At 44.8% G+C, this 60948-nt stretch overlaps 1 protein-coding gene across 2 annotated transcripts; it reads right to left on the bottom strand.

The window, feature by feature from the left end:
• Nucleotides 1-255: 255 nt before the first annotated feature.
• On the bottom strand, nt 256-44473 carry LIN28A (lin-28 RNA binding posttranscriptional regulator A). 2 transcript variants are annotated; one of them, XM_077337726.1, is made up of 4 exons: nt 44395-44473; nt 42651-42841; nt 7794-7978; nt 256-4995 (listed from the first exon to the last, which is right to left on the bottom strand). In XM_077337726.1, the coding sequence occupies exons 1-4, from the start codon at nt 44456-44458 to the stop codon at nt 4782-4784; spliced, it is 654 nt and encodes a 217-aa protein (XP_077193841.1). In that variant the 5' UTR covers nt 44459-44473; the 3' UTR covers nt 256-4781. The 2 variants fall into 2 exon arrangements, with proteins under 2 accessions (XP_077193841.1, XP_077193842.1); XM_077337727.1 differs by lacking the exon at nt 44395-44473 and adding an exon at nt 43837-44069.
• Between the last annotated feature and the right edge of the window lie 16475 nt (nt 44474-60948).

The following is a 60948-nucleotide window of genomic DNA, read 5'->3' as shown; positions in this document are numbered from 1 at the left end:
ATTCTCTTCTCCCATGGCAGACCAAAATGCCACCAAAAAATCTGCTCCCAGAGGGACAGGACTCCAGGTATAGTTTTTGGAAGACCAGAGGTCTTCCATGGAAAGGAGAAAGCCACAGATATCACTGCTTCTTCCTTGCACCCATGGAAACGCTAGGCAGGACTCAAGCCTAGAGCCCAGCCCTCTATCCGGTGGCCTCATATGCAGTCTTAGCCTCAAGAACACTTTGAGAAAGGAAGGAGAAGTACTAGGAAGTCATTATTCATAATCTTTATTAAGTTCCATCATTTTCCATAATGGGTACAAGAATGAAAATCAGGAGTGGGGGGAGAGAGAGAAACATGCAGTGATTTGGGTCTCACCACACAACATAAATCAGCAGGAAAGCTGCTTGTAGGGACAAAAGTCCAGCAGCTCAGACAAGACCCCTTTTACCCCCCCCCCATACACACAGGGCACCATACAGGCACCCTATTATTTAGCCCGCCCACCCGCTTAATCACAACAACAACAAAAATCAAGAGTTTGACACAAATCAAGCTTTGGTTGCTAGCAGTAAACATGGAGTTACATTCGTTTTGTCTCCTAATACACAATCACACGGCCACTCGAGAAGTCCTTGGCCCCCCTCCCCCCAATACATTCAGTGCTTCCTAGTAGTCCACAGTGACCCTGAGTGCAAGCAGGCTGCTAACCTGCCTGCGATTCACACTGTTTACCCATAATGCATAGTGTCCATAGCTGGCTAAACACTGCCTGTTCCAAGCAGCGATTTATTTGCAAGTGGGCAGGAATTCTAGGCACTGGTAACAATCCCTGGAATTACTGACCTGACGTGTCCCGAGCTTAGAGAGGCTGTAAGCAATCCACCCTCTCCCCTGTTGCAAGAAAGCTAGGGAAAACAACCCTCCTGCACCCAATGTTGACTTGCCAAGCTAGTGCTGTTGTTTCAGAGGCCCCAACAATCCCCTTGGTCCTAGGAAGAGATGAGAATGGGGGGGCTTCTGAGAACATCACTAGTTTTCACATGGCAAAGCTGCAGAGAGGTGAGGGATGGAGGCCACCAGCGCCCCATGCCTATCACTAGCTTTGGCTCTTCTCCCCCCCCCCCTTACATTTTGTAAACAATCATCAACAGGAAACTGGAAAGAAAGCAGAAAGACTTAAGCTAGGATAGTTACACATACTACGCTCCTAAAAAAGGGACCAGGGTGTGTATGTGGGGAGGGTCTTTTAAAGAGATACAAAAATTAGATTCACACCCTAAGGAAAATCAACCTACTTACAATCAGTCCAGAAAAAGTTATGTGTATGGATGTATTCTATTGCATTTGGCCCCACTGACACAGAGGAGTTATCTTGAGGTAGATACACAAAGAATCCTACAGCACTTTCAAAACCAATGTTTTGTATATGACTTGTCACCTGACTTCATTCTCTCCTCCTTCAAGGCAGGAAACGGAGAGGGAGAAACAAAGTAAGGAGAATAAACAGGAATACCTCAAATTCGATTGCTTGGCTCTGTTACTACCAATACACTTAGATCCTGAGTCTGCAATCAAATGCATTCCTTCCTTAGTGACATGTTCACACTCAGCACAGCAAAGAGGAGCACATGGGACTCTGATATGAGCTACAAAATCTGTGTGACATTTTTCAAAAGGGAAAACAGTGCATATAGAAATGGAAATCACAAAATCCTCAAAGCGGCTTGACTTTTCGAGGGACATTTGGCCATATGGCAGCTGGGGCAGTTGGCTAGTGCATCAGAAATCAGAGATGCACTTGCCCCCCCCCCTTTCTTTTTTTTAAAGCTTCTTCTCAAGATCTTTTACTCAGGTTCGCATCAGTAGTTAGGACAATACTTGTTGCTCCAGATCGCTCTGACTCTACCCTAACCTCATTTCTTGCCTCAGGTTTGGGAAAGCCAGCTTGCCCTGTATCCTGTCCACTACTACCCCTTTTGGACAATGAGGCACCAGGAGCCAACCAGCCACTCACAGCAGGCATATATATATACACAATCCTCCTCAGAGGCGCAGTCACAGTGTTGTGTGAAGTGGACAACGGGTGTATTTACCATGTGCTTACAGCCTCAGCATGGGCCAACATGGCCTCTGAAAACTCCAAACCACTTTGCACACACCTAGATTGTACACACTTGGAACATATGCGCATTCCCCGTTGTTCACGCAACATGGTGACTGTGCAGATTGAAAGGACGCAGCCAATGGGTTACTGTAACATCTGAAAAGCCCTAACATGAATGATCATTTCCTACACTGAGCAAAGTGATCCCAAAACACTAGCTCTGCTGTTCCTTTGTGTTGGGGACTATCTACTGCTCCATATCCTAGAAATGCCTTTCATTGCCAGAGGCCTCCAATGGTTCCTTCTTGTGCGTGTGTTTTTCTCCAAGGAGCTGTTATATTGTTCCTTTCTCTTCTCTTGAGGCATTCTTAGCAAGGTTTCACTACAAGAAGGCAGTCCAGAAACCTGGGATTTCCCCATGATGTAGGCACAAAAGAATGGGAGACAGTAGGGTTGAGGAGAAAGGCAGTCCGAAACATTCTGGACACTGATGGTGGAAATCCAAAATGCACTCAAGCAAATATAGGACATCTACAGATTCCAGTGCAAACCACACTGAAAGCAAATAGTTGAAAAATACCCTAGCTGATGCCTTTAATGAGGCATGTGCCAGAGAGCTCCTCCAAAGTGGGCACCTAGCAACTTTCTCACTCAGCTCAGATCTGCTGCCCCACTTTGCCTGACAAGGATTGTCCTTGGTTAGATCCACTGGCAACTCTTCCAGGATTTCACAAGGCTGGAAGAACTGGATTATAGCATGGAAGCAGAGGAGATGAAAATGTGCCTAGGAGACAGCAAGAGAGATGTTGCAAGGCCTAAAAATGGATGGATGTTTAAGGAGGAGACACTGTCAAGGAACTAAATCTGGTGGAACATAAAAGTCCAGGCTTCAGGCCTTTTTGCTGCACATTTCCCTCTGCAAGCAGACTTAATTTTTATCCAGTGAATAGTCCAAGCACACAATCCAGCAGTGAGCAGTCCTGCACAAGCCCTTTTAAAATGGAGGGGGGTTTGAAATGACCATGCAGGCCAAAATTCCTACTGGACCCAGCCCTGCCTCAGTTCTTCCATCTCCACACAAACACAACAAGAGGGGGGATGATTCTGTTTAAAATACAGTGTCTAAAACATCAAGCAGATGTCAAGATGGAGCTACATTTAAAAAAAACACAGACTTCTTCTTTGTGCTGTACAACATAACAATGCCCCAAATTTAAAACTGCCTGACTTCACTTTGTCCAGCCCCAGAAGCTACTGAGGGTCTTCCATCCCTGAGATGTTTGAGAATACCTGAGAAAACATTGCAGTAATGTCCTTTTTTTTCTTCTTTTCTTCCTTTTTTTAACTCTTAAAAATTAAAATATACAAAAATACAAAACAGAATATTTATATTTTTTTAAAAAATCCAACAAACATGGACGATAAAGAAAAAAAACGAACCCACAGATATGTCGTTGGCGCACACCGCAGTGCAGGTTTTACATCACGTTGGCTTCAGAGCAGGTAGGGACGCCCTCCCGTGTCTCGCACGGCACGTCCAGCTGTCCACAGGAGCAAAATAAATTAGAGGCAGAGGCGGGGAAAGCAGGCAAGGGACGGGAGCAGCAGCTTTTACTTATTGGGCCAGGGTTCCGACACAACGCCCGGAAAGACTCAAAACCTCACAGCCCTTGTGCTTAAAATTGGTCTTGTGGGCTATGCAGACTGGAGAATCCTAGGAAACAAACAGCACCAAACAGAAGCTGAACTGGCCAGTTGGCATTTGGGTGCTTATTTTTAAATTATCACCATGGAGGGAATGGGAGACTCTCAAGACTATTACAGTCCAGGGACAAATTTTCAAAAACCTCAGACCTAACATGGGCAAGATAAAGCCCAGTTCAGTGACAAGAGGAAGAGGGTTCTCATGGCTGCTCTTGGATAGGTTTGGAAATACCTCTGTGGGATGCAATGTCCACCTGCCAAAGCAGCTATTTTCTCCAAGAGAGCAGTTTGTCACCTGGAGATCAAGTCTTATTCTGGGAGATCTCCAGACCCCACCTGGAGGCTGGCAACCCAACCTTTGGATGGGAAAGGAAGAGTCCCAATTTGGCTTGTGATCCCCAAAAGTGGGCATTTTTAAATAGGGTCCCAGTGGCTGGGTTCCCCAAACCCTTTAATTCCTCAAGGCCTGAATTTTCTTAAAGCCTTCCCATCTGTTTTGAGTGGCCCCTCCTGATGTAAAAGAGTGTTAATATTTCAAAAAATCGCTTCCCCCTGCCAGCCTCCCAAGCCAACTGTGGTTTGCTTATTTCCTTTTGAAAAGCAGCCCCGAAAGGCGGGATGTTCCAGATTTGTTCAGCTTTGGCTTTTGTTCTTGGAACAGTCTTTGGATTAGTCAAGAAAGCAAAGGGGCCTTCAAGGTGCCACCACCTCCCTCTTTCTTGGATCTGGATATTTTAGGTGGAGATTCACAGACCTCCTCTGAAGCAGGGAAAAGGCTGTGGAGCAACAGAACTATTTTGTGTGGACTTCCTGACCTTCCCCCCCCCCTGTGCCAAATTCTTAAGAGATTCAAAAGCTGCTGCCCCCTTGTCCGAGGCCTGCCCCCACAAAACCTGGAAACAGAAGCTGGTCACTGCTCCCCCTTCTTTGCTGACTTGATGCCCTGAAGCCCCAGTGATCCAGTAGCTTTGCCTGACTTCCCAGCATCATTCCCTGGTTTCGGGAAGAAGGGGTGAGCTGTGCAGATCTTCGTCCTCCCGGAAGTAGGAGGGCTTTCCCTGAGAACTGGGGGATTGCTGCATTTTGACAGGGCAGTTGGCCACCATGTGGGTGATGCTTTGGCAAAAGTGGCATTTCTTTGGCTGAGGTGGGAGCTTGCATTCTTTGGCATGATGATCCAGACCACCACAGTTGTAACATCTAGAAGGGAGACAACAAGAAGAGGAAGATGTTAAGACTGCAGGAATGCCAGCACCATCTCTTTTCTAAAACACAACAAACTAAATTGAAATTAAAGGTCTAAATAAAATGGCTACCAGATATCTGAAGGAAGGGCTGCTCCTGTATAGGTGAGACCTGAGGATCCCCTGGAGAAAACAGCTGCTCTGGAGGGTGGACTCCACAACATTATATTCTACTGAGGTCCCTCCCTGCCCTAAATCCCCCCACTCCCAGCTCCACCCTCAAAATCTCCAGGCATTTCCCAACCCAAAGGTAGCAACCCTACTCCTGTTTGAATTTTTAGGCAACAATTTTTTTCTGTTTGGAGGATTTACTGCTCAAGAGTTTTGAGGTGAAGCTGATGATTTACAGGCAGCGGGGCATTTTGGGTAGTGGCACCCTATATATAGAATTTCCTTCCACAATTGCTAGTTTAGGAAAGTCACTGAAAAGCAGCTGGTATAGCTCACTAAGAGCTCTCCCTGCCCTGACCAGCTAAACAGCTTGAGATTTGGCTACTTGAAGCACTACTTTCTCCAATACTTTCTCCAAATTGCTACATTTTGACAGGGGAGTTGGCAACTATATTAGTAATACTTTGGCAGAAATGGCAACTAGTCCTCATCTTTCAAATCAAGCGGACACAGAAGCTTCCCTGTGTTGGCACCTCAGTTGGTAAATATCCCCGCTGCCCTCACTGATTTGTTTGCATTGTATTGTATCTGAGGAAGTGTGTGTGCACACGAAAGCTCATGCCCTGAATAAAACTTTGTTGGTCTTAAAGGTGCAACTAGACTCTAAAGTTGATCTGTATGCACCTAGTTTTTAAAGTGTTATTGGCCTCAATTTTGGGATGATTCAGTGGTGTCCATAAATTGTTTTGGCTCGTTGTATTTAAATAAGTCTGAATGACAGCTGTCTTCTGTTGCTAAAGCAGCCTAAATGTATTCATTTCAACCTACTTTTGGCTTTAGGATTTTCCAGCACGATTTTCTGCTACCGGTTAACAATTCATTTTCATTTTCTTAATTTATTGCCTGATTGGGTTTATGTATATGCGCGCGCACACACCATACGCTACTTTGGATACTAGTTCTGGAGATTTTATTTTAAGACAGGTAAGTTTATTATTAAAGCAAACCTGGGAGCAACTTGTGCATGTGTGCATAAATGCAGTTTTCTCTCCAGTCTAGAAGTTTGTAAAAACCAACAAATGCTTTTATAGGAAGTGGAAAGCACATAGCTGCGCCACCAGAGGGCAACCATACTCTTCCACCATACCGTGAACTGTTTAAAACAGGAGAGATCCAGCTTGTTAAAGAAAGGCAAATGCTTAACTTGTTCACTCTCATGCACCAGGGCCCCTTCCCCCTTGAGGAAGGGTCACAGCCCAAGAGGTTTACCTGCATAAGTCCCAAGCTGAATTCTCCAACTTATGAAAGAAAATTATTTCGGATAGTAAATTTGGCCAATGGTCAGGGTAGCCAATGCTAGGCTAGGTTGGACCAGTGTTTGACTGTGTTGAAGGTATACATCTCTCCAATGCCCACGGCTGTTGGAAGTGTCTCTTCTGAGCAGCACAATCTAGCTGTACAAAGGGATTTTTTTCTGCAAGGGAAAACCAACCAGCCAGCCATGAGGCTCCACCCTGCGGACACATGGCTCACAGAATGGGGGTATTGGTCCATGCGATTCAGCCCCCGGGTGTTTGTGACCTCTGACCTTTTACTCTTGAGGTTTGGGCTCTTTTCCTGGAAATTTGCATCTGCTCCTTATTTTATAAAAGGGAGAGGGAAGCCTCTTATGCAAAGGAAGGGCCACTGACCGAGGGCCACCCAAAGGAGGGAACTGTGGCAAATCTTGCAGTATGGTAATTAACCTGAAGTAGAGTCAGTAATCTCTGGTCTAAAAGCCCAGGGATGCTCTTCCTGCCTAAGAGCCAGGGTTCCGTTGGTGCCTGCATGCAAATCCCATCAACCCAGCAAGAAATGGCGCATCCAGCACTACTTTCTGCATCTTCAGAATCTTCCTCCTTAGCCGGCAGTCTAGCGTGCAGTCGAAGGCAGTGCAATGTGGCCTACTGTGTCAGCATTCCACCATGTTTTTCTTCTGCACATACGAACCAGGCTTCAATCTCTTTCCTGAGAAAATAGGAGTCTTACCCACCATGGTCTGGTACAGTCATTCCCGATGTGGTGCTGGTGTTTCCTAGAACCTACTTGCTTCTCCTACTGAGCATCTCAAGAAGGGGGAGACCAAGGTTTGTACCTGCACAGAGCTTCAGAAGAACCGGGGTGCCCCACTTTGGGTGTTCAGGGAACACCTACTCAGAAACAGCTGTCTCCATCACAGGAGGATGCTAGGCTTGGAACTGGCTAAGCCAGGGACAGTCAAACTGCGGCCCTCCAGATGTCCATGGACTACAATTCCCATGAATTCTCGTGGGAATTGTAGTCCATGGACACCTGGAGGGCCGCAGTTTAACTACCCCTGGGCTAAGCTTTTGTGAGAGCTTTCAATATTTTCATTGGATTTTTGTCCCCATGGCAGCCATTTTGTGACAGATTTCTGCCACACCATAGAAGCCATTTTCTTGTGGCACCCGCTATCTGTTCCCAAAATCCCCAAAGTGTCCTTCAGGCTCAATGAGGCTGAGGGCTTCTGGCCTAAGGCCAACGCTTCTCCAGTGGAAAAACAGGGTGCTGTTGTCTCCTCTTCCTACTGACTGACATGCCTTTCTTGAACTCTGGATCCTGTGCCAGGCTCAAGCCTCTCACCTATCTCCTTTTGACCGGCGTTTCTGGAGGTTCTTGCCCTTTGGTCTTCTCTCACTGCCGATACAGAATACTCCCCCTGGGCCAGTCACTCGGATGGACTCCAAACCCTTGGAAGATTTCTTGAAGGTGAACTCAACGGCTTCTCCTTCCTTCAGGCTGCGGAAACCTTCCATGTGCAACTTGCTCTGGAGGCCAGAAAATAAGCGGGGAGGTTAACTGCAGCAGAAGTTATCAAGACCGGGGGGGAAGCAATGCCGTCTTACCCGGACAAAGAGGGCAGCTTCCAGTGGCTAGCCATGGGGCCACCAGAGAGGAAACAGAAACTAGCCAGACCCCACCTGCATCAGCCGTAATGATGGAAGTCCTTTTATTTGCTCTTAGAAGCTGGAAGACCCTCCGGACTGCAGAGTGGATACTGAAGCAATATCTGCTTGCCAGCATATTATTACTTCTGTGCATTTGTGGTGGTGGTGGGAAGATTTTGTTAGCTGCCTTGAAGGCAATATATAGCAAGGGTGGGGGACTCTTGGGAACATACCTAAGCTAACCACATACGATTTGGGCTGAGTCTGTGTTTCCCTGAGCGTGGTCAGAAGCATTAGTTTTTTGCTAATGCTCTGAAGGGCTTGCACTCTGTTACCTTGGGCAGTGATGGTGTTTATAGCCAGAGAAGGTGACAATCAATCCCAAAGTGCATCGAAGACAAATCACAAATAACATTAAAATAACCTGACCTAACAGTGCTTATCACGTTGACGCTTTCCCCAGTTCAGATACAACTTTAGCTTGTACTTTTCTGGCTGCCAAGGCAAAAGACAACACTCCAGGTGAAGGGAGTAAATCAGTTTCTCAGCCTCCAAGGGTTTAAGCCCTTCAAGAGCACTCCAAGGCTTGGCTCTGTATAAAGGGGGCAAGGAAGAGCATGATGAGACAGATCCTCCCCAAACTGGAGCTCTACAAATGCGAAACACTCTCTTTCTGGAAGCAGTGGACAGCAAGCTGAGCGACTGAATTGGTCCGGAATGGAATAGATGTACAAGCTAGTATGAAATTAAGAATAATGCTGGGCAGATAGGAGGCTCTGACATAGTCCCTTCCAAACCAGGGAGGGCTAATTGAGCTGGGGATTAACATCGAAAAACAGAGATGGAAGGGACCTCAAGGGTCATCTAGTTCAACCCCCAACGCAATGAAGGAAATGCACAACCACCTTCCCCCCCACACACACACATACTCCCACAGAGACCCCTGCTCCATGCCCAGAGGAAGGCAAAGTATCCTGGAGGGTCCCCAGCCAAATTGGCCTGGAGGGAAATTCTTGCCTGACCCCAAAGAGGCCATCAGCATTATCCTGCTCACTGTCTCTCATAATCAGCCTGAGTTCATGGAATCAGCATTGCTGTCCGATGGTCATCTAGCCTCTTCTTTAAAATCTACAAAGAAAGAGAACCCACCACCTCCTGAGGAAGCCTATTCCACTAAGGAACCACTCTGTCAGGAGGTTCTTCCTAATATTCGGCCAAAATTCTTTGGATTTAATTTCAACCCATTCGACCTTCTGGGGCAACAGAAAAAACTGCTCCATCCTCTGTGACAGCCCTTCAAATACTTGAAGATTACTATCATAACATCTCTCAGTCATCTCCTCTCCTGGCAAAACATACCCAGTTCCATCAACCTTTCTTCATAGGACTTGGTCTCCAGATCCCTCATCATCTTCACTGCCCTCTTTTGGATGTTACAGCTTGTCAACATCTTTATTAAATTATGGTGGCCAAAAATGAACACAGATTGATTGCCTGTATGTTACCCTGAGTGAGCCAGTCCAGTGGCTCCAGAACCAGTCCTGGCTGCTGTTTATTTCTGCTTTTGTGAGATAGTTGGGTCCCCATTGGGACCCTAATTATCTATATAAATACATACAGGGTTGGAAAGCAATTCAGGGTTTAAAAAAATGTTGACAGAAGACAGACTCATGCTTTCCCCTGGATTCTGCCATGGAAGAAGAAGAACTTGTTTTTTAAACCCCACTTTTCACTCCCCAAAGAATCCTGACGTGGCTTACAAACACCTTTCTCTTCCTCTCCCCACAACAGAAACCCTGTGTGGTAGGTGGGGCTGAGAGAGCTCTAAGAGAACTGCTCTGTGAAAACAGCTCTAAGAGAAGTGGATGCATGTAGAGGAGTGGGGAATCTACCCTTCACTAGATTAGAATTAGCCGCTCTTAACCACTCTACCACATTGAAGCATGACAGCCACCATTTTGAACTTTGGACAAGAATAAGATCTGGCACCTCAGTGGCATACCACACGTGCATAAGAACTGCCTGCAATAACCTCCATGAGTCTGAAACACATTATCTTTCACTGTCCACCGCAAGAAAGAACATTTTCAAAGCTTTCTCATGCCCTTGAGGTTTTGCATATGGGCTAGACAAGCTAAAGGTTATTTGGGGAAGCAGCCATAACATGGCTCTAGCTGGGAATTCAGATCTTTGAAGATTCCCCTTTCTTATAAAAAGGTTTCCTTGCAAGAAATGTCAAATAAATTTTGCTGCCTAATGACGAATATGTCCCAATTGTCTCCACTGCCCAGTCACAGGGTCACAATAAAATTCTGGAAAAACATGACATTAAAAAAAAATTAATGCATGCCTATGATAGATGTATAGATTCTATTCTTCCAGAGATTGCAAATACTGAACACACCATCCTGACAATAGAAAACATGTTTCTTGAAGCTTTATGGCTTTGGTTGTGAAGGACTGTTATTTAAGCACTGTTTAAATCCCCTGTGGCCCAACATGTTTTAGACTGACATTAAGGGGGAGTGAACATCTCACATAACATATACAGTGTTTACATGGAGACCACCCTGTCTCTTTTTGCTGGTGCAATTCCGAACAGCAGGAAAGAGAGCACTATTTCACTCCGCTACAAAATCCAAAGGGACCTTGCTAAGTCTGTAGAGGGAAGCCCTTCTCCAAGGAGTGTCTGTGGCAGGATCCTCTGGCCTGGTTTGTCTGCAAACATGAAGCTGCCTTTTATAGATTCCTCCCCCTGGTCCATCAAACCAAATACTCTTTTCCTTGACTGGCAGTGGTTCCAAAGGGTTGTTTTGGTTTTGGACTGAGGCATCTTGCTGCCCCCAAAGCCTTTTTTAGAGAATGTCAGGAACTGATTACTCAGCCTTCAGTGTGCAAATTATAAACTACATTCCCATCCTGAGTGCCAGCGTAGTTTAGTGGTTAAGAACGACCGCCTCTAATCTGTGTTTGACTCCACTCTACCTTCACATGCAGCCCACTGGGGGACCTTGGGGCAGTCACAGTTCTCTCAGAGCTCTCGCAGCCTCACCTACCTCGCAGGGCATCTTGTTATGGGGAAAGGAAGGAATTATGATTGTAAGCCGCTTTGAGGCTCCTCTGGGTAGTGAAAAGCAGGATACATTTCCCCCCCCTAACATGGAATTCCAAGAAACAATTCCCAGCAAGTCAAGCCCTGATGAAAACTATGGAAAGAACTCATGTGATATTCAACAGCATCTCCAATCCAATATTTTGTCTCCAAGTTAATTCACACACAAACAATGAGAGGTCAAATAATGGAAATTCTTGCCAGACCTACCCCACTCTGTTCTGCACATGCATGTGGCAGGGCAGGGGGAGCTGTCCCAGGAGGCTATTGAGCTGGAACACATTTGCAAATCTGACCGTTTCATCAGGCCTTAATCATGACAGCAGCTTATTCTCTAACCATTATAAACAGTAATTATGCATTGTCATGCAAATGTACCCCCAGCTAGAGATGTGGGGGAAGGGGGGAGATCCCCACTCAAATCTCCATCACAGGAATTGTTTTTAGTTTTTTTTAATGGGAAAAATTGCCAAATTTGGGAGAGCTCTGGAAAAAACTTTCAGTGAAATATTATTTTTATTTTTGAATGAAGTTTGGTAACCTAGTCTAGCAGTTCATAGCTCTCTCTTGCTTTAGCACTGGGTGTATTTTCTATTTCTGCTTGTAGAAAACTAAGACATTTCAAAATTTCCCCACTTTTCTAGGGGGAAAAATGCTTTCCTCATGTGTGTTCAAAATTTCCAGCTCCAACTAACAATGCTTGGGAATTCAGAGTGATTCACTTTTTGACTTCAGCTGACCGAAGGATAAATGATGTCTCCAAATACCGAATTCGTTCTTCTTTTTATATTCTCATCTTCCAAAACAGCGTATTGCCCAAATTTGGACCCTTATTAAATCACACACATCACATCCGATCCAAGTGATCCTCGTCCAAAACAGATTCTCATGTCAGAACAATTTGGTTTGTCTTTCAGGTATCACAAGATTCCGTGCTGCCAATAAGCTACTGACGGACACTCTTGCACAACTCAAGCAAGAGTCATTCAAGATTCCATTAGTGCATTTGCAGAACGCAAGCAGTAGCGCATACACATGCTTTAACTAATTAAAACTCCGCAGGCTTCATTGAGCATCCCCCATTGAACAACCGTATCTGTAACATCTGCAGAGTGCCCAGATCAGGTCTCTAAGGGCCATTCCCCAACACTTCCTCCAATCCATTTCTAAGCGATAAAAATAGATCAATGCATTTTTGCTGCTGTAGGGCATTCAGTCCATGAAAGTGACCTAGCCCCCCACCACCACTCTTTTGATTCTTTATTTTCTTTTCTTTCTTAGTTCCACAATAGTTTCACCTATGCTATTCACACACTGGTTTTGCAAAAACAGAATAATGTGCAGGCCAAAAACAACATTCAAATTTTATCTAAATTTTGTTATCTACACAGCTCAAAAATTAGGACCTAAATTAACATTTAAACCTCTCTCTCTGATCAGTGGAGCTCTGCTTTCAGAAAACCGTTTCCTTTCCATAGAACACAGCAGAAGCCTTCAGCTACTCTAGCAGCACACAACACAACTGTATTTGTTCAGGTCCATCTTCCATTTTGGAAAGAATTATACCTTACACATATAACCAAGATCCATGGACAGTAATTCCTTTCCCAGTCATTAGAAGGCAAAGCTCACTATTGCTTGTCGGATCGCAATGACAAGATGAGACTAGAAGCAGGCAACTTTGGTATGGCACCCGTGATATTCCATGTTTCATGTATTTATATTGCCAGTATTGCGCAGGAGTTCTGGACCAGGTTGTGACAAGTTTGAACATTCAATCATTTTCCCTCAGCCTAATTCTCTTTAAAGGGTTGTTGTTATGAGGATAGTGTGGAAGACAGGAGTGCAATATTGTACTCTTGAGTCCCCATCATGGAGAAAAGGGGTTTATAAATATCTTATAAACAAAATAAAACCTAGACTTTGGGAAAGCTCATCTGGAGATCTGAAGTAAGGTGCCATCACTCTGAGGATGCTGTTTCTCCTGTGATGGTCTGGCCTATGGAAGCCCTCAACAGATGCCTGAATATGCTGATGGGATGGATGAGGACCAATAAACTGAAGCTCAATCCAGATAAGACTGTGAGTACTGGTGGTCCATAACAAAGCTACTCATAGAGCGAGGAATATACCTACCCTGGATGAGCAGGTCCATAATTTAAGGATCCTGACCCATGTTTGGAGGCTCAGGTCTCTTTGGTCAGCTTCAGAAATTCCAAGTGGTTCAAAACATTGCTGAGGGCTGAATATAGGGATAATATTGCCCCTGTGCCGAAAAATCTGCACTGAAGTAGCACCCTTTCTGTTTCCAGGCATAATCTGAAGCTTGTGTGCTCGCCACTGAAGCTAGGGATGGGCATGAACCGTATTTTTGCAGGTTGTTTCAGTCTGCCGTCGAACCATGAACCAAGTCACAACCAATATGTACCAAGAAGTTGGTTCACAAACCAAACTGGTTCGTAGCCATTTGTGACCCCTGTTTTCTGCTCCCCATCACTTTTTGTGAGGAGCAAAAAGAAGGGGTTCTCCCTGCAAATAAACTGCAGGGAGCAGAATACATAGGTTAATGGCTATAAGCCATTTAAACTCATGATTTCTGCTCCCCACCAAAACCAGCAGGGAACAGAGAGGGGATGATTCAGGGCCATTTGAAACACTGCTTTCTGCTCTTCATGAACGGCCTTAAAATCCATGCCATTCCTGAGGGGTCCTTTGTCACCCCAGAGCAGCATTTCAGGGATCATTTTGAGACACAGAGGGAAGGTGTGCTCTTAAGGATGTCCTGTTCCACTGGTGGAGATCTCTTCCATCAGCAGAGACTAACTGCAGAAACCAAGCCAACTGATTAAGCTACCAATTCTTTAAAGCAAGGCTCCCCAGCCCTTATGAGGCAACTTTAAAGTTCTTAGGGAGGATGGTAGATACCAATACAAAATGGCTGTCAAAGCAGGGAGAGCAAAGCACAAAATGGCTGCCAGGGGGTGGAGACAAGCACATATACACGCAATAGTGGAAGGGAGATGGGAAAAATGGGGGGGGGGGGAGAAATAGGTGACCAACTGGGAGAAAGGGAGGGGGGTGAATCCTTTATGTGTATGAAGAAACACTGGTTCAGACCTCACAATGGCTCTAACTACTTTCCTGAAGCATCCAAGCAGTACTTTCAGGTCTCATGGCACCGATAGGCAGTTATTTGGAGAACCATATCTTCAAGCTTCCACCCAGTTTCCCATATGCAAGTATGTACTGGATTTGAAGGTACTGAATTAATTCTTTGAACGCCCTGAAGCTCATTCCTGATTATGACTCACAATGAAGGGTAGAAAACTTGCAAGAAGCTGTACCAAGTTCCTTATCTTGCTCATATCTCAATTCCATCTGTCAGAAATTATTTCAGTGCCATGCAAAAATTTCAGCTTGGTTCAGCTTCGCCATAAAATGCAACAAAAAGATTGTGCAAAGTACACAATAGAGATCCAGGGCGGTGTAGCAGTTAAGAGTGATGGACTAGTATCTGGAAGACCCAGGGTCAAATCCGACTTGTTTCATGGAATATTACTGGCTGACCTTGGGCCATTCATGCTCTACCAGCCTAACCTACTTCATGGGGTTGCGTAAAATGATAATATATAAATAAATAATTGCAGTGCTGATCTTAGAAATCTGAGGTATGATTTGTAGAGGTTTTACCTTGGCAAATGAAATATTAAGATATATGAAGCTACACTCCAGTTTCTGCTTAATGATCTTTCTGCAGAGACCACATTGTGTGTAGCTGAATTTTAATGGCTGTTTATCGAGCTAGAATTAAGATGTTTTAATCAGCTAATTTTACTGTATTTTAGTCTATAATATTAGCTTTTATTCTACTAAAATAGATATGTTATCATCATCACTACATTTAGCATTTGTATTAAATGCCAGCAAATGCTAACTCTTATAAGGTACCTTATCACAGCAATCAGTACAAAATAATCATATAAAATTGGGTTCATTTACTATCTTCACTTGAAACAGACCGAACACTGACACCCAGTGAATTTGCGACTGAAATTAGATTTAAATTGGGGCGGGGGGGGGGTGAGTCCCATTCAAAAATCCGACACCCAAGTACTACCCTAACGCTACAAAAACTGCAGTCAGCTCCTTTAGGAGCTAAAAATAACATTCTAATCAAATTATTGGCTTGAAGAGTGACAGAATGCTGTTAAAATGGAGCTTGTAGTCGTTCTTAATCTGGTTTGCAATTGCAGGAGGAATATATTTCTGTATCTTCTGTGTTAACAGCTTCCAAATGCTCCTCAAGCAGTCCCTCCTATCACTGCCTTTGCTCAGCCAGGCCATCTGCTGTACACAACAGTTCCTTAGAACAGAATCCTCTCTTTTTTATGAATGGAGCATGCCCACCATTCATGAGTTACTCAGTAACCTGAGTCATGTGACCACTCTTCCCTCTAATGCAACTGTGGGGAATGCCATTTTAAAAAACGGTGTGCCGTCTACACTTTCCTAGTACTGCAATTCTGTGTTAACCTCTTCCATGCCCTCTACCAGGACTGCCTCTGCCCAAAAAATGCTACTCGAGTAGGAAAGCAGATACCAACACTAGGTTTTTGCTTTTTTTCCAAATCAAAGTAAAATGGAAATTTACTGAACATCCCAGCCACAAATCTTGGCTAATAAAATTATGTCCAACCACAGAGAATGCAGCATATATTTTTGGAAAAAGATACATACTCCTGAATCCCAGTTCATTTGGGAATGTGACACTGGTACTTTGAGTCCATGCCAATAAAAAACATCCCCCCACATATACCCATAACAACTGGAATAAATTAACTGAGAATGTCAGCTTAACATTCAAATGAAAAAGAGCTTCCACATTCATGGATGCCATAATATATTGTCCCTAAATCAACCAGATTGATCAAACTCTTCAGATTATAACTGAGGCAGCAAATCTTTTTCTCAGATTGAATTCCTTAATTCAAGCACTGATAAAAACCATGTCAAGCCATCTTATCTTAGAAGATACATACAGAAGAAACCACTGAATCCATGGTGGTGGTGATCTTCCACTAAAACCAAACACATGGGTTTTAATGGTTTTTTAACAAGTGTTGTGTGCTCACTTGATTTAGCTACAATAGATAGTGTGGCTAGGTCTCCCCCCCTCACCGGCTACTGGTAGGGGATGAAGGGGTAGGGTTGGCTCATCCAGGTTTGGAAACTCCTGAAGATTTGGGGATGGAGCCTGGGAGGGCAGGAACTTCAGTGGTGTACAATGCCACAGAGACCACCCTCCAAAAGCATCCATTTTATCCAGGGGATCCCCCGGTACCACCTCGAGGTTAGCAACCCTAACATGGAATAACAGATACTACAAAGCAACCCTGGGAATTTGGATCATAGTTGTACCTTGACAGGTAACTTCAGCACAGCTGTCAGATGTGCACCACTGAGAACAGATGGGCCTACTGATCTGCAAAAACAAAAACCTCCTAAATAAACACAACTCCCTGCTGGTTTTCTTGGAAAACTAGGCATTTTTGTGAGTTCACATCAGCATTTCCAGAAGTGCTCATGTAACACTATTATGATACATATATGTTATTGTAGTTGTGAATTTCCTGCATTTTGTAGGGGGTTGGACCAGATGATCCTTCCAACTCTATGATTTGTAGCTCACTTTCTCATGGAGAATCAAGGTAGATAATCTTGATTTATACAGGTGGGTCACCAGGTTGGTCTGAAGCATCAAAACAAAGTTTGAGTCCATTGGCACTTTTAAGACCCATGAAGTTTAATTCTGGGTATAACCTTTTGTGTGCATGCACATGAAAGTTTATACGCCAAATTAAACTTGGTCTTAGAGATACCACTGAACTCAAAACTCTGAAACATTTATTTATGTTACATATAGTCTCTGCCTTCCTCACAGGGACTCAAAGCAGATTCCACATTCTGATTCAGTACAATCTGCAAAATGGGATGTTCATTCACTGAAGATTAGGATTGCAGAAGTCTAGCACCACCACAAAGAAGAGAGACATAGCAGAAGCATTCATAGGACACACTAAGTCAGGGGTAATCAAACTGCGGCTCTCCAGATGTCCATGGACTACAATTCCCATGAGCCCCTGTCAGTGAACGCTGGCAGGGGCTCATGGGAACTGTGGTCCATGGACATCTGGAGGGCTGCAGTTTGACTACCCCTGCACTAAGTGGTACAGAAATTACATAATATGATCCTTCTTATTATGATTTTATTGTGCTACTTCAGACCAACACAGCTACCCATTTGAATCTATATGAAGCAGTATAGATCACAATCTCAATCATTTCTCCCAAACAGATGTGTGAACCATTTTGTACAGTGCCACCCAAATGCCTAAACAGAGAAATCTTCTTGAATAATTCCCTTTTGCATAATTTTGGGAGGGCTAGGAGAGTAGGAACTTTCCTAGCCCCCTTAGAAAAGCCATTCTACAAGCCAGGAAAAGTATTTACACGTAGCATAGGTCTAATACAGTCAACAGAATGGGATAGCTGATGAAAGACTTACCCAAAGATCTCTCAGATGCCAGTATGGCATTCTAACCACGGTCTGCAAAACATGCCTGTCTGATGTCGATTCTTTTTAAACACACAAAGCAGACTGGCCCCGTCAATTTGATTATTTTCCTTTAAGATTACAGTATGTTTTAATATGTTTCCTATTCGTGCTCAAAAGCTTCTGTTCTGAGGTGACACAAAAATATTTCAAATAAATGTCACAACGGGATTGAGCTATGCTTCTCAGGAAAGACCTGCAACTTCAAGCACACTCATCCACATCTGGTTCATGTCCCAGGAAACACTACGAGAACATGTGAGAAACTGGCCAGTTCCAGATACACTGCGCAGACATGTGTCACATACACATACACGGTAAGCAAGCACTGGATTGATAGAAAAGCTGGCTTTCGAGCAAGTTCTCTGGTATTTCTGTTTTCTTATTAGGGACTCCCCAATAGGCTTACAGAGATACCTTGGTCTCCCCAAAACCACTGCCCTAGAAGTGCATGAGAACCAATGTGGTACAGTGGTTAGAGCATGAGACCCATAAAACCTTCCTCCATCCATCCATCCGAGTGCAAACCCTCAGTTTCACTGCAATCCTCAACAGAGTGACACATTTCCACATCCCCAAAGCTTGCACCAGTCAGCTTATCTCAGCATAACCACCCTTACAGGGGTGATACAAGAAGAAAATAATGGAACAGAGAAACTGCTATGCTACTCCTAGCTTCTTTGGAGAAAGGGATGGACTGCTAAAAATAAGGGGGTGGGGTCATTTGATAGACTGAGGCATACTTCAATGGTATAGTGGTACAGTTGTCAGCTCTGGGTTGGAAGTTAACTGGAGACTTTTGGGGGTGTTGCCAGGAGTAGTCAGGATTTGGGGTGCGGAGGGACCTCAGTGGAGGGACCTCAGTGCTCCTGAACCCCCCCTCCAAAGCAGACTTTTCCTCCAAGAAACTGACCTCTGTTGCTTGGAGGTAAGCTGTAAAATCAGGGGATCCCCTGGTGCCATCTGGGAATTGGCATCTCTAGAGTGCCAGATTAAGATCTGAGAGACCCAGCTTGAAACCCCCACTCTGCCACAGAAGCTCACTGGGTTACTGGCCAGTCGTGCTCTCCCAGCTCAACATTAACTCAATGGACTGTTGCAATAATAAAACGGAAGCATGGAGAATTATGCAAAGCACACCGAGTCCCCAGTGGGGAGAAAGGGGAGGTGGAAACAAAATAAATAGATGCTGAGATTTAACTTTAAGGTGGAGGACTTCAGCACATATCTGCCAGCAGGATTTCAAACGCTTCTAAAAAGGCATCCCCAGCAAATGCTGGAGATATTGCTAGGGACAGGTCCCCCAAAATAACCAGTACGCAGGCCGAAGGAGAAGGCATTGAGCGATTTATTTTTAAAGAGCTGTTTATTTTGAGGAGCCCTTAAGAGATCAACAAACCAAGATCAACCTCTGTGCCCCCCCCCCAGCAATCTTCTCTTCCCCAGGGGAACAGGAGGGAGAAAATTGCAGGGAAGGCTCTCCCTCCTGGCCCCCTCCCCCAGGCCCAGGGCCTTTTGAAGTGATCTGCAAAGAAGCTGGTGGTCTTCAGTGCATCCCAAGCCCTTCCCCCCCTCCTTCCCAAAACACACACATTGTTCGAATTCCTCTGTTATCAGATAGGTAATCAAACTGAAGCCCATTGAATCCCTCAAATAGCCCCCCTTGCATCTGAAAGGAAGAGGCCCAAAGCCCCATCTCCACACACACCACACACAAAGCAGGAACATTCCCAGGCCTTCTCCAAAAAAAAAAAAAACCCTCTTTCCCTCCTCCCTTCCCCCAAAATGGGGAGAAAAAAAAACAGAGAGATTTTGGATGCAAAGGGTAAGGGAAGATTCTGCTTTCAAACCACCAGGAGTAGGCACAGAGAACAAATAAATGTCCCTGCACAATGGGTGGACCAAGTACCAGGAGTTATAAGAGTTTTTGGAGAAGGGAATCTTGGAGGAAAAGCTACAGAAGGGAAATCCTGTTTCCACTGGTCAGGTTATATAGATGGTCCAGCTGGTTTCTGCCACTGTAGTAGAAGTAGTAACAAGTAGTAGCAATAGTATCGAAAAAGTATACAATAGAATGAAAAGTAGATTCTGGTGGGCAGCTGTGTTGGTCTGAAGTAGCAGAACAAAATTTGAGTCCAGGGGTGTCTTTAAAGCCCACAGTTTTATTCAAGGTGTGAGCTTTCATGTGCAGGCACACTTCCTCAGACATTAGTAAACTGTGACACAGTTTACTAATGTAACAAGATTAACTTTTGCTTATATATTCCTACTGTTATGATGGTCAGTTCTTAGTCTAACAAAGAGTGCTTGCACTTGAAAGCTCATGCCTTGAATAAATCTTTGTTGGTCTTAAAGGTGCTACTGGGCTCTGATTTTATTGTACTACTTCAGACCAACATGGCTACTCATTTGAATCTTTCCTCAGACAATGAGATATAAATCATCAGGGTACATCTATATAGAGAGAGTACATTAGCAGTAAATTAGTAAACAGCATCATGAAGATATCCAACAAATATGCAGCATAATGAAGATGTTTAGCACAATCAAACACATTGTTAGTAACCCAGTTGAGGCCGGGTTAGCAAGATCAATGCCCCCCACCCTAGGTCTGGCCATAATACCTAGTGCACCCTTGTTATCTGGCTGCAGGAGGCAGGAGAGATTTTGCCATCTTAGTAAATTTTGGATTTGTGCTGTTTTTATAAGTTTTTTTCTTACATTTAACCCATCTTGAATCCAAGGAGGAAGGTGGGCTAGAAATGTAATAAATAAATGAATAAAAGCATATAGCATTATTTTCTAAAAGGTACTTAAACACTGCTCCTCTCTACAAAGAAAGTGGGCTATAGCATCATTCGTCCCTTCTCCATTTCATTCTCACAACACCGTTCTGCGATTGTAGGTTATGTTGAGAGAGAGAATCACAGGCCACCAAGCAATTGCATTTACTTTCTATATGCCCCACTCTTCTCCCAAATGGGGCCCCAAACTATCTTATATCATTCTGCTCACCTTCATTTTATTTTCACAACAACCCTGCGTGGTAGATCAGGCTGAGACCGGGACTGCCCCAAGGCCCAGTTAGCTTCTATGGCAGATCCCCGTCCATCCCTCTAGTCAACAACAACAGTCCTCAAAATGTACACTGGAGAAAAAATAAATGCAGGCAACGGATTGAACTTAAACCTTGGTTATGATTGGAAAGGGAGATTAAAATTTAAAGGCATAAACCAAAGGCCTCCTTTAAAAAGGTGGATTTTGAGACAGGATTTCAAGGAAGAAAGAGGTAAATGCCTGCCAAGAAAACATCCAAGAAGGAAATTCCATGTGCAGCAGCCACCAAGGATGAATGGACAGTGCCCTCTAAAGAAGCAGTCGACCTTCAGTGGCCGAGGGTGACAGAGAGACTGGAGAATAATTAAATAGCACTCCAAGTCCAGTAAGGAGGGATGCGTGGCTTCGGGGTAGAGCATCAGCTTTGCATGCAGAGGATTCCAGGTTTCGTACCTGGCAACTCCTGCCGAAAGATAAAGGAGGAAGTGATGGGAAAGGCCTCTGCCTGAGACCTTGGAGAGCTGCTGCCAGTCTGAGAAGACAACACTGACACCAATAGACAAAGATCCGACCAAGTACACGAAGGCTTCATAGCAGGGGTGGCCAAACTGTGGCTCCATGCTGGCAGGGGTTCATGGCAATTGCACTCCATGGACATCAGGAGAGCCACAGTTTGGCCACTCCTGCTCTAGAACAGCACAGTTTACCTGGGGCAGGGAGTCCAGCTGTTCCATATAACCACAGGAAGATCAGGAACAGAAAACGGAAGGGAGAAATGAAGGCCCAGTGATCAGCATGGCTCTAACAGCGCAATCCTAAACGGAGCTGGAACGTTTTTCAGGACAGTGCTAATCTCAATCCAGCGCCACAATTTACGTTCTCAGGGGTATACGACAACAGGCTTTGAAAACACAGCAATGCTCTGTTTCTGTGAAACCCACTGCCTACTCTTTTGCTACCTGCAAAAGCCCCTTTTCCTAAACCACGTGTTTTTCAAGGCATTGAAATGAAGGGTTAGGCTGAGACAGCACAATTTACCTTTTGGAACAAAAAAAAAAAAAAACCAAGGGCATTGGAAGAGATGTATATTTAGCATAGATAGGGTGGGAACTGCCTGATCATTTTCAAATTATCTCCTCCAGAGTGCCAACTAGCTCAACGGGAGACTTCCTGATTTTTGAGCACACTTCCTTCCTGCTTGCCTCCAGAGCAGGAGTTGAACAGATGAATGAAAGCAGACAACAGCTAGCTAGATAGTTAGGTCTCTTTCTCTTTCTATACATAGTTGTTTCTCTTTATAAATACAACTATTATTATTTAAGCAATTTGGTCCTCTGCTCTCTGCATATTCAAACTCTGCCAACACTATGGTAGTGATGGAAAATGCCATAAAGTCACAGCCAACTTACAGCAACTCAATAGGGTTTCAAGACACACAGTAGTTTGCCATTGCCTGCCTCAAAAAAAGCTAGTTTGATCAAAAATATCTTGGATATTGGTCATATATGACAGTAATGGGTGTGGCTTGTGCCAATCATGGCCACACCAAAAAATCAGGTCACCCACAGATAAGGTACAGCTACGTATATCCTTCGGGGACTCCCCAGGTGTGCAGAAAGACAAGACTCTGTAAATTCACCCCAAGAAATGTGTGATGAGGTCTGACTCCGAGCATGCTTCAGGAACACTGGAATCCATTGGAGAAAAAGGGAGGAGGATATTAGCCTTCTCTACCCTGTGAGACCTCACAGAACCCTGGAGAGGGAGGATCATTTTCCTGCTGAGCTTCTTTTCCTCCTCAAACTCTAGCCATCCCAGGTGCATGTTTACTATCCCATATTTGCACCACCACCCCAGTGAAGATGCCAGGATGGTGTGGAATGCAGCAGCCAATCTGCATCAGAGGCAGAGTATATGAATCAAGCCAGCCTTTAAACTAGCGATCCCCAACCTGTGGGCCGCGGACCACATGTGGTCCTTCGACTAATTGGAGCTGGGCCCCGAAGGACGCCTTCTCCCCCCCCCCCGGCCCTTTACTTCATCCCCCCCAGCCCTTTACAACACACTTCATTGTTGTGGCGTGTCTGTATCTTATTTTGAAGGGATGTTTAAACATTACCATAGCGATCAGAGAGTGCTAGGGCAGTGGTTGAGAGAAGAGGAGTAAACTACCCCCCCCCACCGGGCTTCAGTAAAAGGCATTGAGTGGTCCCTGGTGAGTGGTCCCCGGCGTTGAGTGGTCCCTGGTGATAAAAAGGTTGGGGACCACTGCTTTAAACCACTCCCTCAGAATGGAGATCCAGAACTTGTGGGTCATGTGTGACAAGGAGCACGTGTCAATTTTAAAAACAAAATGTAGTCAACTAAAAGAACTCTGTTATGTTCATATCTGCCATAGAAATGAACTAGAGAGGGAGTCTAAATGAGAAACAAGAAGCGAATCATTCATTCAGTGTGGTGGAACCAGCACCATGTGGAAGTTAGTGCATTGGACTAGGAGATCTAAGTTCAAACCCCTACTCTGCCCAGGAAACTCAATGTGTAACCTTTGGTCTGGTAAACACTCAGCTTAATCTATTTTACAGAGGTGTTGTTGTGAGGATGAAAAATTATGGGGGAGAAACGTAAGCCACTTTGGGTCTCCCCATCAGGGATAAAATCAGGGTATAAGTATCAAAACAAACTCCACAAGAGAGAGAAATGCATTCCCGGACCCCATATGCACCCCTCCAAATGCCTGTAGGCAGAAGGAAATTTTTAAGGGCCAGTAACTTTCATAGATTGACTTGTAAGACTCAGAAAACAGTAACAGCCTGAGGAGCATAGGAAGTACTGCTGGTGTTGCAAAAGAGACAAAAATGTATAAAAAAGGAGTAACCCTATTTTGGAAGAGTGAGGTGGAAAAGTTTTATTACAAAGAGGAAGTGTGAACAGTGACTGAGTTAAGCTGCCACATGAAATGTGAGCTATCTTCTTAATTTGCATTAACAGTATTCCTCTTCAGCACAGCAATTCCAGGAAGGACAGGAATGCATGATTGGCAAGGAGAGCCAAACCTGACCACTATGTCCCTGGATTTTAAGTGCTTTTCCCCCTCTTTGCATCTCTCTTGATCTGTTTTATACTCAGGAATTTATTTCTACCTAATGCATTTATGAGCAGGAAGTCAGTATCTTTGTTTACTCTGGTCAGTGTGGAAGGGCACTCTGGCTCTGCAGACTTGACAGCATAGGAGAAAAACACCAGCCCTCCACAAAACCCACTGCCAATTCCAGAAATAGCTCATAATTCTGAATCCATCCGCCGCCCCCCCTGCTCCCCCAAGCAAAACATTATGATGCACATCCATCCAATGCTCCAGAAAACCAAGAGCTGGGACTGCTTTTGATCCAGGGCCACTTGTTTTCCACCAGTGTAAAATGAAGAATCAGACACAAGGGCAATACCATGAAAAATCTCAGCTTTAAATTCGTACAGATAAAACCCCCACATTTTGTAAGGATGAAAAATGCGGACTCAAGAGTACATTTGAAGAAGTGGGATTGCTGATGGCCAGAGGAAGGAGCTCTGAAATAATTATGCTTGATGTATGATGCATTTATTGATTATTCATTTCTATGCTTCACTCAAGAAACCATATTTAGTTTTTCTTGAAGCACAGTTTGTTATGAAGTCATATTTATTCCACTTCTCTGGGAGAAAACAGCTGCTTTTGAATGTGGTCATTATAGCACTAAACACCCACAAACCCACTTCTTTCCAAGCACCTGGAAACTACTAAGTTCCAGACAACAGAGATCAGTTCCCCAAGAAAAAAATGGCTGCTTTGGAGGGTGGATTCTATGAACATTGTACCCTGCTGAGGTCCCTCCCTTTCAAAAAACCCACCTTCCCCTGGTTCCACCCCAAAATCTCCAGATATTTCCCACTCCAAAGTTGGCAAACCTACTGGAAACCCATCACACCTTGGCAGGCTCTCTGCCCAAGTAACAACCAACTCTACCCATCTTTCAGTTTCTATTGTTTCTCTAGCTGAAATCGCAGAAGACAAAAATAGTTTTCCTTATTAGAATTTCACATGGTATTTGACTTTTTAGGTACAAAACTCCAAATGAGAGCAATTCTCCACAATTCAGTTAGAAGAGAATTCACAGAACAGAGGAAAACAGCATCACACACACAAACACTTTCACCCCCAGGGTTGTAGGCTGATCTCCTGCTATTAAAATTGAATTCCAGGCAACTGTTCACATGGAGAAAATGGCATTGCACCCTACTGAAGCCCCTCCCTTCCCCAAACCCTGCCCTTCTAAGACTCCACCCCAAAATCTCCAAGAATTTCCCAAATTCAGAATGGGCAACCCTATCAACCACAACTTTTCTCTTTGCTCACCTCTCCCCTTCCTCTTTTCTCACTCATCTGCATTTTTATCTTACTCCCAAAGCATCCCAGTATAACCCACTCCCAAAGCATCCCAGTATAATCCACAAAGTATCTCACCAGAAATTTCTCTTAACCATTCTGCAGAACAAAAATAATGTAAACAAAGGGACTGTGTACCAGTTTCTATTAAATGACAGTGACCCTGATATTATAAAGGTTGCCAAATTTTTAGAGGATGCTATCAGGGCTAATTCCAAATTGTTTTATACTGCTTGCTGATGTCATGGTTTTTTATCCATCTTACAATATGTAGAATCATAGAATAATAGAGCTGGAAGGGACCTCCTGGGTTATCTAGTCCAACCTGCTGCACTGTACTGTTTGTTCATATTTTACATGCCATTAAAGGTATTGATTATGATGCAATTGAATGAAACTGTAAAGATTAAGAATTCTGCACTCCAAGCACACACAGTCTGAAACAGATGCAAAGCCACGGCAAGGCACCCCACAGGAGCTTCAGGGGCAGAACAAAGGGTGGAAATCATATAGCACTATGAACTGACAGCCCATCCAGGTGAAAACCCAGAGGTGCCATCAGTATGTTAGCCAACACTTAAGTCCGGGGGTGTCAAACAAGCAGCCCAGGGGCCAAATCCAGCCCATCCCAGGCTCTTATCTGCCCCCAAAGCAACTGCTGCTAGAGAAATAAGATAGGAAGTTACTCAGGTGGAAGGGGGGAAGTGGGCACACACGGTGAGGTGTGCGTGGTCAAAGATGTCAGGAAATAGAAAGGAAATGGCTAGGGGCAGGGTTAAGAGGCCGAAAGTAAAATAGTGGGAGGGGGAATGACAGCACAAGTGGAGAAAGAGGAGGTGTGGGGTTTCCCCCTTTTTGCTTCCTCCAAATGCAGCTCAGGGAGGACTGACAAAGCATCTAGAAATTAAAGATCAGGCTTTCTCAACCAGGGTTTCATAAAACCCTAGGGTTTCTTGAGGGCCTTGGAAGAGTTTCCCAAATAGGTGGGAGTTAATTAATATTTATTTTTTTCAAAAATTGTTAAAAATTTATCAGGTGATATGGTCATGTTACCTCCACCTGGCCAATGATGGGTCTGACGGGGGAGGGAAGGGGAGGGGCCCCAGGTGGGCATGTACACGCCTATATTTTCCAACCATATTCTGCATGATGATGCCACTTCTGGGGTTTCTCAAAGCCTGAAGAATGTTTTAGGGGTTTCTTAATGGTAAAAAGTTGAGAATGCCTGCTATAACAACAACAACAACAACAACAACAACAACGCAGAGGTGTTAAGTTCATTTGTTATGAGAGCTGGATATGACATAAATGTCATTTTATCAGGCCGGGTCATGTGTGCCCTAAAATATAATGCCAGGTACCAGAGATAAACACTTTATAAAGGATGCAGGCAAACCCACTTAATGATGTTATTTTTTAAAGTCAAACTCTCACTTTCCCCTCTTCAACAAAATGGAGAGCGGGGAAATTAAAAACAGAATACAGATGAAACTATTTAAAACTAAGGCTAAAATAAACTTAATAGGATGGACACATAATTTGCTTGAATTCAGGTTTTTTGATATTATATAAGGGACCACTAAATTAAGCCTCTAATTGATCAACCATCCCCTATACCCTGGAAATTCGGGCTCCTTTGCTTATGGTTTTATTATTACTGGGAATAAACATTCTATAGCCTATGTTATGTTACAATAACTGTTGATGCTGCTGCATTAATGAATTGAATTTATGAGTATTGAATTTATGTAGCACTGTATTACATAACTCATGTTCCCTGTAAACCGCCCACAGCTGCAAGGGAGGGCGGTATAGAAACCTGATCTAAATAAAGAAATGAGGATCCTAAGGTCACTTTGGCAATAGCAGAATTCATTTCAGTCCTTCAAGCCCTTGTGTTTAAAAAAATGGGGAATGAGATTTGTGAATCAATGAGTTTCTAAGAGGGGATAAAAGGAAAGGAAACGTAAAGGAACGCCTATTCAAAAATAGATAGATTCAAGTGGGTAGCCATGTTGGTCTGAAGCAGCAGAACAAATTTAGAGTCCAGGGGCACCTTTAAGATCAACAAAGTTTTACTCAAGGTAATGTTGTGGAAATGAAACACTTGAGGCCTACTGCATAGGGTTGTTGAGCAGATGAAACAGGAGGCAAAAGAACCCCTGCAAAAGAACCGGTGCAACAACCTTGCGTGGTAGGCCTCAAATCTTTAGAGAGTAGCAGTGAGGCCAGCCACAGCAGTATTTTAAGTGTGAAGGGGTTTTTCTGTGGCCTCCCTGCCAGCCAACAGTTAAGCAGAAGGGGAAACCTTTCCCCTCTCAAAAGGGATGCATGTCCATGGCCACAGATTCTCCTGAGTTGCTCTTGGAAACGCATTCCTCGCCCCAGTCAGGGGCCATTAGCGGCTTCTTTCACAGCAGGCCTGAAGGGAAGGGGGGTGCAGAATACTGAGCAAGAGCAGCAGTTGCCCCTGAGTGGGGCATATGCCACCAATAGGAGGCTTCAGAACCTCCAACATTCTGTTAGAGCAGTGGTCCCCAACCCCCGGGCTGTGGCCCGGTACTAGGCCGCGAAGGCCTCAGCACTGGGCCACGGCTCCCTCTCCCACCCCCCACCCCCCCGCAGTGAAAAGCTCGCCAGGTCACCAAAGAATGTCACCATTGCACCTGGTTTCAGAGGGTAGCCGTGCTGGTCACCAACACAACAGCTAGATTAAAGTTTGGTAACTGCTTAGAGACCGACAAGATTTTTTGGGGGGGGGGGGTGAGGTTTCAAGAGCCAAATGTAAAGAATTAACCAATTAATATTCCTCAAAAATCCTCAACAAACAAAAATGCCTATAAAATTTGGGCTTCTGCATCATGTCAAACACTATCTTTCACTCTCCACCCCTGGACCAGGTACCACGCAAATGGTTCATGCCAAGATTCAGAGCTGCCCCGTGCCACACACTCTGCTCTGTTTACCGGATACTACATTTACTGAATATTATTTGACTCACTTGGTTTAAAAGATAGAAAAGTCCACTTGCTTGAGAGACCAGAAAACATCATTTTCCCCCTACAGTTATCCACAAAAGAAAAGTGACTTGGGCCCCCAGTGAGCTTCAAAGGTCGAGTGGAGATTTGAACCCAGCACCCCACATTAGGGTGCTGTGGTTTGCTATCTGCTGTCTTGATCACCAAGTACTACTGATTATTCTCGAGCATTCCCTCCACCTGACTGGGGGTCCAAAAGATCAGAGGGAGCCATTGCAGAAGGGAGACAAAAAAAAAAGATAACAAGGGAGTGAATTGTCTCTTGGCCTGAAGCCCTTGCTTCCCTGTAGAGATGCAAATTCCCTCTGGCAATCAAAACAAAACAAAAAAACCCAACAGGATCTCAGTGACCCTGGGATGTTCCTGCAGCATCTCGATTAGCATATGCTAATTCCAATAATTAGTTAGGGATTCATTCCCCCCCCAAAAAAAGGGGGCCTGGCCAGGAATAGAGTGAAGAAATGTATTTTGTTCTCTCTGTGCCTAAAGAAAGGGCACACCAAGATCTATATAGATCTATATTCTACACCAAGATCTATACATTTAATTAGGAATCTTTTACGTGCCCTTTCATCACCCTCTCAGATATAACGATCAGAAACTTGGGATTTTATCTTTGAATGCAAAAAAGATTTCTAGGATTAAACTCACAAACTTTATGGGGGAGAGGCATCAAAGTGGGAGTCAATTTATTGATTTGTGAGTTTGAAAACGCTTGAGGCTTGCAATTGAACCAATATTCTGCTGCCACGCTACTCCTTTCAACTAGAGCAGGCTTTCTCAACCAGGGTCTACTTGATGGCCCTGGAAGGGTTTCCAGAATGGGTGGGAATTAACTTTTATATATTTTTTAAAAATTGTTAAAACATTTATCAGGTGATAGGACCATACATGGTCCATTCGACCTGCCCACTCCTTCCCAAATGGCCAATGGTGGGCTTGGAGGGGATAGGAAGGGGAGGGGCCTCATATGGGCTATGCTTCCCAGCCATGTTCTGCCCAATAGCACCACTTCGAGGGCTTCTTGAAGCCTGAAGAATATTTCAGGGCTTTTCAATGGTAAAAAGGTTGAGAAAGACTGAACTGGTGAAACTCTACCTGTGGGATAAAGGTAAAGGTAAAGGTATCTCCTGTGCAAGCAACGGGTCATGTCTGACCCTTGGGGTGGCGCCCTCTAGCGTTTTCATGGCAGACTCAATACGGGGTGGTTTGCCAGTGCCTTCCCCAGTCATTACCGTTTTACCCCCCAGCAAGCTGGGTACTCATTTTACCGACCGCAGAAGGATGGAAGGCTGAGTCAACCTTGAGCCGGTAGGGTAGGGGGGGGGGAGTAAGTGTGACATGCTGACATCACCCAGAAACAACACAGGCGTGTCGGTGAGGGGGGCAACACTCTGATTTAGGGTTGTGTGCTCCTGCGCACTTTGGCCGCTTCCCCACAGGGTGGGGGGAGAAAGATACGAAAACATCTAAATAAAAATACTTGCCACAAAATAGACTTTGTGCTGGACTGAATTACATGGAGATAGATCAAGACGAGTAGTCATGCTAGCATGGAGCAGTCGAAAAGAGTCCAGTAGCACCTTCAAGTCTAACTGAATTTCTCACAGGGTATGAGCTTTTGTGAGTCACTGCTTCTCATGAAAGCTCATAGCCTGCCACAAATCTAGTTAGTCATTAAAATGCTCCTGGATTCCTGCTCCTTTCTACTGAACTATATAATTTCATTTCCTATAAGAAGGAAAATCATCCTTCAATTTAGCAAAACCATGAATCATTCAGTGATATATGGCATGGGCTGTCCTGTCCACAAAAGCTTCTTCCATAATAAATAGTCTAGTCTCACGTGTAACAATTTCATACTATATTTATTTACTTTGATGTGACAGTTTGAGGTAAGCAGCCATTATAAAAGTAACCAACATATTAAATTGGAATCCATTGCATTGCAATAAATGCATTCAGAATCATTTCACTCACAATTGTAAACTCATTCAAGATATTTCAAACTAATTCCTCTCGCCAGCTTGATGTAGAGCCAAGCTCACTGCAATGGTTAAAAGTGGCAGGCTAGAGAACCAGCTTTAATTCACCACTCCTCCACACACAGTCAGTTGGGTGACCTTGGGCCAGTCACAGTTTTCTCAGAGCTCTCTCAGCCTCTCCTACCCCCACAGGATGCTGTGGAGAGAGAAAGGGTAGGAGATTTTAAGTCGCTTTGAGACTCCTTTGGGTAGTAAAAAGAAGGGTAAAAAAAAAAAAACCAGCTCTACACACAACAGACTGTTTCTTCCTTCATCATTCAAATTATCCACTTCAATATTTACTCTTCCTTATACCTTAATCTGATAACCGCATAGTCAACCTTTAAGAGGTTGTTCCAAACGTTTGCATCTAAAACCCCATCAAGCACATGTATGACATCCAAATCAATTTTGAAAAGTCAAAGAAATGTGCAAGCCCAAATGGAAGGTTTTCAAAAAGAACAATAGCGTTATAGCCCCATAAAGACTAAACAGATTAAAATTAAATTATTCTCACACACAGTAAGTATGCAATAGAACTGCAGACATCTTGTGGCACAAACAGTTGTGGACAAGAAAGTTCACTTTATCAGATCTGTGAAATCTAATCTGTAGTTCACACTCTCTCCCACAAACATACATACATACCCTACTTAAAGAGGGGAAAAAGGAAAGGCAGCAGGTCAAGAAGCTACACAGTGCTCAAGCTACAGGCGATGACATTTCTCTGCAATGCCAGCAGCACAAAAACATTGGCTTGAGTTCCAAGGCTGACACTGCATCCTTTTCCACTGGGTAGAAAAAGTTCTCTGCAGCAGAATGCATTCTTCAGACACTAGGAGCTACCATTCATGCAAGACTAGTGGCCTCCCAGGAGACCAAAAGGACCAAACACTGAAGAAAAGCATTGCACAGTGAAGGGTGAATTTCTACCACAGACAAATGGACAAGAGACTTCATGGCCATGCCTTTAGAGAGATGCATAAACTGACAAAATGTGTCTGACTTCTTTCCCAACCTTGTGGATACAATGCAACCGTAGGTACACCCACCCACATATATAGGGCCATCAACACTAGCTGCTGGAGAAGGTAGCAGGCTTGGCTTGCCCCTGCCAGCAGTTCTCCTGGAGAAAATGACATATTCTGATCCTCAACAAAGGTCTGCTCTTTATACGCAGTAGAGTTGAGAGGAAGAATTGCTGTGGAACAAGCTAAGAACATTAGGATGCTTAGGGCTAATCCTGCGTTGAGCAGGGGGTTGGACTAGAGGGCCTGTATGGTCCCTTCCAACTCTATGATTCTATGATTCTAACATCTACATTCATATAACACACAAAACCACAGCTGAGAATAAGAGCACCCCTTCAGACCCTACTATGATGGGCTTAACCAACCATAGTTATTAGAGCGGTGGAGTGCATTCAGATACCTACAGTAATCATCATTAAACCAAACCATAGTTTCACACGATGTCTGAAGTGGCCGGTTCTCAAACAGCATAAACAGAACAAAATAACATCTCAGGTAGCTTTAAAGGAAATTTTCATTTCATTGATATAAGCCAACACTTTGTCTTAAAGGGCCCAAACTTTTGGACATACAGTTTGAGCCCTTTAAGACTAATATACACATTACATAGAAAATCTTGAAGAACAATGAAATAAATGGCGCAAGGAGAACTGTGATGATCAGAGCATGAGTTGATGAGTACCAGCTTTCTATTTCTCATCATGGAGGCCGGTGTGGTCTAGAGCAACAATCTAGGATTGAATCCCCTCTCTGCCATGGAAGTTGGCTTGGTGACTTTGGGCCAGTCACACACCCTCAGCCTAGCCTACCTCAGAGGTTGGTGGTTAAAATAAAATGGAGGAGAGCCATGCCAACAGCTATGGGTCCCACTAAGGCCATAAATCTACCAACCAGCAAATTTACTGGGTGACCCCACAAAGTCAGACAGAAAGAAATCTCTGCCCAGATCTTAAAAAAAAATTGGACGGTAATGAAAAGCTAAATAGCATCCCTATCACAACAAACAGGGAATTTAACCATTCCATCTCAAATACCAAGGGCTGCCCCAGTCTGGAACCCCATTTCACGAGAAAGTCTGTAAAACACTTTCAGATGAGCAGACTTTGGTGGTCAACAGGCCATAAGGAAACCAGAACAGGGAAAACCTCAGTTTAAAGAATTATTTTTCAGATTTGTGTACCACCCTTCCTCAAAGGGTGGCTCACAACATAGGATAAGATACATAATCTTAAAAAAATACATATAAATACAAGTAAAACATTTTAAAATTAGCCCACTTAATTTAATTTGGAAGCCATATCAAGTCGACATCTTCTCTCTGGTGAGGGGAAACAAAGTGTTAGTTTTGGCAAAGGGTTTTGAACAAATCAAAGTTAAGTGTTTTCAGAAGAGAGGCCAGATATCATATGTGATGGTTCTAGGCCTCAGCCAAAGGCCTGTTGGAACAGCTCTGTTTTGCAGGTCGTATGAAATTGTTTAATGTCCTGCAGGGCCCTGATCTCACTTGGGACAGCATTCCACCAGGCCAGAGCTAGGGCTGAAAAAGTCCTGGTTCTGGTTGAAGCCAATTTAATCTTTCTGGGGCAGAGGATCTTGAGCAAATTCTATGCACTCAGTCTTAGATTTCTTGGAGGAAATCAATGCAATTCAAGGGGCATTGAAGTAGAAACAGATTTGGCCCATTCGTTTAACAGAGGCAGTCTGATTTTTCCTAAATGCAGCTCGCCAAGTCTGACTCAAGTTTTCCCCTCCTCAAACTCTTGTCCATTTCCTCAATTTTTTTTTGCTCCCTCAAATGATCCTCCATTTCAACCCCACAGGCTACTTAAACCAGATATTGTCTAATCACCTCATGGGGAGAAGAGGGGCAAGGGACAGCCCTGTTGACACCCCCCCCCCCCATCCTGTTAGGCTTTTAGTAGCTTTCTGATCAGATAAGGGGAAGGTGATGGGTGGGGAGAGATGGAGCCAAACCCCCTGCCAGGAAGGGCCATTGAAACCTAGTTCCTGTAATAAAGTAATTTAATAGATCTAAAGAGGCCAATTCCCTCCTTTCTCCCACAGTGACTTCCTGCAGTTTATCATTCACATATGTAAATGACCAGGAGAGGGTTATCAATAGGTCCTTGCTGCAGTCAAAACCTGAGCACTGTCTCACTTTAAGGGCACTGTGCATGGACAAAGAGCACACATTTGCAGTCAGAAGAGGTTCATGTGCCCAACCCCTTCTGACCTGCCCAGTGTATAGCTACAACTCAAGAGGTGCTCATACTATGGCTAAAATTTCAGGTCCACTCTCCATAATCGTAACACAGCAAACAACACCTTTACGTTTACACAGTGATAGATTCAAATGAGTAGCCATGTTGGTCTGAAGTAGCACAATAAAATCAGAGTCCAGTAGCACCTTTAAGACCAACAAAGATTTATTCAAGGCATGAGATTTCGAGTGCAAGCATTCTTCGTCACGAAGAGTGCTTGCACTCGAAAGCTCATGCCTTGAATAAATCTTTGTTGGTCTTAAAGGTGCTACAGGACTGTTTACACAGTGAGTTCCACAAACTTCGCATTCACCCTTATAACAAAGTTTCAGACCAGGGGCACCTTTAAGACCAACAAAGCTTTATTCAAGGTATAAGCTTTCATGGGCGTGCACATTTTATCAGATGCATGAAAGCTTACACTTTGAATAAAGCTTTTGTTGGTCTTAAAGGTGCCCCTGAACTCAAACTGTCTTCTACTGCTTCATACCAACACGGCAGCCCACCTGAATCTACCCTAACAATAATTAATGCTGCCAGATAAGCAAGTTTTATTAGCTGCATATGACAGAGGAGACTGAAAACTGATACTCTCTGCAGCTGCTATTGCCTCTGCCACCTCATTCTGTGATGCAGGTTGACAAGGTCCAGATTTAGAGCCACAGCACGCAAGGGTAACCCTACATGCCTCTACTCATGATACGGTCATTGACTAAGATGGCTGGAATGGCTGCCCAGTAGCCACGACTTCCTTACCACCAAGGTTCTTCAAGGATGCTCAGACAGGCGGAAACAAAATCATTTACAGCTCAAGAATCAAAGAAGGCCCTACCACGTGCTTTTCGATTCTTACACACAATGAAACTGTGCATGCACATTTCACCCAGAGGGGAAAGAGCTATTTGTTCAGTTTACTGATAACCTGCCTTAGTTGGTAAGTCTTGAGGTAGATTACACTCCCCTCCCCTTCTTTACTCTGTAATCGTCGTACAGTATCAGACATCCAATGAACAAAGCAATAGGAATTCCAGGAATACACAATTCAGCAACTCTTTGAGCAGAGAACACTAAGAGGCCTAAGCCATCGTGCCTGCAAGGCTCACCCCCAGATACATCTAGCTGAAGGCCAGCACAAATTGACTCTCTCTGCCCCCCCTCAGGAACCCCTGAGATGCAGCATTCTTGCACACAGAGGGAGCCCCATTTCACACAAGCATCGCTTCTGTGCACGTTAGGCCGAAGGTGCCTAGGCTGAGGAAATAGCAGGTATGATCTTGCCACCAACACCACTCCAGCTTATTTAGCTAATTTACATCTCTCCGTTCTCCTCTATGGGGACGCAAAGCAGCTTACAACATTGTTCTCTGCTCTTTCAATGGATCCTCACAACAACACTATGAGTCAGGTGAGGCTAAGAGCGCAAGTGATTGGCCCAAGGCACACTCAACAAATTTCATGACAAGGTGAAGGATCTGAACCTGGATCTCCTAGTCTGGTATAGGAATGCCAGTCCCCAGGCAGGACCTGGGGATCCCCTGGAATTACAGCTCATCTCCAAAGAGATAAGTTCTGCCGGAGAAAATGGCTGCTTTGGAGGGTGGACTCCATAGCACTATACTCCACGGAGGTCCCTCCCTGCCCCAAATTCTGCCCACTCCCAAAGTCTCCAAATATTTTCCAACCCATAGCTGGGAAACCCAGTCTGGTATTCTAACCACTATTTAATAGAGTAATTTATATCCCACGCCTTCACCCAAAAGTCCCAAGTAAAAAAAATAAAGTAAAACCAGTAGAAATATAACCCCCTTCCCTAGCAGGACAGTACACAGAGGAAACTAGGTATCAAAGGCCTGGGGGAAGAGGTGTGTTTTCACCAGGCACCAAAAATTATATAATGAAGGTGCCTGGAGAATTGACAGAGAGAGGCTGTTCCCAGGTGAAGGTAGGTCTCTAGCAGAATATTCAGACACAATCAGCATAAAAAACACAGAAGGGAATCTGGAAAATCTAAACACCTAGATTTGATGCCCAGCAATTTACATTCTGTTCTCTATGCCTTTCCTTCAGCCCACTCCAGGGCCAGGCAAACCACGGACACCAGAAGAAAAAGAAGAGTTGGTTTACATACCTGCTTTTCATTGTCCAAAGGAGTCTCAAAGCAGCTTACAATCGCCTTCCCTTCCTCTCCTCACAACAAACACCCTGTGAGGCTGAGAAAACTCTGACAGGACTGCTTGGACAGAACAGCACTATCAGAGTTGTGACGAGCCCAGGATCATCTAGCTGACTTCATGTGGAGGAGCGGGGAATCAAACCCAGCTCACCAGGTTAGAAGCCACTGCTCTTAACTCCTACACCATACTGGCTCAACCTACACAACCAGACCTCAGCCTACCCTTGCCAATCTGGGGGATCACGATCCAACACCATCAACACCCCACTTTTCAATGGTTTCTCAGCAGATGGCAAGGTACCTCATGGCAGCTAAAAAAAACCCTGACAATAACTCCCAGCAAGGGCCAGCTGCATTCAGTACCTGAAAGGGTAGCAAAAGCAGTGTGCATTGTTCTAAACGTCCAAAGTGGCACGATTGCCAGTGCTTGCAAATGGCTAATTGTTTCCAATACGTCAAGTACTTTTAAAAGTTGGATTTGTTCAAAAGGGGCCCTTGCTGCTTCAGGCACCTCTTATGTTGCAACCCAGGGTCCCCTCCTGTCCCCCAAGAACAGCATTTCATCCAGTTCAGTTGACCACAGCAAGAGGCAATTGTCCACTCTGATAATGGAAAATTTAGTCTGGATATAACCCATTAACTCTAGTTAGTGACACACACCAAAATACTTTAACCACACCAAATACGCTCAGTACGCCAATTAGCTTTTACATGAAGAAATGAACTTTGTAAACATTCTCTGTGAATTGCCACAATGTTGAACAAAGCTAGACAGCATCTCTATAAAATGAGTCATCCAGCCATCAGTTCTTCGCTTCGCTGTGTACTAATCCATCACCCACTCTTTACTTATATATGTGGCCTTGTAACTCTGATTTCATTGTCTGATGAAGTGTGCATGCACACAAAAGCTTACACCTTCAATAAAACTTGGCTGGTCTTAAAGGTGGCACGGGACTCCAACTTTGTTCTGCTATTTCAGGCCAACATCGCTCCCCACTTAAACACTTTTCCAAAAGAAACTGATACAGAAATACAGCAGTAACATAGGGCCAATGAGCGCTCCTTTCATGCCTGTCGGTAACTTTGGCTATATTGCAAAGATTAGCTCCCAAACACTGTAAGGTTGGGAAGGACAAGCAAATTTTCCTTCCTGTCCTCTCATTAGACCACAATCCAAGAAAGGACAACCAACTGAGAATCCTGGGCTACTTTCACTAGACTGCTAACCCTCCATTTAGATGACTCAAGAGTTGCTGGCATCTAAATGTTTAGATAATCACAAATTTATTTGGGACATTTTTTGTGCTGTGTGATGGTCCAAGGCATATACTGATTGGAGGAACTCAACATCTTATAAGGTGGGCTTGAACAACAGCAAGAGATTTCATCCAATCACCCGCTCAGGAAGATGGAACTAGAATGGAAAAAGTAATGAACTAGCAACCTGAATTTGGACATATTTGAACTGGACTGAGACACCAGAGTTTTGAGAAATTCCCAATAAACAACCAAGTCAAAATGGCCCTCAGTTATAAACAAAATAGGCTGGGTTGTCTTGTACTTGAGGTTGGGGGGGGGGGGAGGTTACACTCACCCAGAGAACATTTCCATTTCTTCCCTGCTGACCCACATAAACGAAGAATACTCCCTTGGTCACAACCACCACTCAAATGCATTCTGCATTCTGGTAGTGTAACAGCAGATAGAGGTAGACAACCTGTGTATCAGGGAAGCTTCACAATTACTGATCTACCACATCTACCACAGAAACCCTAATTGGTTTCCACTGAAACCCAGGATTTCCTAACATAGTCTTGAACTCTTGTTGAAGCAAAACAGGGTAGCGACACCAGTCCCTAGGTGGGATCTGGAGATCCCCTGGAATTACAGGTCATCTCCAGGCTAAAGAGATCAGTTCCTCTAGAGAAAATGGCTCCTTTGAAGGGTGGATTCCATAGCATTATACTCCACAGAGGTCCCACCCCACTCAAAATCCTGCCCACTCCTGGCTCCACCCACAAAGTCTCCAGAGCTGGCAATGAGAGCTGTCAATGAGAGACCAAAGCTGGCAATGAGAGACCACCAAGCAAGTCCAGGGCTGCTACACAGAGGCAAGAAATGGCAAACTACCTCTCTCTTTCCTTGAAAAACCCATGGGGTTGCCATTAGTCGGCTGTGACTTGATGACACTTTCCACCCTATACCAATGTACCTGCCCCAGATGAATGGCTGCTGTTTTCCCTTAACTTTTCCTTTGAAGGTTGCCTTCTTAACAGTGTTGTAAATGGGAGCTGCCAGAGTTACACTGAGTGGCTGCATTTCAAGTCTATTGTGAATGAATGGTAAGGCACCTTCTAGCATGCAGCCCGCCATTTCACATAGGGCAACTATGGATATATATTTCAAACCATTGATAACACATTGCAGGGCAATTGAATCAGCTCTTTACCCAAAGGATAAATGCCTTCTTGGTTTCCCTAAAATAGCACAGAAGAAATGAATGCCACTTAAGGAAGACACAGTCTGAAAATTGTGCAAGATATCCAACAATGACCTTTGCTAGAAGAACACAGGAGAGACAGATATGTTGCATTTTCCTTTCAAGAAACATTGGAGCACTTGGACTAATCAATGAGCAACATGACTTCACCTTATCCCAACAAGCAGTTTAACACTGACTCGAGCATGGGGACAGCATCACTTCCAACTGGGAGGTGAGCAGTGTTGTTATCACTTTGGAGTCCTTTCTACAAAAAAGAAGCTAAAAGGAAATAAATTAATACCTCAGGAGCAAGGCTACAACCTATGTGGTAGTTGTAGGAACTTTGTGTTACTGGGGGAACATTAAAAAAGAATCTTCTGCCTACAGGGTGAAGTTGTACATCCATTTCCGCACCTCAGGAGTCTGCCCTCACTTTATACAGTGCACAGATTTGGATTCAGACTATGGTCTCCACAAACATAACAGGACAAGGATGACAAAGATTTTCTGCCAATTTCTCCTGCCTCTTGTAGACCCTGATTTGCTCCTCATGATATTCTTGAGGCTCCCCAGGCCCACAGAACCATCATTTCAGGGAACTCAGGGAAACACAGAAGAAAGCAGGAAAATTCTGTTCTGCTGCCTGAGTGCTAGTGTGGTGTCATGGTTAAGAGCAGTGGCCTCCAATCTGAAGAACCAGGTTTGATTCCTCACTCTCCCACATCCGGTCAGCTGGGTGACCTTGAGCCAGTCACAGTTCTCTCAGCTTCACCTATCTCACAGGTGTCTGTTGTGGGGACAGAAAAAGTAGGTGATAGTAAATCACTTTGAGACTCTTCTGGGTAGTAAAAAGCAGGGTACAAAAAAACAGGTTATCTTCTGTTAGAAGTGCCTTCCGTTCATGCACTATCTAGGCTGTATACCAACCAAGCCTCAAAAAACTCCATAATGGGTGAGAACAAAAGCTGCTTAGTTCATCATTCTGTTTCCATGTGCTACCTGACAGATACCTAAGGAAGCTTACAATAAAGGGACAAAAATATACTGCCTCTGTTCTCAAATGCTCCATTTTGGTATGTTGGTTAGCTGCTGCAGAGAGACTTTTCCAAAAATTGGACTACCCACCTCCTTTTTTTTAATATCAGAAAGCCATCATTTGTTCTTTCAAAATGGTCAAGAATGTACCTCAAGGTTCCCACACTCCTTTGTAATGTGTGGACATGCATGGGGCAGTCAAGTATGCAGCCACAAAGATACTGCATAGAGTTAAAGAGCATCTTCCCACCTGTTTGTGGTTTTTCCTCTAAAAGGGCTGAAGGTGGAGGAAGACGTGACAATGGCTAGAAACACCCAGGCTAATTATTTTTGTGCAGGGCTATTAGTGGCTGGCAATCAGAGAACTAGACTGTCTGGGGCAATAAACACTGGGGAGAATAGAGGGGTCCAGCCAATGCTGCCTATAGTCTCCAAGCACAATGGATGCAAAACTCTAAACACTTCCTGGAGAAGAGACCTTGGCCCTCTAGATGTAGTAACTCCTGGCAGAAACTGGAGATACCCCAAAGTGTAATTGCATAAAAGTATGACAGACAGGGTCATTCCATCAACTGTCCCTACCCCACAATTTGCATCCCTCCCAAGATGAGCAGCAAAATCAGCATTCCCAGCTAATGGCTTTTCCATTAATGTACCCAAACCCTAACCTGGAGAAGTCAGGCTCTGGGGAGGGGGCAGGAAAGCCAGGGTCATCTCCATTCATTCTTTTAGAATTAACCATCTGCCTGTTGGGAGGGGACACAAAACTCTGGGGAAGGGAGCACCAGTTGGTGTCAAAAAGGATCTCCTTCTTCCTTTATGTTTCCATATGTAATGTGATGCTGACACAAACAGGACTACTGTGACACCTTTAAGGCCAAGTCATGTTTATTCCAACAAAAGCTTGGAATAAAGTTCACCTCATCAAACAGCTCTGGTGCATCAGAGCTTCTGCTAGAATAAAAATGTGCTAGCCTTCAAGATGCCGTAAGACTTCTCCTCAAACATGACTACTTCCCTGGAACAAATCAAGCTCCATGTTTTACATCCCCTTATTCAGGAGTAAAGCCACTAAAACAATTAATATGAGAAATATGTTTTAGACCCTTTCAGGATCAATTCATCACGAATCAACTTGGCACCATCAAGCTCTTTACCTTTAAGTCAATGTATTACCATGTATCACAATTTAAAGTTTACAACATCAACAGAAACCAGGCTCTTTTATCCTGTCCTACCAGAGAATAATATACCCAGATTTGTCCATGCCCACCTAAAAAAAGTTCTCTTTTGAATTTAAAGCGCTCGTAAACCGGATTTGTCCACAGTAGCCAAGCAAACAGTATTTAGCTCACATTACCCATCAAGAACCATGTATCAGCTCTTTACATCTTAACATCTTCCAGGTCCATGACAATAATAAATTTAAGAGGGGGATAGTATTACTCTCCTTCCCTGGGGAAAAATGAGCTTGGTGCCTCCTCCCAAGTATTGGTAAAGTCGCTAAAATGAAATGACTTCCGGTCCTCAAGTAGGTTTACACAGTAGCACAGAGCTACTGATTTCAATAAGATTACTCAGGATTACAGTATCCAGCCTTCTATCTAAAATTCATGCATAAATGTGTGTGTGTGTGTTCCTTAGTGTTTTAATTTATTCTTTAAAAAGTCAAGCTCACACCTGAATAGTGATGGGGGGGGGGGTTAGAAGGCTAAGACAGATACCCAGATCACAGCAGTTTCCTCTATGATGTCGTATTTGCCCTCTAAGGAGCAAAATTACATCAGTGCAGACAAATTTCCCCCAGCAAAAGTGATTCCTTCAGGGTACCCCCAAAGGAAGTCCCAACCTAATTAAATGTCTTTTGTTCAGATATAATGGACCACAACAACCTACAGATAAGTTTCTGAAAACTCTCTGGTGCCCGAAGTCTCACTACTCTATTTTCTCAATGTAGTTGAATTCAGAGAGGTCATGAAACATGCTAATACAAGGATCTATGTTCTTATTATAAAACTGGACAATCACAAAAGCCATCTTGCAGGACTAGCATTCCAAAAAAAGTAGACTCATCCGGAAGCTCAAAAAGCATTCGCTTTATCCTTTCTTTTTTTGTCATCAGGAACGGGTGTTCAGTAGTTCATTTCCTCTGAACATGGATGTTCAGTGATCATGATAGATTATACCCTTTGCATTTTTGCCCATAGCCCACATCTTGTGATAGGGGATTCCAGAGGTTTAGACAGCACACAGATAAGTGACTTTCTCATGCCAGCCTAAAATCCTACTGCCAACCAATCACATTTTCCATTACAATCATAAACCTAATCAGCCAGTTGTTTAAGCTCTAAAACCCTGCAGATGCTGTAATCATTCCCTACCATTCCTCCCACACAAAATAAAAAACACCACCTCCCCCTGAATAAAATGTGGCACTGCCAGATTAAAATAGCACCTTTTAAAGAAAAAAGGGGTCTCTTTTTGAAACACAGCAATTCCCAAACACTGTACTTGGAAAAACTAGCACCAAGATACTTGTAAGTGTGTCATGGACTTGTGGGCCCATATAGAGGAGAGGAAAGGGCAATGTAGCATCAGGGACAAAAGGGGACACTTTAGATCTCACCTTTGATAGCCTGGCCCCCTAAAATAAAACTGCCCTCACAAGGACATTTCATGAAACGTTTTTGGATCAGCATCCTCCCACTGAAGTTCCTGGAGTCAGAGAGATATCCTTTGCTTTCCATTCCGAGGAAAGGTACCTTTTCACACTACCAGTGGATCCAATTCAAGTTGTCAGGGTGCTCCACCCTGCTGCCCTAGCCTCATAACAGCAGGGAGTGGCAGAAAGGTTATTCCTTGCCTTTGACCCAAAACACCCTGTAAGCCTACTGAGCCTGCTTCTCAAGAGAGGGAGGCCAGGCCAAGCTTGCCTTTAGGGCTGGCTTCACTTTCCAATGCAGTCCTTGACAGAGTTCCTCCCTTCTAAACCACTGGGTTTAGGCACAGACATTCAGCCGAAGCCCACAGTTATTTATTGGGATTTTTTTTTCAAAGTAGAAAAGGGCTTCAGTCCGAAGGGAGCCCTTAAGCAGAGGGAGAGGGGATTCCCAGCCACCCACCTCTTGGACCCTGGCCTGGCTTCCCGAAAGGGAGAGGCCTGAGGGGCGTGTGGACGGCGAGGCGCGGGCAGTCGGGGCCTCCGGGCGAGTGGGTGGTCAGCTCACGAGGCCCCGAGCCAGCTTTGCTCGCAGGCCCCGCAGGCCGGCCGGCCTAGGCCCCCAGCCGGCTCCGCCTTACCTGATGCACGAAGACGTCCACGGGGGAGTCGAGCGCGGCGCCTTCCTTGGTGGTCATGGAGAGGAAGCCGAAGCCCATCCGCACGTTGAACCACTTGCAGATCCCGGCCCCGTGCAGCAGCGGCTGGCCTGCCTCGTCCGGCCGGGGCGAGTCGCCCGTGGGCTCGGCCTCGCTCCCTTTGGCGCAGCCCCCTGCAAACATACACGCCGGTCAGCCGCCGGAGCCGCCCCCCCCCCGGAGGATTACTCCCCCGGAGGACACCCCCTCGCCATGCCCACAGCGCCTCAGCCGCGGCCGGCGCCCCACGGACCCGCACCGACCATCCGAAGGGGGTAGGGGGCAGAGCGCGGAGCCCCTAAACCGAAGCGAAACGGGGCGGGGGCGGAGGCGGGGGGGTCTCCTCAAACTGAGGCCAACGCAACGGAGGGGGAGAAACCGGGCTGCTCCTTCCTAAGCGGGCGGCATTTCCCATCCGGCTCCAGCCCATCGTGGAAACGGGGCGTCCTTTCAGCCAAATTATCCCGCGGGAGGGCCATTCCTCTTCCATTTGCCAATGCTAGGCAGGCAGACGGGGGCAGGAGGAGAGGGACAGCCGCTAACCCCCTTTTCAAACTCGTTTCAAGACTTTTCTGGGAGTGGGGACAGTCGAGTTATTGGCCCCTCCAAAGGAGTCGTTGTAAGAAAACACACTGGAAAAAGAAACGCCATTTGCTGTCGAGGCCATTTGGAAGCCTCCGTGCGGTTTGAAAAGTTTTGGGCTAATTTCCCCTAGAATCCCCCCAAAAAACTTTCCCTAATGCCCTCCCCCACCCCAATGCAAGCACATGTTGGACCAAGAGAGGGTCACAGTTTCCTAGAGCCCCTTTCCCTCGAAAGGAGCGTTTTCCCCATTAAAACAAACAAACAAAAAAAACAACCCTTAAGTGTGTCCTTTTCAAGGGGGGAGGGGGAAAGTTCTTATTTCCCAAAAGTAACCTTTTTTTAAAAAAAAAACGAGCCAAAATTTCAGTTAAAAAAAACCCAAACCATAAAATGTACTTAAAAAACACAATTGCCCCACGTGCAGCTCATTTTCAAGAAAGAAATTGGGGAAAGAGGCAGCGGCGACAGAAGGAAAGGCATCGAAAGCAAATGGAATTCAGAAAGAATTATTGGCGGAGGGGGGGGGGGAGGAATATCACTTAACCTTCAAACTGCTGGTTGGAAACCGACCCCATCCTGCACCTCTGCTGGAAACGGCGGCCTGCCCTCCTCTCTGCCTGCCGTGGAAGAGGGTCTTCTCAGCCGCTCTCGGCCCCCCAAAAAAGAGGGGAGGGGAGGGGAAAGGGAGGGGGGAGGGCTGGAGGAGGAAGCTTCAAATCGAGGAGGGAAGAAGCGAGAGAGAGAGAGAGAGAGAGAGAGAGAGAGAAAGGGTCGCTACATCTTCACTTCAACAATAGCAGTGGGAGGGCCCCAGTCTTTCCAAACCTTCCCAAATTTCTAAGAGACAATGGATCTCCTCTCTCTCTCCCCCCCCCCTTTTGCTGGTCTGCTCTCCCCCTCCTCTCCCCCCCTCCAGCAGTCCTCCAGCACTCCTCCCTCCCAGGAGACAAAAAATACAACCTTCTGCCGTTCCTGGGAGTAAGGGGGGTGGGGGTTAGTAGATCCTGGTTAGTGTCAGTTCACACGTCCACACACGCCTCTTCCCCCCCCCCCCGTTCCAACTTTCCCTTTCCCACTTTACACATCTTGCTGTATGTGCAACCTCTGTGTTGGGATGTAAGTGTGGGTGTCCAGAACTGGCTCCCCGGGAGAGGTTTCGTCTCCATGCCAGAGGGGCAGCCGCCTTAGCGACAGGCTACATGGGGAGTCCCACGTCCTCTTCCAAACGGCGCTGATCCCCGGGGAAGCCTTCGTGACCCGGAATAGTCACTACCAGCCCATCCTGCGTTGCAAGGTTCACGCAGCATTCACACCCCTTGGGACAGCGATACTGTTACTGGGGGGGGGGGGGGCTGTTCGTAACGATGCATTCCAATTGATCGAGGGGAGGAGAGATGAGCCGACTTCTATGTGTGCGGGAGGGACGGGGGATTACCTGTCAAGGAAAAAGAGAAAGATCTCGCCCACCCCTTCGCGGGCACCCTTCGCTTACACCAGCCCCCCCACCCACCCACCCACCCACCCACCCACAAGAATATGCCTAGGAGGATCCAAGCCGTTTGACTCGAAGTGACCTGTTTGGAGGGAAAGCTCCTCCCTCTCTTCCCCATTTTGGCATGCTAAGCCTCTTTCCTACCCTACACCCCCCTCCCCGCCGTTGCCGACGCCATTGGGATGAGGGAAGGAGCTCCACTGGCCGGCTTTGAGTGCTCAAAGAGAGGGAGGAGGGGAAAGAAAGAAAGAAAGAAAGAAAGAAAGAAAGAAAGAAAGAAAGAAAGAAAGAAAGAAAGAAAGAAAGAAAGAAAGAAAGAAAGAAAGAAAGAAAGAATCTGAGTGTTCTTTCCCTGCCTCTCATCCCTGAGGCCGGGTCTCAGGTTATCCCAGGTTGATCCCCGTTGAATTCTGTGGGGGAAACGGTGCCGGAGGGGGGTGTTGGGTGCTTTGGGTACAAATCCCTTTTTTTCAAGACTTTGGGGGGAAGACTTTTTAAGGAATTCAGAAAGTTTTGAGCCAGGATTTGAAGGCGAGCCGTAGGTTTTATTGGTTGGTTTTTAAATATGCGATTTTGAGAGTATCGACTTTTTCCCCCTTACCGAGGGATCCAAACGGGGTGGAGAAATTGCTCTTGACAAAGCGGAGGACTTTCCCCTCCTGGTTGACATCTTAAAAAAAAAAAACTTTTCACCGTTATAAATATATTTTTAATCATTGCAATATAGTCGTCGCTGCAATAATGCCACTTACAAGCGGAAATGCGACGGTCGGATATAGAAAGGAATCCTGGGAGAAACGAACCTATTCATTCAAATCCTAAGAAATCAAATGAGGATATCCTGATCATTTACAAAGCCGCCCTGCAATCCTATACAGAGACACACCTTTCTGAACACATTGTAAGCAAGCCTATGGATGTTACTAAGAAGTAAGCCCCATTGGTTCAATGAGATTACTCCTTTAAGACAGCATTCCTACGCGTCTTTCATTTAAGGACTGCGCCTTTTAAAGCTTTTTGTTGTTGTTCTCGTTTTTTATTCCCTGGATGTCAATATTCCCCCAAACTCCCCTTTCAATTAAAAAAAAACAAAACGAGGGCAGTGAGCAAGAAGGCCTCTATATCCACTTTGCTAATAATCAACACTTTTTCTTAACAACAAACCCTCTCTCGCCATGCCTTGGTGGGAGGGGAAGACAAAATGTTTGCATGGGTCGCTTAATTCCAGATTCTTGCACGAAGGCTGAGCTGAGAAGTACAACAAACGAGATCCATTGTAGGGGGCGCCGAATCGGAAAGTGGGGGGGCGCCTCTCCCAGGCAGCCCTCGACCACCCTTCCCTACAGAGGCACCCCGATATTGGTATGATGTCTATATCGACCCCTTCCCTCCCCCCAGTAGCAACACGGGAGAGCTGATGGATGGATGGATGGCCGGGCAGGAGGCGGCGCCTGGCTGCTGTTTAAAAGGTAATCAGGTCACATGAGGAGCGATCAATGGCCCGAAGATGCTGATGGATGGGGGGGGGGGGGGGGCTGGAGGCCAGAACGAGCCCCTCGGCGCGGGGGGGGGGGGCGGAATCACCCTCGTTCTCCTCCCCCCGAAATGCTTAGGCTTGGCTGCGGCAGGGGGCTCTTTGCTTGGCTCCTGGAGATTCCGGGTTGACACTCCTGATCGGGGGCGGAAACGGCCCATCTAAGTGCCCTGGGTAGATTGCGGGGGGGGGGGCGAGGGGGGGCGCCCTTTGGGTCGCTCGTCTCATCTCGAAATCAGGCTGGTTGGAAACCCGGGGTGGGGGGCGTTTCCTTGCCGTATCCTGGGCGCTGGGGAATAGAGGGAGCCTCTCGGGCCAGGGCGCAAGTCCAGTTCCCCCCTCTCTCTCTTTTCTGCCTCCCTGTTTTCTCCCTCCTCCAGCTCTTGTAGGGGGGGGGGAGAGATTTCACGGCTGGCCGAGGACAATGGCCGAGTGACCAGTGCGAGCCCGCCAGGCAGATCGCCCCTCCATTTCCGGTGCTCGGTTCAAACTGGACAATGCCAGCGAGCTATTCCCCTGGAGCCAAACAGCTCCGTTTAAAGGGACAGAGCTTCCTATTCGCCACCCACTTCACTCCCGCCCTGGCGGAGCCTCTCTCGCCCCTCTCCTGAACGCCTCGGCCCCGGATCCCGACGGAAAGCCCATACGAGAAGGTTCCCTCTCCCAGGGAAGCGAAATATTTTCACGTGTGTACACGGAAGCTATGGATGCGGCTTAGTGGACACGGGTTCAACCACGGGAATGTTCCCGCAGGAAGCCAGGACTGGCTGTCACACCCCGTTCAGTGTACACTTGGCAGGATATTGAAATGGTTCCCAGAGATGCAGACACGTGTTCACGGCACGTGAAGACGGAGGCGAACCTTCAAGGATTGGGTAAGGGGGGGAGGTAAGTGTGGTTTTCATGGGGAGCAATCACCATCCATGCAACTCAGCCTCACATCCACACAATACAAATTCAACAACATGACTTTTTTCATCATAAGCTCGGGCTGTTAACGATAAAGTCTCCGAAAAATAAACAACGAAGCATGATATGAACCTTAGATCAAACTTCAATGATATGAACCTTAGATGAAACTTAGATCAAAAATCAAATGTGGTTTAATAGGGTGCAACAATCCCTTCTGTCCTGAAAGGCCATCATGGAGTACGGAAAGGAATCCTGCTCTCCTGTGTGCCTGCAAATGAAACGAGAGGGGGCGTCTACCGCAGTCTTTTATATCTTACCGGGGGTGGGGTTGGGGTCAGATCAAGCTGGGTAGCCCTGCCGTCGGGAGCAGCTGAAAAGAGCACCAGTCCAGGAGCTTCTTAACGACTACAAAAATTTGTGGCGGGGGAGGAGCTCTCGTGAACCACTACTCACTTCTTCAGAGAAATGACTGGCTCAAAAAGTTTATAATGCCTTAAACGTTGGTAGTCTTGCTCTTTTCTGGGCGTTCAGAAACTGTCGAATTGCTTTAAAAACACTTTACCCATCTCATGCAGCCAGCTGGGTTCGCAACCGCACTGACAAAGCTGTTCTGACCGAGCAGTGATATCAGCGCTTCCTCAGCCTCATCCACCTCACAAGGTGTCTGTTGTGGGGAGAGGAAAGGGAAGGCGACTGTAAGTGCTTTGAGACTCCTTCGAGTAGAGAAAAGCGGCATATAAGAACCAACTCTTCTTCCTCATTCTATTCTCATTATTCAAAGGTTCCGCTGACCCCATTTTGCATATTATTATTTTTTAAAACTGTGGTGTTTTGTGTACGGTTGTGGCTTAAATGCCCTGATTAGGGAACTTTTAAAAAGCCCAAATGATTTTGATTTTGTTCAATTGAGGCAGTTGAAAGTTGCAGGGTGAAAGAGGAGGAGACCTTCTGAGGGTCGAATCGCTTGTCCAGAGTGGGAGGAGACAAGATCGACGCAAGAAAAGCCAAGCCGCCCCTATGATTTTCCGTCAACAGGGCAGAAGCAAAACTAAAGAGTAGGAAACCGGGCGTCCTCCTGCTCCCTCCTCCTCCTCCTCCTCCTCCTCCTCCTCCATTGTTGGAAATAAGGAAGCCTCCTTGTCAGCCATTCTAAAAGCTGACAGTAGTGCTGACTGAAAACACCATCCTTGCCTCGAAGAATTCTTTTGCAAAGGGGAAATCCCTCCCCCACCCGCCCCAAAACTCCTCTCTGTTGCCAGAGTCATAAGAACCTCCGCACCGGTCCACAGGAAAGACTGCTCCGCACGGTTGGAATGTCTGCATACATTTTCTTTTTAGCTAGTGTATTTATCGCTATCTAAGACTGTGGGCTCAATACTTGCTTGTGTGATATTATGAAGGAAACAATTTAGGGAAATGAGATTCAGGCTCAAAGAATAAATGATCATGTAAAGGAGGGAATGGATCACTTCCAGCTGCGAGAAGAGAATTCTAGAACAGCAATGTATCCTGTCCATGGTGCTGAATCATCCCTGGTGAGCGATCTCTGATACTGTCCAAGGTCCTGAAAGAGTCCCTGTCCAAAATTCTAAGCAAAGCATTTGAAAAAACATCTATAGTTCAACGATTACTAGATATAGTGTGGTTAATATATTATACTGCAAAATAAACTATTAAATGTGGTAGGGCTCTTAATGATCATGAGGGGGCTGGTTTCATTTTTTAACGAAGCTTGTTTTCAGAAAGGCCCACTGTCACAAGCAAATGTGTTTAACAATTCCATAACAATACACGTCATCCATGGAACACCTATTCCCAGCAGTATAATGAGTGCAAGTGATATGCCTTTGATGTACCATAATTAAATTCCAACAAGTTAATCTCAAAAGGTTTTGAATCACAGACTCTACAAAAAGAGTGCATCATTTTGTGGATTATTATGGCCTTAAAAGCTGAGGTAAGAATGTTTAGGCTTTAGTCAGCTTAGTGAGAGGACATTAAATCTATATCAGGTACAATTTCTTCCTAGTAAGCAAGAAGATATATATTAGCCACTTGACCACAGCATCAAAGCCCTAGTTCAGAACCAAGAACACCACCTCTGGAAGCTTGGATAATGAATATAGAGCTGGGTGTCATTATCTCTGTGTTGGCGACACCCAACCTCAAATATCATTAAGAATTTAAATTTCTTCATCAACCTAAAAGTTGTACAATTATCCAGTAGTCATTACTTTTGTCTTCTTGGTGCTGCTCTTTATTTTTCAACCTACATCAGTACAATAGTCATTCCAAATTGACACTGTTCTCTGCCAATAAACATATATCAAATTGATAATGTTACTTCCACCAATTTTCATTCCACCTTCATCTAAATCTAATCTAGTTTTCCTGGATTATGTTTTGCCTTCAGATTGGACATAAAGGGAGATAAAATACATTCTTGTCTGAAAACTTTTCCTACTGATGACCATTCTGTTTCTCCATGACAGTGGCCTCTTGTTTAGCCTCTTGATCAAAACAACCAGACACTTTAGAACACTAATTTCCTTTAAAGCCAACCATAATTTTTCATGATCTGCAGTCAAAAGCTTTGCTGTAATCCATGAAATACAAACTGATTTTCTTCTGAAATTATCTTGTATGCTCTGATAGCCAACATAAATTTGTAATATGATCTCTAGTCCTTTTTTTTCTGAATCCAGCTTGAACATGTGGCATTCACGTTCCATAAACAGTTTTTACTGTAAGATTTTAAACATCATAAAAAGAGCCTCTTGTGGCGCAGAGTGGTAAAGCAGCCGACATGCTGTCTGAAGCTTTGCCCATGAGGCTGGGAGTTCGATCCCAGCAGCCGGCTCAAGGTTGACTCAGCCTTCCATCCTTCCGAGGTCGGTAAAATGAGTACCCAGCTTGCTGGGGGGTAAACGGTAATGACTGGGGAAGGCACTGGCAAACCACCCCGTATTGAGTCTGCCATGAAAACGCTAGAGGGCGTCACCCCAAGGGTCAGACATGACCCGGTGCTTGCACAGGAGATACCTTTGCCTTTGCTTTGCCTTTAAACATCATTTTACTTCCATGAAAAATTAATGCAATGGTCTGATAATTGCTGCCACCTTTGACATCTCTTTTTTTATTGGGGTGTAAATTGAGCATTTCCAGTCTGTGGGTTGTTGTTTTTTTCCAAACGTGTTGGCACAATCTTGTTAAGATTTTGATGGACTCCATTTCTGTGGTTTGGAATAGCTCTATTGATATCCCACCAACTCCTGGTAATTTGTTTATCCAGTTGCTCACAGTGAAGCTCTGATAGTTCTCAGAAGGTCTGTCACCCTTTTGTCTCTTCTGTATAATTCCTCTGTGTATTGTTCCAAACTTCTCTTTATTTTGTCCTGTTCAGTTAAAGTATTTCCATATTGAACTTTCATCATGCCTAACCACGATTTAAATTTCCCTCCAAGATGAGGAAAAAAGAGATGGTTTGGCAGTTTCAAATATAAAATTACATTATCAAGTGGCAGGTCTGGTCTGGATTGCAGATTAGATTTAAAAAATTCAAAACAAAGAATACTAAAATTTTAATCAGTAGAGCTAGATGAAAACTTGAAACAGCAGACCTACACAAGAAATCATCCAAAATGATTGTAATGCAAGAAAAGGTAATATAATCAGAGATTGAGTATTAAGAATATGGCTTTCGTGACCAAATGTATTGAGCCCCATAAATTCTCTGCTTATGTCTCCAATATAGCATAAAAACAAAACAAATAAAAGTGATTTTTAACTTCCAACAATATGCTAAATGCTCATGGGAAACAAATCTTGGCAAGAGATAAAATATGAAGAAATTAACATTCCAATAAAAATAATAAGAACAGTTGAGCTCTAAGAGAGAAGGCTGAGTTTGAACAGATAATTATGAAACAAAAAGGTCATTTATTATGCTGGATAAATGTTATTGCTCAAATTTGAAACAGAAGAAGAACAAGTGAAAAATGTATGATTAAATGGATGCAAAATTTTAAAGAGCAAATACCGATGTATCAATGCGAATGGTTATAGAAAAAAGAAATCAGATTCAAAGCCAGCCAGATGCTAAGAAAAAATTACCCCTTAGCGAAATATGAAGGTGGATAGATAATGAAAAATAATAATACACTGGTAAAATACATTGGTTATAATGTTTACAAGTAAAAATAATTGAATTATTGTAAAGATTATGAAGGGAAAGAGGAGTTGGGGAGAATTTCTGTTTGCTTAATACATTGTGTAGTATATAGACATTTTTGAATATGAATCCTTATTTATTACATTTATATACTGCCCTCCCCTAAAGCTCAGGGCACTTCACATGAAATGTAAATAAGAACAATACATCAAACTCAGTAATTATAACAAATGAAAGGCAACACTAATCATAATAATAATAAACAAAGAAGATAACATTGTAACAGAGTAAACGATCTAACAGATCCATGCTTGGTCAGTTCAGCTGTATAGGTTCAAGGGAGGGAGGTTCAGTGGCCCAGCAGATGTTGTTTATTTTCAGCCTCAACTAAATGGCTGGTGGAGGAGCTCCATTTTGCAAGCCCTGCGGAACTGTTTTAGTTCTGTAATGGCCCTGATCTCCTCTGGGAGCTCGTTCCACCTGGTGGGAGCCAAGACAAAGGCTCTGGCCCTGGTTGAGGACAAGCAGACTTCCTTGGGGACAGGGATCACTAGTAGTTTGGAGGTGGTGGAGCTTAGAGCTCTTTTAGGGGTGTAGGCAGTGAGAATGTCCCTCAGGTACACTGACCACGTATGGCCTTGAAAATAGTTACCAAAACCTTAAGCATGATCCGGAATTCGAAGGGTTATCAGTGCAGCTGTTGGAGAATGGGCTGGGTCTGGGACCTCCATGGTCCCTGTGAGCACCCTGGCTGCTGCGTTCTGCATCAGCTGTAGTTTCCAGATCAAAGTTAAGGGTAGGCCTGTGTAGAGCAAGTTGCAGAAGCCTAGAGTAGAGATGACCATTGTGTGGATCACTGTGGCTAGGTATTCTGGGGCCAAGTAGGGCACTAGAAGTTTGGCTTGGCGAAGGTGGTAGAAAGCCAGCCATGCTACTTTTGAGACCTGGGCCTCCGTTGAGAGGGAAGCATCCAGGATCACATCCAGGTTCTTGACGGAGCAAGCCACTGATAGCTGCACACCATCCAGGTTGGGCAAACATGCTTCCTCATTGGGACCCTTCTTACCCAGCCATAGGACCCCCATCTTCGAAGGATTGAGCTTCAGACAACTCTGCTTCAGCCACCTCATCACTAATTCCAGGCAGCTGGCTAATGCAACCACGTGCAACTAGCTGGGTGACCTTGGGCTCGCCACGGCACTGATAAAACTGTTCTGACCGGGCAGTGATATCAGGGCTCTCTCAGCCTCACCCACCCCACAGGGTGTCTGTTGTGGGGAGAGGAATGGGAAGGCGACTGTAAGCCACTTTGAGCCTCCTTCGGGTAGGGAAAAGCGGCATATAAGAACCAACTCTTCTTCTTCTTCTCTTCTAATGCTTCCAAGGAAGAATCAGTGTGGTCATCCATCAGGAGGAAGAGCTGGGTGATCTGCATATTGGCGACAACCCAACCCAGACTTTCGTACCAGTGGGCAAGAGGACACATGAAGATGCTAAACAAGATTGGATAGAGGACCGCTTCTTGTGGGACTCCGCATGTGAGTTGGTGGCAGCTTGAAGTTATGTGAAACTTCTTTTCTGTGCTCCTTCTATATTTCTATTACATTCTTCTCTTTCTTAAATAAAAATGTATTATGAAAAATAAAGAAGCAAGATGTTTTTTCATGAATGGTCTAATAATGTTACTGGCAATCCTAGCCAAAATGGACTCCCTGAAACCACCTAGATCTCAGCAGGGACTATAGATGGCCTAGTGTGCAGGTGGTTGTTGGGAGATTCACATACCTCCATAGCATCTAAAAATGTACACACACAGAGGCAGGAACCATAATGTTTTTTTCTACATTTGAACAAATCTCATGGAAGAGGACAACAGTATGTTGTCTGCTGCTCCAGAGGGAAAGACATAGAGCTTGCATTATTTCAGCTGAACATTAAAAGAAGCAACCAAATAGAGCGCCAGTTTGGTGTAATTGCTTAAGAGTCATGAATGCTAATCTGGAGAACCTTTGATTACCCACTACCCTATTTGCAGCCAGCTGGGTGACGTTGTCCAGTCACAGTTCTCCTAAATCTGTTCTAATGTAGCAATTCTCTTACAGCTCTCTCAGCCCCATGAAGGTGATTGTAAGCTGCTTTGAAAATCTTTTTAAAAGCAGGATATAAAAACCAGCTCTACTTCTTCAAATAGTAAGCATGGTTTGATAAAGGAACCAATTACAAAGGTGGGGGGGTAGCTTTCCCTAACTTGATGTCTTCAAACTGAAATTAGAAGTCCTCTGTCTGTAGGGTAGCCAACAGGCCAGGGGGTAAGGGAAATGTCCCAACCCTTTAACAGAGGTTTAATGTGTGGGAATGAGGATGCAGTAAATAACATCCCATTCAGCCAACGTTAAAGGAACAGGTCATTTTTCTCTTGGCAAGTTAACAACCCTAGTACAAACTGAGATCCAGGTTATATAGTTATTAGAGTGTTGAACTAGTACCCTGGAATTCTGGTTTCAAACTCCAGCTGCTGTGAAACTTAGGCTCACCTAACTCTGAGGGTTATTGTGAGAATGCATTGGGTAGCGAGAGCCATGTATACTGACCTTCCTTAGTGGGGCTAAAACATACTAAATAAACCTCGTTTGAGATCACATTCTGTACCAAAGATCCCTGGACATTTACTGGAGTCTTCTATAAGCCAGGAGTTAGTCCATAGTGGGGGCTGTGTTGGTTAATCCGCCCTCTGCTGGTTTCCAGAGGAAATGTCAGCAAAATCTTGCAAGTCCCTGTGAGTATTAGGTGCAGTCAAGTTGGCAACTACTTATGACAATTTTATGAATTAATGACTTCTAAAACCTCCTGTCATCATTAACAGCCTTACCCAGGTTTTGATAACTGAAGGCCATGGCTTCCCTTATGGAACCAATCCATCTCGTTCTGGTTAAAGTTGCCCAAGGGAGTTATTTGAAACCTTCACCTCAAAGCAACAACAACAACACAAAAACCCCATGAAACTTCCTGCAGGATTTTAAATTTTATTATAATGTTTGTAGATTCTATTTTGGGATCTTAAAAGACTCTCAGAGTGGTCCATAAACTAAAAAAGAAAGTTACAATAACTACACATCTAATTATGATGTATCCTGCTTTTCTGTTCAAGATAAATACTCAAAACAAGCTTCACAATATCAACACACAATTGCCAGCCAATAAAAAAAAACTTTGGGAAGTACCAGAGAACTTTTAACGGCAAAAGCCTTTAAAATGGCAACACTACTCTTTGCCCTTCTAAACATTAGGAAGGCTCTGATCACTTTGACAGACCCGGCTAGCTAGATATCATCAGATCTTGGAAGTTAAACAGGGTTGGCCCTGGCTAGTCTGTGGATGGGAGACCACCCTGACATCCTCGCGTTGCTACTGCAGAGCCAGGCAAACCACTTCTAAATGTCTCTGGCCTGAAAGCCCCATGGGTTCATCCTAAGTCAGCTGCAGCAAAAACAAACAAAAACACTCAAGCCAATAGCTACTCTCTTGTACCTGTGATTCATTGATGACATTTTTATTACCTGGTAAGAAGACAGGGATACTTTCCACCAGACTTACAATAACTTTCACCCCACTATCAACCTGACAATGAACCAATCTGTACAAGAAATACACATTTTCTGCATTTAGGTAGGAAAATGTCATCAATTAATTGCAGGTATAAGTGAGTAGCTATTGGGGCATTTCCACACCCTTTAAATGTAGTGAAACAAAGATGGTGGCGGCAGTGGTGTGATAACAACGCACAGCTGTGCTTGGCTTATTTCTGTTGTTTCCATCTCTACTAGTCTCTGTTTCACGTATAGAGGAGTTTTAATATATGCTCTTTATCTGAACAAGAAGCGTAATATAAGAAAATAAGGAAAACAAATGTAGTGAAATGTTTACCTTATGAAGTCGTCATATTCTGGCCCCTCCATATGACATGGCCAACATGCAGCGTCTGTTCAGTAACCAGCCGTCTACATCCTCCATTTTAAAGCGCTACTTGGTTAATCAACAAAAAGTGGATTCACCAACCTATGCAGCGCTGGCTAATGGAGAGCAACCAGCAGGCAAACAGCGGAGGGAAGTTGTGGAGGCTAAAACAGACTAAAGGCACCTGCCTCGTCCCGCCCTCACGCCCAAGGATGGGAATGTCTTTTTAAAACTGCCTGATAACCTGGAGCAACTAATAGGTGGACAAGCATGCAGGCGATGGCAGACCACTCCACAGCCTACTTAGGGAAGGGTGTGGCAGAGCAGCAGCCTTGTGACAAAATAAACTTGGGGCAGGCAAGCCAATGAGATCCAGTTGACCACAGCTCGAAGAGTGGCAGGAGCCGGTGCACAATGGCGCGTCCCCAGCCAGGGCCATGGCTCGGCCAGGACTCAGGCTGCTGCTCCAGAAAGCCAATGGGAGGGGAAAGAGAGAAAAGGCACGTCCCCTCCCCGGGCTCGGCTGCACTGTCTCCGGCACTGCGGAGGCTCCCAGCTGAGCTGTGACAGGAAGCGCTTCCCTGCTGCCATCCTCCTGTTGCTGAGCCTGCAGCCTTTGCCCTGCCTGCTCTGCCCACAGCCACTGAGCTGCAACATAGCACTCTGGAGGGAAGAGCTGCAACCCTGGCAGCTGGCCTGGGGTTGGACCTCACTCACCACTCGCTCGCACGGGCGGCTTCCCGAAAAGAAGGGAGAGATGCTGTGGCTCAGCCTTCCAGGAAGCTCAGGTCAGGTGCCTTCCTTGTTGGACTGGGGAAAGGAATTGTGCCAGGGGGCAGCGGCAGGGCCAGGGGATGCAGTGGAGCCCAAGGGGGCACCAGACACACCACCCACTACAGCCACTGACCCTGTTCTGGGCTCTCATTGGGAAGAAAGGTGGGGTATAAATGAAACCAAAAACATTCTTCACATGAGAGCTAGCTGGTGGACCTTTAAATCATGGGGAAATGGGATTGGCTACCTGGCTTGATTGACAGGCGGAAGAGAGTCTTGTATAAACCGCATTGCTCTCTTCCAGTATTTCCAGTAGCAGTTGTGTGTGGTGGGGGGGAAGTATGAAATGGCGGCAGAGAAGAGTGAAACAGCAAAAAGGTGAGGAGGGGCTGGGAGGCGCAATTATATCTAGTGTTACGCCATTCACCTAGTGTAACATTATTTTTACCGATGTGTGGAAATGCCCTTGGTTTGAGTGTTTTTGTTTGTTTACCCAGAGCGAACCTGTTGGAAGACAGGCCCAAAAAAGACAATAACAGAATACCACTAGTGGTTACGTATCAACTCTAAACAGATCAGCACATCCTCAGTGACTTACAGCCTCTACTAGAAAATTACGTTTCTCTTTCCCATGTCCTGGGGGGGAAACCATTTCTTGCATACAGACAACCCCCCAGTCTCAAACAACGCCTCACCCACAACAATGCAACATTTAATTTGAACATGGCCATTGGTACCAGAGCTTGAAACAAACCCAGATGCTAACTTTGCTGCCACATATACTCCAATAACATAATCACTGGACCTAACAACATCACCTACACTATCAAAGGCCTATTCACTTGCTCATCTTCTAACATTGTAAAGGTAAAGGTATCCCCCTGTGCAAGCACCGAGTCATGTCTGACCCTTGGGGTGATGCCCTCTAGCATTTTCATGGCAGACTCAATATGGGGTGGTTTGCCAGTGCCTTCCCCAGTCATTACCATTTTACCCCAAAGCAAGCTGGGTACTCATTTACTGACCTCGGAAGGATGGAAGGCTGAGTCAACCTTGAGCCGGCTGCTGGGATTGAACTCCCAGCCTCATGGGCAGAGCTTTCAGACTACATGTATACTGCGTTACCACTCTGCGCCACAAGAGGCTCTAACATTGTATATGCCATTAAATGCCAACAATGCTCCTCTGTTTTCAACATAGGGCAAACAGGTCAAACCGTTCACCAGAGAATTAATGGACACAAGTCTGACATAAAAAATCACAGGACTGAGAAACCTGTAGGGATTCAGTAAGGGACCTCAAAGTAGCTGTTTTATTGCAAAAAACTGCAAAACCCAGAAAGGGAGATTGCAGAAATGCAAGTTATTACAGCACTCAAAACAATAGAATTCCCAGGACTCTTATTACTTAGATTACTTACAATCCCCTCTTTTAATTTTATTTGGGACTGAGATTGTTATGTGATGTAAGTAAGTATGTAATGCTATTTAGATTTGAGCTCTCTGTTCTCAGGAAAGGATATACTCCGCATAGCTTGTCATCGGGATTCCTCCATGCTTGGGTGGAGATGGATGGGGCTAACAACAAGTTGCTTTTAATTACTTCTTTTCACAACTGGGAGAGAGTTTGCTATTAATTACTACCTGTACATTTTTTTTTTGCTCCAATGTTTTTGTAAATGACAACTGAACCCATAGGGCTGATTGGCTTTTCTAACAAAGAATTATCATACTGCATATTCGGACTTATGATGCTGTTTACTAATTTGCTACTAATTTACTTTCTCCTTGTATCTATACTCTTATGATCCCCGTTCCTTTGTCTGAGGAAGTAAGCCTGCACTCAAACACTCACATCTTGAATAAATCTTTGTTGGTATTAAAGCTAACATTGGATTCAAATTTTGTTGTACTACTTCAGACTAACATGGCTATCCACTTGAATCTACCAACAGCTACTGTTCTACAATCAGACAATTCAATTTGGATGCTGTCTGGAACAAACAGATCTTTAGCTTTCTCCTAAACACCTGCGTAGGAACAGCTCCACTCTCAACTTCAAGAGGCTAGGATCAGCAATTTAAAAACATCTTTCCACTGTTGCCAACCAACCCTTTTTGGATAAGGTGGATTCCTGCTGAAAAGGATGCTCTCTGGAGCTTAGAACTTGGGCTAGATAATATAGGTGAGGATGGTCCTTCAGAAACTCTGAATCCAATCCTTTTGGAGCTTTCAGGAGTAATTCCAGCCTAGAAATAAACTGAGAACCAAAGCAGCTAACATCATGGCTGGACCTGCTTGGCCTGGGTCCTGTGTGCATTCACAGTTTAATTTTGATTTGCAGCAGTATCTCTTTAATCCTCATTCTGTTCACATCTGTTCCTGCCCTCTGCACCTATGTTTTATCTCACACATTCTCTTCCAAATCGCAGCAATCTACATGTCAATAAGAAAACCTGGTTTGGCAAGATTTTTTCCTGCCCTTCTCCCTTTGTTTGAGCTGTTAATTAGTCACCGTTGATTGGTTTCAGCCAGGAGCTGGGCTACTGTAAGGGGGGGTGAGGAAACACTTTTCATACGTGGCCTGGGCCCAGTGTACCTGAGAGACCGTCTCTCCACCTATATCCCCAAAAGAGCATTACGCGCCGCCACTGCCAACTGGCTAGTGATCCCTGGCCCCAAACAAGCACATCGGTCCTCAACGAGGGGCAGAGCTTTTTCCATCCTGGCCCCCACCTGGTGGAACGAGCTCCCTGAAGAGATCAGGGCCCTGCTTGAACTCCCACAGTTCCGCAGGGCCTGCAAAAGGGAGCTCCTCCACCAGGCATTTGCCTGAGACCGACCACAAGTCCCCCCCACCTCTGACATCCCCGCCATGGCCTGAAGCAGCCTGACCTCTCTAGGGAGTTTAGCTTGTTATGTTGTTATTGTTGGGACCACTGAAGTTGTTGTTTAGAACCTTTGTTGTGTTGTTATTGTTGTGTATTGACTATGTTGTATATTGACTCGTTCCATGTATCCCCTATGATGTTGTATGTAAACCACCCTAAGCCATATGGAAGGGCGGTATAGAAATAAAATAAAATAAAATAAATAAAATAAAAGTCTTTACTGATAGACCACCATAGACATACTGCATTCAAAGTCTCTATGTCAGGTTTTCTGGTGTTTTCTCTCACCTTTATTTCCAAAGGAAGACAGACAGTGTCTCCTCACTTTAAGAAACAAATTGCCAAGCTTGGGAAAAGAAAGCAACCCATTTCTCTCCCCCCCCCCTTGCCCCCACAGGACATGTGGCTGATCTTTAACTCTTTCTTATAGGAGTGCTTCTCATATCACTTAAAGAGGACTTGTACATTAGGGGAAACAACTTAGCTCAGAAAGATTTTAGGCAGCACCAGAAATGAAAGCGTCTGCAGCTGCCAATCAGCAGAGACTTCGGCACAATGTCTGTGCTGGAGGCATGGGTGATCTGCACCTAGAAGAGAATGCCGCAGAAGTGGAGAAAATCCATTCTTTGATATGCTGGGGAATAAGTATTGTGAATAAGTGGTGTGACCGCAGAGTCAATCTTCAGTTGTTCAGATGGGAGAAAAAAACAGCAGCATCAGATTGGAAATCAGGGTCAGGTGCAGATGGCTTTTATTAACTAAGCCCAACCAGTTTTAAAAGCCCAGTGTAGATAAGTCTCAGGTTTGACTGTTCTCTGTTCCAGAACTGTCTTCAAGGGCAGTCCAGCACCCAGTGTTGTGAAGCAATCTAACCTGGATGTTAGCCAAAGCAGATGTAAGTAGGGCTAGATCCATCTTCTCCAGGAATATCTGCAACTGCAACAGCTTGAACTTTACCCCACTTTTTCTTCCTTTCTACATGTTCTCAAGGGTCTATGCCTCCTGGAGCACACTCGATCTTTATAAGGCATTAATTGATAAACTCACTTTTTTCTGCATCTGAGAAGAAAAGTTGTTCTTTTGTACCCCATTTATTACTACAAAGCAGCTTACAATCACCTACCCTTCCTCTTCCCACAACAGACTCCCTATTAGGTAGGGGAGGCTGAGAGAGATCTGAGAGAACTATGACAGGTCCACGGTCTCCCAGTTGGCTGTTTATGGAGGAGTGGGGAATCGCACCCACTTCTGTTAACCACTACACTAAGCTAGCTCTCATGTGGAAAATGTTTTTGGCTTTATTTATACCCCACCTTTCTTTCCAGTGGGAGCCCAGAGCAGCTTACACCCTTCTTCTTGCCCCCATTTTTTTCACACAACAACCCTGCAAGGTGGGTTAAGCTGAGAGAGTGCACAACTGATCCAGAGTCACATAGTTCAGTCCCAAACCTGGTGCTTCCAGATGTTAGACCAACACTAACCAGTCTAGCCTCTTTCCCAGGATGACAGTAAGGGGTAAAAATTCAGGAGAGGAATTTTGGATAGACTTTGGATAAAGTGGAATAGAAATAAATACAATATAGATTAATGCAAATGGAGAAGAAGAGAATAATACAATATTTGAATTTGCAAACACAGATTTGCTAAATTAAATAATACAAAGATATTTGCAGGTACCCATATGACCGTTGGGGATCACCAAATAAAGTTATGACAACCTCAAGAGAGGAAAGGATCTTTTAACTATTCTCCCTGCAGGCAGTCACAACATTATTCTGTGAACCTCACCATTCACCATGGGTGACTGTAACACAAATCATATTTAGCCTTCATTGCTTTTATGGAGCTGTCTTACTCTGTCTTTGGCTACAGGGCTCTCCATGTTGGAAACTATTTGTTTTAAAAAAAAGACCATGATTTTGTCTTTTT

This window comes from Paroedura picta, chromosome 5 (assembly GCF_049243985.1).
Source record: "Paroedura picta isolate Pp20150507F chromosome 5, Ppicta_v3.0, whole genome shotgun sequence".
In the NCBI taxonomy this organism is placed as follows: domain Eukaryota; kingdom Metazoa; phylum Chordata; class Lepidosauria; order Squamata; family Gekkonidae; genus Paroedura; species Paroedura picta.
The sequence above is the reverse complement of the archived record's forward strand: the minus strand, read 5'-3'. Positions and strand labels throughout refer to the sequence as shown.

Excerpts from the sequence above, each read along its gene's own strand:
- LIN28A (XM_077337726.1), bottom strand. The coding sequence starts at position 44,458 with ATGGAGACGAAACCTCTCCCGGGGAGCCAGTTCTGGACACCCACACTT. Across the intron at positions 42,842-44,394 it reads ACTTACATCCCAACACAGAG|GGGGCTGCGCCAAAGGGAGC; the intron begins GTTGCACATACA and ends GTATGTTTGCAG. Across the intron at positions 7,979-42,650 it reads TGGACGTCTTCGTGCATCAG|AGCAAGTTGCACATGGAAGG; the intron begins GTAAGGCGGAGC and ends TCTGGCCTCCAG.